We start from the raw sequence: 71,368 nt of genomic DNA on the forward strand, positions 1-71,368 counted from the left end.
CTTCAAAACAACAAGAGCCCCTGCCTCTGTGTGTGTGTAGCTCCTGACCCAAAGCCCACCTGAAAGTGTGATGGCCACTCCCTCTCCAATCTGTCTTCTCGATCAGATCTGGTCAGTGCAGTGCTCAGCACCCAGGCCACTTCAGGGGACACACAAAAAGGTCCTAATTTCTTTTTAAAAGCCAAGGAAAGGTGACGCCTTAAGTTGAAGAAAATGTTTTACAACAGAATATCAACATATTTGTCTTTATACCAATGCAGTCATACAGTACATTTTATGATAATTTTAATGGAGGAAGGCATTCACCAAAGCAAAAGTGCTCGGGGCCCAAAAGAGTCAAAACACAGCCCTGGTCCCTCTGTTCTCTCTTCACCCTTACTCAGAACTAGGAGAAGGAGGGCCGAGAAGTTTCTAATTGTTATGACTCCAGCAGGATGCGAATATGCCTTGGGAAGAAGGGTTTCTTCTGGGTGAAGTTCCAGTCTCACTATATCATACCCAATCTCACACTCCTCCACATCCACCGTCAGTCCCCAGGTGGTCTCAGACCCCTTGTTGGCTACTTGTGTACCTGTGCACGCACTGACATACGCATCCTGTACCCTCTTGCAGGTTCACTTACATACATGCCCACGTGTTGACATGTGTACCCCATCTTCCATATGCATCTAACATCCCTTCCAAGTTTTTGAATTCTAACATGTTAATTCCTGTTGTCTTGCCCTCCCCTCTTTCAATCCTTTCCTACTGCCAGCGGGCCAAGAGTCAAGAAGACCTGGGCTCTAGCGCTTGAGCTAAATGTGTGTCATTCTCTGCACAACTCTTTCCTTCTGGGTGGTCTTGTGATCTGGAGAAAGAGACTTAAACAGCATGGCCTCGATTTTTTTTATTTATAAAATGGGGATTTGTTGAGTGACCACTGTTCCCTGCTGTGGGACCTGGATCACTCTTCTACTCTTTGGAATTCCCATCCCCTGTCCCACGTGTCTGATTCTAAGAGGATCACCCCACCTGCTGGCCATGGGTGACTGGTCAGAGGTGAGCATGTGACGGAAGGTGGGTCAATTAGAGCTCCTCCTCTGTGGCATTTTGAACTTTAAGGGAAGAGGAATACTCTGTCTTTGCCAGATGTTTAGCTTAGAGCCAATGAGTTCATGTGACAAATGTTTATTGAGCACCTACTGTGTGCTTGGCATTGTTCTAGATGATGGGGATACAGCCAGCTAAGGTCATGCTTCCTGCCATATGGAAGACATCATTCTGAGAAAATAAAGCCATCAGTTAGAGCAAAGCAGAAATAAGAGAGAGAGGAGTCCTGGCAATATTTGAGTTCCCAGTTCAGGTTGTTCAGGAGGCCCTTCCAGACATACAAGATAGTCCAGCTTCTACCCACTAATTCTCTGTTTTGCCTGAGCCAGTTGTACCCAGATTTCTGTCACTTTCCAAAGACCTGACTACTGCAAAGGTAATACATTCTGACTGGCTCATGTCCCACGGTTCTTGGAGTTATTATTTTATGATGCCCTAAAGGATTTCTCAAGCTCAGCTCAGGGTCACATCCACCCTCTTGCCCTGACGGTGGAGTCACTCATTCATTCATGTGTGCACTCTTGCAGCCATGCACTGCTCAAAAAACACAGCCCCCGCCTCTAGGAGTTCCCGTTATTCTTTTGGAGGACTTGGATAAGGAGACAACCAGGCATTGAAATCTCACCCCTCATACATCTCAGCAGTATCTGATACCTTTGATCATTTACCTCATTTTCAGACACGACTTTTCACTTATCTTTCAGGAAACCATACTTCCTGGTTTCTGCCTGCCTGCCTGGCCATGCCCTCTTCCCTTCTAGAGCTCTCGCTCTGGGAGGGACCAGAGATCCTTTCTCAGACCTCCTTTCTAGTATCTCCTGGGGGAACCTCTTGCCATTCCCACCACCTTAAACCCCATCTTTGCACAGATGCTTTACAAATTCACATTTCTAGCCCCGACATCTTCCGGAACTTCAGGTTCACATATATAGTGTCCACTGGTGTCTCTAGTTTCTGAGTATGTAGGGTGTGTCCCCACTGTCCCTCTTCATCACTCCCCACCTTTCTCTGCTTGTTTTCTGTCCTTGAGGCTGGCCTCTGTGGACTCCATTAGTAGGCTCCTGGCCCTCTGGCTGCAGGCAATGTGGAACGCTAGAAGGAGATGGGAAGGAAGCAGGGAGGAGGGGGTGTGTGTTTACTCCATAAGAGCTAACCTGGGCTTGGCTGTGTGCTTGAACAGAACATGTGACATTCCCTGCATGACTCTACCTTTCTGGGTTCCCCTCATTCCTTTGGGCCTAAGTGTGGTAACAGCACTAGTTACCTGTCACTAGTCACTAGTCGCTTCCCTGTCACTAGTTCCTGGTTCTCCACTGTCCCTTATGAGTCCCTTGTATTTCACCTGCGTGTGTATAGATGTTTGTGAACAAATCCGACTCGAATGATATGATTGGAAGATGCCATTGTTTTCTGTTGGGACTACCCTGAATTAGTAACTGGTACTGGAGATGCCCCTAGGAAATGAGGTCTGGATATTCCGGGGTTGGGTTGATAAATCATTCAAGAAAGACAGAGACGGCCTCTTTGTCAGAGGGAAACAGCACATGGATTCTTCATCACAGGTGGTGGCCTCATAAATCCTCAGATGATCACTAGTAGGGATGGGGACAATAGGTGAGCAGAGGGTGAAGCACTGAGGTTTCACATGGTTGTGGTACTTAGTTCCTATGGCAATCAAAAGGAATTTAAAGATTTTGGGGTCATCTGGAGCATTCTTATGGCTATAGAGAGTAGATATAAGGAAAAAGATATATTTTTTGAGATAGGGTCTCAATCTGTCACCCAGGCTGCGTGCAATGGCGTGATCTTGGCTCACTGCAGCGCCTCAACCTCCCAGGTCAAGCAGTCCTTGCACCCTCAGCCTCCCAAGCAGCTGGGAGCACATGCGCATGCCACAATGTCCAGCTAATTTTTTGTATACTTTGTAGAGATGGGTTTCGCTATGTTGCCCAGGCTGGCCTCAAACTCCTCAGCTCAAGCCATCCACCTGCTTCCACCTCCCAAAGTTCTGGGAGTGCAGGTGTGAGCCACCCTGCCTGACTGAGAAGTTTTTAAATGACAACAATACAATTAAGAGCACACATGAAGATTAAGAAGACCTCTAGGGTGAGCTGGAAGGAGTTCCTCATCTCCTGTGGTCCAAGGGCAGAGGCGGCTGAACTGACAGGGGCTGCAGGTTTGCAGAGGCAGAGCCCCCACCCCAAAATAAGGTGCCAATGGGAAAAGCATGGGCCCTGAGACATGAGGTAGGCAAAGAAATGCGAGTCCCTAGTTTCCCCCACCCTACCCGCTCATGTCTTTGAGCCTTGGTTGTTTTCATCTGAAGATAGTATCCATCTTGTAGGATTGTTGTGGGATTAAATGAGGTAGTGTCATCAAAATATGTCTTGTAGACAATCAATACATGACAGCATGAAAAATCAGTCCTCTCTCTATCCTCGGATCTAAGAGCTCTGTGGACCCAAAGGCCAAGCTGGCCTGTGATCGGGTGTTGGGTAACCTGCATTTTGAGGAGGAAAAGTTAAATTTTGGTGGTCTAGAGCTTCTGCCTGGAGGTCCTTTTCCTGCTTGGTGGAGATCACCTGGTCCCAGTGGTAGGGACCCCACTGGTGTCTCTACTATAAGGTGGATCCAATCTGCTGGATTTATACCCTCGCTCTGCCCCAACTGGCCAGTGCTCATTACTAAACCTCTTTATGTATGTATGTATGTATGTACGTATGTGTGTATGTATTGAGACAAAGTCTCACTCTGTTGCTCAGGCTGGAGTGTACTAGCATGATCTCGGCTCACTGCAAACTCTGCCTTTTAGGTTCAAGTGATTCTCCTGCCTCAGCCTCCCAAGTAGCTGGGATTACAGGCACACACCATCATACCTGGCTTATTTTTGTATTTTTAGTAGAGACAGGGTTTCAGCATGTTGGCCAGGCTGGTCTTGAACTCCTGACCTCAGGTGATCCGCCCACCTTGGCCTCCCAAAGTGTTGGAATTACAGGCATGAGCCACCACACCTGGCCCAAAACCTTTTTAATCTTCAGTTTTCTTGCCTGGACAGTGCAGACAATCATAGCACTTCTCTCAAAGGATTAAGAGAGATACTCCAGGTCAACCGTTGAGCACAATACTGATACTCCCCTTAGTAAGACTTCAGTGAACTCGTAAGCTGTGCCATCACCAGTCTCAGAGATACAGGAACAGACATGAAACAAAGGAGTGACTCAGGTTAGTGAACAGACAGGCAATGAACGGTGAGTGAAAGCCATAGAGTCTTGGGGGGTCCTACGCCCCACTTAGGTGGGTCCCATTACCCTCCCCCACCCACGTGAGAATAGGCCCTCCCTTTGTCAAGCAGAGCTGCTAGCTACAGAGAGAAGTTGGCCACTAGACAAGACTGGGTAAGCTTCCACAGCAGAACCTTTTCATTTTATTGTCTGTAAACTCTTCTTTGGTAAACGACACACCCAAAGACAAAAGGAGCACGCCGAGTAAAGAAGGCAAGGAAAGGGCGGGTGCCCTCCACACGCAGGAGCTCTGAGAAGACAGCTACACCGTTAGCAAGGTGGTGGGTGGAACCTGGAAGTTTGGGGTAGGCGGTGGCACGGGGCACCACAGAGGGAGCCAGAGGGAACAGTCCACTCTGTTGCACATAGAAGCCTAAATCATACAGCAAGGGAGCTCATGCATCACAGCGAAGAGAATTAGGGACCCTCCATCCATGCCCCCATCACCTCTGTGTGTGTGATCCACTGAGGCAGAGCAGTCTGCCTGGGCAGGGGTGGGTGCAGGGGGCTCAGGATGGCCCCCCCGCCCCAGCAGCCCAACCTCCATCTCTCGTTTCCTGCTCTGCAGGCAGGTGTGTGGAGGCTGCAGGGGTGGGGGCGGGGCGCTCACGGTCTCTGGGTCTGGGTAGATGACGCATCAGGGCAGCAGGAGCAGGGTTTGGGGAAGGTGGAGAAGCAGCCTCTGTCCCCACTTTACATGGGGGGCTCGCTGCAGAGCACAATCTCCAGATCTTTGCGGTAGAGCTTCCCTGCCTCGGCCAAGGACATGACGCTCTTTCTGTAGTTGGTGAGCTGTTGAATATTCATTTCCTAGGAGATACAAGGAGAGGGTAAGAGCAGGCTCAGAGGATGGCCCCAACCCAAGGAGCCCACGTCCACTTTCACAAACACAAACACCCACACCTTTGTCTCATTTCATCCCAGGATAAGTGGCTTAGAAGTATGCAAAGCATGGATTTTGGAGCCAGACAGATGGAGTTGAAGCCTCTCTTGTACTTACTGGCTGCATTACTTTGGGGAGGGTAATCAAGCTTCCTAAGACTCAGCTGCCTCACCTGTAAAATGGGTACACTAAAATTGCATGTCTCATTGAGGTGTTGTGATGATTACATGAGGGAATGAGTATAAGCCACACAAGCAAGCACTTGAAAAATAAACGGTAGCTATTGTGACAGTCATGATCTGTGTATAACTTGTATAGATTCCTCTACCTCAGTGGGCCTTCATTAACTCAAGGCCAGTCTGGCTCTCTGCAGGTGATGAAGGCCAGGAAAGCTCCCTGGTCTTGCCTTCCAGCCTCCTGGACCACTGTTTACTAAGCCTCATCTATTTAAGCAATGAATTCTTTTTTTTTTTTTTTTTTCTTTTCTTTTGAGACAGAGTCTTGCTCTGTGGCCCAGGCTGAAGTGCAGTGGCACGATCTCGGCTCACTGCAACCTCTGCCTCCTAGGTTCAAGGGAGTCTCCTGCCTTAGCCTCCTGAATAGCTGGGATTACAGGCACCTGCCACCACACTCAGCTCATTTTTGCATTTTTTTTTTTTTTTAATAGAGATGGGGTTTTGCCATTTTGGCCAGGCTGGTTTTGAACTTCTGACCTCAGGTGATCCACTCACATCGGCCTCCCAAAGTGCTAGGATTACAGGCATGAGCCACCATGCCCAGCCCCTATTTAAGCAAGGAATTCTAAATCCCAGCTTCTCCAGCAATAAAGCTCCCCAGCCTACTTCTTGTTCACTGGCTTCTTGTGGTGTTCAGGGGCCACTGAGACAGGTGAGCCATGAACATATGCCCAGTGTCTCATATAAATGGAAGCCCAAATTAAATACCAACACCTGATTCGCCTGATGTTAAATACATGCTTTACAATGATTGCTTCAGATACAAATAACCAATGGGTCTGAAATATAGCTAGGTCATCATCAACACTGGAAAATCACTTAACCTTTCCTTTCTTTCCTTCTTCTCCTCCCCTACTCCATCCCTCTTTTTTTTTTTTTTTTTTTTTTTTTTTGAGACAAGGTCTTGTTCCTGTCACGCAGGCTGGAATGCAATGGCATGATCACGGCTCACTGCATCCTTGACCTCCTGGGCTCAAGCAATCTTTTGCCTGAGCCTCCCAAGTAGCTAGGACTATAGGTGTGTACCACCACACCCAGTTCTTCTTACTTTTATTCTTTTGTATTAAAAGTGTTGGCAGATAGTTAAAAAAATTTTTCTCTTCTAGGCTGATGGGTCATTATCTCCACTCTGCTAATAAGAAAGCTGAGGTACAGTCATGCTCATGAATACTTGGGGTCTAATCACAAGCCCTGAAGTCTAATATTTCACTGGTGCACTATTCTGTCACCTCTTTTTCAGGGCTCAAAGGCTAGTCTTTCCTTTTCCCCCCCATTGTGCCAGGACTTCTCTTTTTATGTTATTAATTTATGGTTTGGTGCCACCAAAACCCAAGGGCACTTTGCAAGCATGTCTAGCTTTGAGAGGTATCTTCCCTAAAGTTGTGACGTTCTTGGAGATGTCACATGACACTGGCGTGCACCTGAGATATCTGCCACTTAATCAGGAGCCAAGGAAGGGACCTCCTATATCAACCCCAAGCTTGGGACAACTTCCGCAGTGAGCTGTGGCAGTGAGAGACTCAGCAGCGTGGGGGGAGGGGCTGCTTACCTGCGAGGTCTGTAAGTTTCACTTAAAACTGAGGACGGCTGTAGCGAGCTGGCATGGCCTCAGAAATGCTAAGAAATACTGAAGTTCAATCCCATCAGCTTGTCCCCTCCAGGAGCCTCAAACATTAATCTGCTCAGAGACCTTATCACACTCCATGCAGGCACCATCCAAATGGAATATGTGCCTCAATGGGTTTGCCAGAAATGGCCCTTCCCTTCTAGCACAGGTGCTGTGACTTACAATCACGCAGCTCTCTCTTGCTACTTATTCACTCTCTCAATCCCCAGGGGCCAAATCTGAAACTTGGTACCAGTGGAAGTCTCTTGGGTAAACAGCTTGGTTAATATTCTTGTTCGCTGACCTTCGGAGTGGCTTCCGAATCCCAATGCCCGCATCATTATTTTTGTTTCCATACCTGGAGTCAAGCTGTGCAGCGCCCCAAGCTGCCCTTTGTAGGAACCAAGAAGGAGCCTAGTGAGTTGATGACCAGGGAATTCAGGTCACTCTGAGATTTAATGCAAGTCCTTAGAGTTTAGCCACCTCAGGTATGAGGCAGGGTCTCATGAAGACAAACTACGCCTCATTCATGCAATTACACATAAAGATATGTTCCACTATGGTGCCCAACATTCCTTGGATGCATAACGGCACATACATAATTTTCTTTTAGAATTTAGTGCCAAGAAAGGAAAAAGTTTGCCAAGTTCAAACACCTGGTGAGTACTTCCTTCTTCCCGGGAAGTATTTGTTTCCTTATCATTTATTTTCTGCCTCTTTCAAGAGTAATTGTAGGTAACATCTTTAAAAAAAAGATGAAATAAATGAAGGATGATATTTAAGATAAAGAGATCAGAAAGCACTTGGAAAGAGAGATAAATAGACTCAGAGGCTGCATAGAATTTTTTCCTGAAATTGAGCATTAAATTTAGCTTTTGCTTGTCAGCCAAGGCGGTGAGACAAGGAGTTACCGAGCTTTCATCGTCTAATTAAAGAAAGCGGCAAAACCATTTGCTCAGAGAAAGACATTTTCCAGGCGGTGAAGGAAGACAGCTGCAAAGTTTTGGCTCCTGACTGCCATTCCACCTGACTCCTCCACCCAGTGTACCAAGCTGAGCCCAGGGGAGGATCTCCCTGGGTATTCCCAGGAGGCAACACCAGGCAAAATAATTCACTTCTCTGCCTTCTCTTTGAGAGGAACGAACTCTTCAGTGGCTCCTTTGAACCCCTGCCCCAGCCCCAATGCTGCAGTGCGTCAGTCCACAGTAGCCCTTCACCTCCCACTGGCCTCTGCCCTTCAGAATCTTGCTGTGTGACAAGTGTTTTTGTTGTTGTTGCTGTTGTTGGCAATTTGGCTAACACTTTCACACGTGGGGCCACGTCAACAACACTGTCCTCACCTCACAGCAGCGTCCCTCACAATAGCCAGCAGATGGGTGCAACCCAAGTGTCCACAGAGGAGGAATGGGTAAACAAAAGGTGGTCTATCTATACAGTGCAACGTTATTCAGCTTTACAAAGGAAGGAAACTCGGACACATGCCACGACATGGATAAGCCTGCAGGACATTATGCAAAGTGAAATAAGCCAGGCCCAGAAAGATCATACAATTTCCTTTACATGAGGTACCCAGAGCAGTCAAATTTACAGAGGCAGAAAGTAGAGTGGTTGCCAGGAGTTGGGGAACAGGGGAATGGGGAGTTATTTTTTCCCTTGAATTTTCTTTTTTTTTAATTATACTTTAAGTTCTGGGGTACATGTACAGAATGTGCAGGTTTGTTACACAGATATACACGTACTACAGTGGTTTGCTGCATCCATCACCCCCTCATCTACATTAGGTATTTCTCCTAATGCTATCCCTCCCCCCTCCCCCCACTCCCTGCTATAATAGACTGGATAAAGAAAATGTGGCACATATACACCATGGAATATTATGCAGCCATAAAAAAGGATGAGTTCTATGCAACAATCTTGCATGATCTGCACATGTACCCCAGAATCTAAAGTACAATTAAAAAATAAAAAAAAGGATGAGTTCATGTCTTTTGCAAGGACATGGATAAAGCTGGAAACCATCATTCTCAGCAAACTGACACGAGAACAGAAAACCAAACACCGCAAGCTCTCACTCATAAGTGAGAGTGAAATGAGAACACATGGACACAGGGAGGGGAGCATCACACACCGGGGCCTGTTGGGGGCTGGGGGGCTCAGGGAGGGGGTTATTTTTTATGGGTACAGGTTTCAGTATTGCAAGATGAGAAGGCGGTGATGCATGCACAATATTATGAATGTATTCAATGCCACTGAACCGTATGCTAAAAATGGTGAAGATGGTAAGTGTTCTGTCCTGTGTCCATTAGTCAATTAGTCAATCAGCCAACCAGAAATTTAAAAACCAAAAGCAAACCCACAAAATGGCTATTGCCTTGCTGTGGCAGATCAGAAGGGAGCAGAGAACAGGTCCAGGCACCTCTCCCCTCCACTCCTGCAGAAGCGTCTCCCGTGCCCTGGGAACGGTGGCCGGGCCTCAGGCTCGGCGGCTCACCTTTTTGTTTTTCTCATATAGATCCTTCAAAAGGGCGTCCAGCTCATGCTCGTCAATGTAGCCGCTTCCATCCTGAGGATGGGAACAGAGTCAGCCCTGAGCTCTAAAGCCTAGGCCCCCAACGTCCCAACCCATTCCAGGGATGTCTAAGAGTCTAGCCTCTCTGCTACTCTGTGCAAAATGAGGTGTTCAGATCATGTAATGACACAATAATGCATCCCTTCTGTCTTGATCAGTCATGGAGCGCAAGCTTTGCGTAGCCTTTTATTGTGGCGCTTTTTATGTGCATTGGAAATATAAGTGAGGTTCAAGAAACATTTGGTTAACTCCCTGAGTCCAGGGGCTATTTAAAGTTTACCTCAAACACTTTGGTTATGAAGAAGACCACTGGAGTCATGTGGGCAGGGGACAGCCAAGGGAGGGATGGGTAGGGAGGCCATCCCACTTCCAACTTCCAAATTAAAGACTTGGTTCTGGGCAGAATTGTGATCTGGCTCCAGGACAGTTTTGAGTGTTTCTTCCCTTTGGCCCCCGACAGCGTGGTCACAGCCTCACTCTGAACACAGGCTTCTTCCCCCAGCGATTCTCGGCTGCCCTCTGTAGAAACCAACCCCTTGGTCTCCATCAGCCACCAGTGGAGAATGGCATTTGCCTTCTCATACAGCAGAAGATGCAGCAGGAAGAAACCACATGGCCCAGGCTGCCCCTGGAAAGCTGTTTCTTCCCAGGGATGAGGCTGAGCCCTTCTGACAAGGCTGATGGGCTTCTGATTTTCCCTCCCATGCCATTTCCCCATCTTACCTTGTCGTAAAATGTGAAGATCGCGTTGAACTCCTCTGAGGTCAGTTTCATGCCCTGCAAGAACCAGGGTATAAAGACAGAAGCAGAAGCGCAGTGGGGGGGGTGTGTGTGTGGGGGGGGGGGCGGGAGGGTATGGTGTGTGTGTGGTGTACGTGATGTGTATGGTGTGTGTGATCTGTGTGTGGTGTATGTGTATGTTGTATGGTGTGTGTGTGGGGGGTGTGGTCTGTGTGTGGTATTTGTGTGGTTTGTGTGGTGTGTGGTATGAGTGATGTGTAGGATGTGTATGATGTGTGTGTTGTGTGGTCTGTGTGTGGTATTTGTGTGTTGTGTGGTGTTTGTGTGGTATGTGTGTGTGGTGTGTGTTGTGTGTGATGTGTGATCTATGTGTGGTGTGTATATGGTGTGTGGTATGTGCATGAGGTGTCTGTGTATATGTGTGGTGTGTGTGTGGTCTGTGTTGTGTGTGTGGTGTGTGGTCTGTGTGTTGTGTGTGTGTGGTATATGGTCTGTGTGTGTGTGGTGTGTGTAATGTGCGTGTGTGGTGTGTGGTCTCTGTGTGGTATGTCTGTGTGGGGTATGTGTGTATTATATGTGTGTGATGTGTGTGCAGTGTGTGTGGTCTGTGTTTGTCATCTGTGTGTGGTGTGTGTGTTATATGCGTGTGATGTGTGTGCAGTGTGTGGTCTGTGTGTGTGGTCTGTGTGTGGTGTGTGTGTTATATGTGTGTGATGTGTGTGCAGTGTGTGTGGTCTGTGTGTGGTGTGTGTGTTATATGCATGTGATGTGTGTGCAGTGTGTGTGGTCTGTGTGTCGTCTGTGTGTGGTGTGTGTGTTATATGCGTGTGATGTGTGTGCAGTGTGTGTGTTATGTGTTTGTGTGTCTGTGTGGTGTATGTGGATGTGTATAGTGTGTAGTATGTGGTGCGTTGGGGGAAGGAGGATGCAGGGCCAGGCTCAGAGAGATGAGGGAAGAGGGAAGGAAGGAAAGAAAAGTTTTACCTGAAATTTAAGCAGGAAGTTTTCCTGGACAGGCAAGAGTCTGGGGAGAAAATGTTAGAGCAGAGTTTAGGAGGCCGCACAGACAAGGGCAAGCGGGAGCCGGGGGAAGGCAGAGGTGGCGCCTGCAGTTACAGAAACGGTTTCTGAGCACTTCTTAATAAGAATCAGTGGGAAGTTCAAAACAGAGGGAGACAGACAAGGCGAGGTGTTGACGCTCACGGTTCTATCCCCTTTGTCTTGAGGTTCTTGACACCTGCACCTATCACTTTCCCACTGATTGATCTCAGAGACGGGTGGTAGCCCGGGAATAACCTGCAGGGGTCGGTATCAGTGACCCTGGGGGTGAGGTGCTTACCGGGACATCTCTGAGAGGCCCAATTTGCCATCCCCGTTCAAGTCAAACATCCGTAGCTGTTGGGGAAGAAAGAGGTGCCTGGGTTACTTGCTTTGAACTTCTCTGACCTGACATCCCCTTCTACTGGAGAGGAGAGGAAGGAGGACAGGTGACACGTGCTCATGCTTCCTCTGAGGGCCCTGGGGGCCAGGGACCAACATGGCCTAAATCAGTCATGGGGGTCCCCTGGGGGGGTCACAGGGACTTGTTCGCTGCTCATCTCTCCCCTTCTTAGGGACAGGGACAGCTGGGGCACAGCCGGCCAGCACTGAAGGCCCACTCTCTCCAAGGTTATCCTCTCCTGGAGCTGCAGAGGTTGCCATGGAAACAGATGCTAACATTGGCCCATGGGTCAGCTTGTGCCTAGGACCTCAAAGGGTGTGTGAAGCCATGAACTAGCACCCCTTTTTGCCATCTGCCACTGTGAGTCACTTCCCCTGGGCCTGAAGAATCAGCAAACAAAAGACCCTGCACACCAGAACCCCCATGGCTTGGGACCCAAGTCCTGTACCCTGGGGAAGAGGGACACTTCTGTCCACTCACTATGGTTTGGGTGTACTCCTGGAGCTTGGGCTCGTCATATGGCCGGTTCGCCTTCTTCAGCAGGTCTGACAAGAATCCCTGGGACACAAAAGGCCTCTTTAGTACTTTTGACTCATGCATTAGGTCCCTCATTCATTCACTTACCTGCTCATTCAGACAGTCTCTCAATTTGTGTGTGTGTGTGTGTGTGTGTGTGTGTGTGTGTGTTTCCCAGGTCTATAAGTTCTATGACTCAGGGCCCTCATAATTCTTAACTCTTGGGGAGTGACTTTAAAGGCTTTACTAGCCCCTGGGTGCAACCCTGCCCCATAGAATGGGGGGTAGAGCTAGAGATTGGCTCTGCCTCCTTGGAGCTCACTATATAGGGCTAAGCAGCGCCTGGGGAATCACTGGGTAGGCAGAGAAATTTGGAGGTGGACCTAGGAGCCAGAAGGCCAGTCTTCTGACATTGCCTGGAGGATGCCTGTCCCAAGCACAGAGATGCAGAGGAGCTGGGTTTGGCTGAACTCCACAGTCCCACAGCTCTGTGTTACTGATCTCCCCTGACTTCTCCGAACAAGTCCAACAATTCAGTGCCAGGCCTGAGTATTCCTAAGCAGCCCGCACACCCATGCCCCTCATCCAGTATCTCCTCCATCCCCAGGCTCCTTCAGCCCACTGCCACTCTGGCCTCACACCTCCCCAAGGCCCATCCTACCTTGAGCTCATTGGCTTCGATGTAGCCACTCCTGTCTGTGTCGTATTTCCGCCAAGCCTGCAACAATGGGAATGTGAACCTCTTAGCAGAGACATATCAAAATCTACCCACCTCCCTTCCGTTCCCCTCTAATGGGCCAGCCAAGGTCTTGACCTTCAAGGATATCAGAATGGGACGGAGACATGGAGATGATGTAGCCCAGGCCCTTCAGGGTCATCAGAGGAGAAAATGAGAGAAAGTGTCTTGACAGGGATCTCATGAGAGCCTGAGCCAGAATCACACAGCTAAGCTGTTTCCAAATTCCTGACCATAGAAACTGGGATGTAATCAGTGTTTGTTGCTTCAGGCTGTTAAGTTTTAGGGGTAGTTTGTTACACAGCAATAAGTAACTCATTCTGTGGTCCTGAGAAAATATGGTCCTGTATACAACCGCTCTGACATCCCTGCCTTTTACCAAGTCATCTGGTGAAGATGAGGGAAAGCCACAGGAGGGGGAGTGATGAAGGGGAGGGGACTGCTCATATCTGTGGCAGAGATGCCTAGAGAACCGTGTTCCCCTAAATCTTTGGTCTATTTGGTGCCGCATATTTCTAAGATTTTTCTTTTCCTTCCTTCCTCCCTCCCTTCCTCCCTCCCTTCCTCCTTTCCTCCCTTCCTTCTTTTCCTCTCCTCCCTCCCCTCCCTCCCTTCCCTCCTTCTCTCCTTCCCTCCTTCCCTCTCTTCCCTTCCCTTCCTCGCTTCTTCTCTTTCTCTCTTTCTTTCTCTTCTTCATCTTTTTTTTTTTTTTTTGCAATAGGATCTCACTCTGTCGCCAGGCTGTAGTGCGGTGGTGTCCACAGCTTACTGTAGCCTCCACCTCCCAAGTTCAAGTGATCCTCCCAGCTCAGCCTTCCAAGTGCCTGGGACCACAGGCATGCACCACCATGCCCAGCTAACTTTTTACTTTTTGTAGAGATGGGATCTCAGTGTGTTGCCCAGATGACTGGTCTCCAAACCCCTGAGTTCAAATGATCCTCCTATCTCAGCCTCCCATAGTGTTGGGATTACAGGCATAAGCCATCATGCCTGGCTTACAGATTTTCTTCCAAGTTTCCTTCCCCTAACTTCTCTTCCCTTCTCCACAAGGTCCAAACAGCACACCTAAAGACCAGCAACACTTGATTTTTTGAGAGTCAGCAACCGCTAGTTGTTTAATCTCCTACTTCACTCACGTCTCCATTGAATGTGCCCCTTTCATTGTCAGGAGTGTTAGAGTTTATGGATATTTAGAGTAGTTGTATTTTATGAAAAAGTCTCTTAAATACCAGCAAACAAGGTTACGTAATTTTCATGGCATATTAGTGAAAGGGCTCAGAAATTTTGGTCCTGATTTTTATTATTTTTTTTAAGTTGCAAGACAGGAGCAAATTCCAAGAAAAGGGTAGGTTTAGGACGCGTGCTGTGGCTCATGTCTGTAATCTCAGCACTTTGGGAGGCCGAGGTAGGTGGATCACGAGGTCAGGAGTTTGAGACCAGCCTGGCCAACATGATGAAATCTCATCTCTACTAAAGTTACAAAAAATTAGCTGGGTGTGGTGGCAGGCACCTGTAATCCTAGCTACTCGGGAGGCTGAGGCAGGAAAATCACTTGAACCTGGGTGGTGGAGGTTGCAGTGAGCTGAGATCCAGCCTGGGTGACAGGGCAAGACTCCGTCTCAAAAAAAAAAAAGGATAGATTTGTACTATATGCAACCCAGGCAGATGGTATTTGATTACAAGAGTGTCTTTTCTCTGCAGAAAAATGCCTTAGACTTTTTGAAATACTCTTTCCCATGGCCAAAAGTCTGCCCTTGAAAAGGTACTAAGATACGTGTGAGGATTTCCAAATATGACTTCGCCAACACTTAGTGCATTAGAGTTTAGTTCATCTAAGTTAAGTCTTGACTGAAAAGAGAAAGACACCCCGCTCCAAGTTGCCTAGAAGGGGGATAACCTGAAGGAATCCCAGTCCCTGCACAGAGCAAAGCACCAGTGGCTGCTTTTCCAATCCGTCTTGCCATCGGGTCCATTCCCGACCATGCGCTCCCACCGGACGCCAGCCCTGGGCTCCCCCGCACGCCGCCTCTCCCCTCCAGCACTCGTGTTCATCATCACCAATGCATCCGTATTCTCTTCTCATTCAAGGGAAAGAGTTCAAGAGGCCTGGGCTTTGTGAAATCTCAAAGAAATCCCAAGGCATCACTAAAATTAGAAGTTGTTGTGCTGAGTGCTGGGATGGGAGCTAGCTGAGAGCACAAACCTTTCAGGGTGACCAAGGGACCATTTCAGGTTTCCGGCTGGTAAAAATGGAACAGACCCCAGGAGGTGACAGTGGGATGGTACTGTGGGAGGGTGGGGTCCCAGAAACCTTGGTGGGCATGTCTGCTCTGAGGTTATGCTGAGGCTTAGAAGGGGAAATGCATGTAAGAATATGAAATGTGCAGGCGCGGGGCTCCTGCCTGTAATCCCAGCGCTTTGGGAGGCCAAGGCGGGCGGCTCAGGAGGTCAGGAAATCGAGACCATCCTGGCTAACATGGTGAAACCCCATCTCTACTAAAAATACAAAAAATTTGCCGGGTGTGGTGGCATGCGCCTATAGTCCCCCCCTACTTGGGAGGCTGAGGCAGGAGAATCACTTGAACCTGGGAGGCAGAGGTTGCAGTGAGCCGAGATCATGCCACTGCATTCCAGCCTGGGCAACAGAAGAATATGAAATCCTGTTAGCCACACAGGGAAGCCACTAATGATTTTGTGAAAGAGAAAGGAAAAAGGGTCGGGGAGATGCTTTTAGCTCCTCTATAAGCATCCCTGCACTCCTGCAAGCTCCCACCATCCCTGTTTCCAGACCAGAGGTGGAATAGAGGCCAATTTTTGGCTGTCTCTCTATCAGGAAAGGAGTCAGGCTTGATGCTCCCTTTTCTATAGTTGGAAAACTTGATACAAAAGTTAACACCCTGACAAGTTATAAGGATATGCAGAACTTTTTTTCTCCCAGGCAGGCTAGAGAAGGACTAAGAACAGAAGCCAGAATGTCAATTATCAGCTTGTGGAATCTGGCCATCTTGAAAAAACTGGAGAAAAATCTTTTAACGCACCATAAAATTAAATCCATCTCTGCTGCTCTGGCAAGCTGTCACTTAAAAAAATGACTCTTCCACTCTGAGAACTGGTTCTTTCTCACTGACTTTCTGCCCGGGAGGGGAACTTGCTGTCATGTAGGTTTCAGGCCAGCTCTCCAGTTGTTTTGGGCAGTGAATCACGCAGAGGGGATTACCGGTGGCTGGAAATGGATTTAACCCCGATGAACAGCAAAGAGAGTCACGTTGAAGGCCAGGCCAGTCATTATCCATCAGAGCAGGCAGTTCGTGAGGGGAGTATGGGTTGGATTTCACTCTGAGGGATGCGTACGCTGAATGGTTAGAGTGTGGATCGCTTCTTGGCCTTTTGGCTAAGATCAAGTGTAGAGTGTGGAGTTCCAGAAAGAAAGGGAGAAATTATTGGTAGTTTGCTGGACATCAGGATTAGTAATATATTTGGTTGAACCACATAGAATTTCCACTTTTTGTAAGTCAAAAAAGGTTAAATATCATCTGTTTCATGTGGTTCAATTAATCAGGTGAATATTACTCAAAACACATGAGTTGGAACATCATATTTTACATGAGGATCTCAAGGAAATTATATTGCTAAGAGGGGACTGATAATTTTATTTATTTGTTTATTTGTTTTTGAGACAGAGTTTTGCTTTGTTGCTCAGGCTGGAGTTCAGTGGTGTGACCTTGGCTCACTGCAACCTCTGCCTTTCGGGTTCAAGCGATTCTCCTGTCTCAGCCTCCTGAGTAGCTGGGATTACAGGCGTGCACCGCCACACCCAGCTAATTTTTGTATTTGTAATAAATATAGGTTTTTGCCATGTTGCCCAGGTTGGTCTTGAACTTCTGACCTCAAGTGATCCACCTGCCTTGGCCTCCCAAAATGCTGGGGTTATAGGCGTGGGGCACAGTGCCCAGATGGGAATGCTAATTTTAAAAAGGAAAACCAAAACCTTATCATAGTCAAAGATCAAATGTGGAAGACACCAGAAACTGGAATCCTCACTGGACTTTTCTAGCTATAGAATTGTACATAATTCCACCCTTCCCAAGCCTGTTTCTTTGAACTCTGACTTTGAGAGACACAACATCGTTACTGAGTGGCAGGAGATCCTCGAGCCAAACTGAGTGGCACAGTTTTCTTTACTGCATGATTTCTCAGAGCCTGTAATATGCAAATGACCACAGCAAATCCCCAAATAAGAGATGCATGTACACAGTATTTCCCACGTGTACTCGACCCAAGCTTACTTTTCATCTTATTCCCCACACTTTAACGTGCATACACATCATCTGGGGATCTTGTTAAAATGTAGATCCTGATTCACTGGGCCAGGGAGTCTGTCTTTTTGTGTTTTTGTTTTTTCTTTGAGATAGGGTCTTACTCTGTGGCCCAGCCTGGAGTGCAGTGGTGTGATCTTCAGCCTCAAACTCCTGGGCGCATGATCCCCCTGCCTTAGCCTTCCTGAGAAGCTGGGACTACAGGTGTGCACCAACATATTCCACTAAGTTTTTTTTTTTTTTTTTTTTAAATTCCTCTTCACTATGGTAGTTTTTATTTTTGTAGAGACAAGGTCTCACTACGTTGCTCAGGCTGGTCTTGACCCCTGGCCTCAAGGGATCCTTCCGCCTTAGCCTCTCTGAGTAGGTATTACAGGCCTTTCTCCCATTCTTTCTTTTTTAATTTTTTTGAGATGGAGTCTCTCTCTGTCACCCAGGCTGAGAGTGCAGTAGTGCGATCTCGGCTCACTGCCACCTCTGCCTCCTGGGTTCAATCGATTCTCCTACCTCAGCCTCCTGAGTAGCTGGGATTATAGCTGCCTGCCACCACGCCTGGTTAATTTTTTGTGTGTTTTGGTAGAGACGGAGTTTCGACATGTTGGCCAGGCTGGTCTCGAACTCCTGACCTCAGGTGATCCACTGGCCTCAGCCTCCCAAAGTGCTGGGATTATAAACATGAGCCACGGCTCCCAGCCCCTTTCTCCTTTTCTAATAGGCACCCAGGTGATACTGTTGCTGCCAGTCCACGGACCACACTTTGAGTAGCACAGCTCTATGGGGTTTGGCATCTCCCAGGGACCATTACCAGGCAGGAGGGTGGGTCTGGCTCTGAACATGGGAGGAAGGCAGGTCCCAATGCTTAGAAAGAAGCTATTGCCTTGGCCTCACCTCCATAAACTCGGCGCTCGAGCCCACGTGCTGCCTGAAGCACAGAAGGAAGTTCTCTTCGGTTGGCAGGATCTGCGCCAGCTGTGAAAATACAGAGAGCGACACTAACATTACGGAGGGACTTGCCAGGGAACAGAGCAGACTTTCCCCTAAGAAGGATGGAAAGGGCCAGTGGCGAGGCAGCGTGGGAATTGCATTTTGCTTTCTTTCTTGAGATCAGGTGCTGGCAGCCCTTCAAAGGGAAAGAAGGGTGTTCAGAGAAGTGCTTTTGAGTCGTCCCAACCTTAGGGGATGAGCAACTGGAGGGGTAAAAAGTGGTACTACTTTAGAAGGCAAGCACCCAGCCTCAAAAGAATACTTAATAGATGATTCCCTGTATGTAAAATTCTGAAAAATTAGTAGATGGGTGCTTGCCTGGGGTAAGAGGGCCTGTACCAGGCTAGGGGAACATTTTGGGGGGTAGTAGAAAGGTTATATCTTCATTGGGGTGGCGATTTCATGGCCTAAAATCTAAACTGAAGGAATTTAACACTTCAAATGAATGCAGTTGTTGTATGTAAATTGCTACTGCAACAATTTGATTTTTGAAAGATGCAGGTACCCTCTTGCAGTAAGCCCTGCTGGCTGCCCACCCAACTGGGCTTGCCCCCTCTTTAGCTCCTGGAACGCGTGGGTCACAGGCCAATCCTGATGGGTCTACCTCGGTGAAGTGTGAGCCTCTCATTCTCTTCGCCAGAGATTGGCTTGCAGGTAGGCAAGTGACCCAGTTTTGACCAATGAAATGTGGGGACAGGGCTGCCGTGGGTACTTGATACATGTTGTACGTCATATACCCTACACAAACCACATATACCCACATACATCCACATACCACATGCACCCACATACAACCACATCCAACTACATGCACCCACATACATCCATATGCACCCACTGTCCACCTGCAGAAGGGACCCCTCTGAAGTGCAAGGAAACATTCCCAGACATGTGGATGTATGTGGTTGTGTACAGATGTATGTGGTTGTGTGTGGGTGTATGTGGTTGTACACTGATGCATGTGGGTATATGTGGGTGTGTGTGGTTGCATGTGGTTGTATGTGGATGTATGTGGTTATATTTGGATGTGTGTGGGTGCATGTGGTTGTATGTGGATGTATGGGTGTGTGGATGTATGTGGGTGTATGTGGGTATTTGTGGATGTACATGGGTGTATGTGGCTGTATGTGGATGTATGTGGATGTGTGTGGGTATATGTGGTTGTATGTGGATGTGTGTGGCTGTATGTGGATGTGGTTGTATGTGAATATATGTGGGTGTATGTGGCTGTATGTGGTTGTATGTTGCCGCATGTGGTCATATGTTGTTGCATGTGGGTGTGTGTGGATGTATGTGGGTGTGTGGTGTTGTATGTGGGTGTGTGTGGTTGTATGTGGGTATATGTGGATGTGATGCCTGGTGCTGTGGCAGCCATCTTGCTAGTAGCCTGAGATGAAGGTGTTTTGAGGGCATAGAACAGAACCAAGAGAACTGCAGGGAGGCAGAGTGGGAGCCCTGGCCTCCACCTGTAGCCAACCCTTCCCCTGGCCTTTCTGTTAGGAGCTTCTCATGGTAAGCTATGGCCCTCAGGCCAAATATGGCCCAGGAGTTGTTTGTAAAGTTTTGTATGATGTGACCACACCCACTCATGGACATACCAACCATGGCTGCTTTTGTGCTACAGCGGCAGAGCTGAAAAGCTGTGGCAGAGACTGGATGGCCCACAAACTCTAACACACTTAGCTTAATCTGTATTTTTGTAGAAAAAGTCTGCCAACCCTTGGTTCAAGCCCCCTTGAGTCAGCGTGTGCATCTACAGTGGCCACTCTGGGTGCCTATCCCTGCTCCTCTGTAAACAGGCTGGTGGCCATCTCTCAGCTGCTATGATGTCAGACTGCTAACAGCTCAGCCTTGCCCCTGTGTGAGAACTGCCCTCAGCCAGACCAGAGCTGCCTCACTGGGGAAATTCCATGGGTCCCCTCCTTGCCCAATGAAGGGAAGCCTGCATCCAATGACTGATTAACACAGGATACAACAGACCAGCCCCCTTGCCTCAAGGTGGGACCCACCCTGTGACGTAGTCTGCACTCCAAAGTCTCCTTGAGCCTAGCCAAGGCGAGGCTCCAGCTGAGCCTGCATCCCTGCATAGCACTGTCCCCTGCGCTTTCCTGCTGACTTCTCTAGAGAGTTCTCCCTAAATAAGTCACTTCCACTCGAATCTCTGTCTCAGGCATCCAACCTAAGGCAGCATCCCAACAATGTACCTGGGTGGAGCTCTGCCCTAATTCATGTGCCGCCATCATCATTCTTTTTAATTTATTTATATGTTTTGTAAAGATGAGGTCTTGGTATATTGCCTAGGCTGGTCTTAAACTCCCAGCCTCAAGGGTCCTCTGCCTTGGCCTACCAAAGTGCTGGGATTACAGACATGAGCCACTGAGTCTGGCCAGCATTCTTGAGCCCTTGACTGTGGTCACTGATTGCCAGAGGTGTTTGACATGCACCTGCATATGAGTATGTGTGAGTGTAAGTCTGTATGTGTATATATGTGTGCATATATGAATGGATATATGGATATATGGATATGTATACATTATGTTATATGTAAATTATATGTTTATATATGTAAATTGCCAATGTGAACTATAAATGTATAGATTATAATTGTGTAAATTATGTACATCACTTTAAAAAATTATGCCTTTGGATGCGTTTAGGTGGGGCATGGAGTCTCTTGTTCACTTGTCTTCAGCCTCCCTACTGCCTTCAGCTGGGCTCTCCACTCTATTACAATACCTGTTGGCCCCTGTGAGTGTTTAAGGTCTCCACCCCATCTTAGGTCATCATTGTTTGTTGCTTCCTCCTTCCTTGGGTGACACACAAGAAAAGCCCCAGCTGTTCTCTTTGGTCAGCCCAAGAGCTGGAGTTGCGGGAGCTCTGAGGTGCCCCCCTCACTCCAGTCCTTAGCAGGATGCTCATGCCTGGAAAGGCACAGGAGACCCAGGGCCCCTCCCACAGAGCTCTTAACCAGCGAGGCAGGGCTCACCTCTGCCATCTCAATTTTCCCATCCGAGTTCTTATCATACTTCTGCATGAACTCCTTCATCTTTTCTCCAAAGTTGTCACTCTTTGACATCTGCGGAAAGACAAAGGGGGCTGATTTTTGCTGCTGTAGCTCATGTGAATCGCGATCTCCGAGCAGGAAGCTTGGAAATTGTTTTGCATCCTGGATAAGGGGTTGCAGAACCAGGTTATGCTGCTGCTCTGATTGATCAAGGCTGTGTTGTTTTCGTTTTCTGATTCCCACCAAACCAAGTCATCTCTTCTTCAAGGTTTGGTCATATCATATCAAAAGGACCCATGGCCAGGCTCCATACCACATAATCAAATGTGCCCTGCTGTCTTTGAGATGGATCAAGCTACGACTCTATAGGAAGGGCTTAGACTTGTTCCCATCACTCAGATGTGAGAACTAAGGCCTCAACATTTTACTGAAGCAGCTTGTAAGCAAACTGAACTTAATTCAGTGCCCCCTAATAGGTTCTAAGCACTTCATCATAGCAAGGTGGATTGCTCATTTTCTTCTTTAAAGACTAACTGGCAATTCTACAATATTTTCACTTTTGATTTTCATGCCAGGAGGAACATGAGGAGGAAGTCATCATGTAGCTGAAGGGTAATTTAAATAGTCCACCCAATTATTCTGACTACCAGAAAGCAAAGAACTTAAAACCTTCTTTCAAGCCCATGGCTGCCTATCTTAAATATAGACTTGAAGCTCTCCAGCTTTCCCGATTTGAGATAATGCTGATTAATTACTTGCGTTAAGGAGCTCTTCCTTCTCCCTGGTCTATGAGGAGCGCACCTTGCATGGCTGATGCCTCTGCGTCACTCAGCTGATTACTTCCATGTGAGTTGTGTGCTCCCCAGGATTGGGCCAAGGGAAATCCTACCACTTCGGAGAGTCTCCTGAATCCATCTGATCGCTTTTTACTTTTGGAATTGGTATCAATTTGCCAATATTTATTTGTTTCTCAATATTTATTTACAAAGGTACATAGTCTGATCCCAGGCACTTGTCACAAGTGTGGCCATCCTATTTAGGTTTTACAGTAAAAGCCCCTGTGATGTTAGCAGTCCTTCCATTTTACACACGAATGGAGGCCAAGATGACTTCTCTAGAGGTCACCCAGTGATTATAGCCAGAATTTGAACTCATGGCTTTTGCTTCCAAGGCCAATATTCTTTCTACCATATAACAGCTGCTCTGAGAACCAGTCCTGGATGACATCAGTTGGGATTGTTAACAGACTTGAAAATTACCCCAATGACATCTGAGGAAGGGAATGACTAAGAAAAGGATTTTAGATGCAAAGCACTTCATGAAAACACATTTCTCTGCCTCACCCATGATCCCAGAATCAGTTCTGAAGCCCATGCCTTCTGTGATCCAGGCTTCATTATCCTAGGAGCTGATGGGAGAACTGTTGATAAACAAACCCATGAATCACCTCCAACCTTTTAAGCCCATCACTTTGACCTCCTTCTCATTGGGGCGCTCTGCCGAGCTTTGAACAGGGAGCTCACCGGAGGATTTGTGACTCATCTCCCAAACTGCTCCCCAAAGCACTGCAAATAAACAGTGGATTGGCTAACAGACACGCAGCAGGGGAGAGTAGAGACACCTCCGGAGGGCCCGAGGGAGCTGAAGGGAGCCTCTGGGGCTGATTCCATATACTCTAGAACCAGCCACGGGAATCACAGCAGCCTAGTTCCATCACCTGGGCTTTGCAATATTTCAAATACCTTCCCTGAGAGGCTTTAGCAAACTCAGTAGTGCCATGTTAGCACCAGAGAAAGCAACAATCCTGTCACTACAGGGCTGAGACGTGATCTGGAGTCACTCTGGGGAAGTTCAGAAGGTCTTGATTCCACCACGAATGAGGCCAGCCAGTGCCATCTGGTTCAGATACTGGCTTAGAGCAATCCTCAATTTTCCTCTAGTTCCTTGCTGGGGATTCTAGCCCATGTTGCTCTAGAACAGTGGTTCTCTACTGAGGACGATTCTGCCCCCAATTTCCCACCAAGGGGATATTTGGCAATGTTTGGAGACATTTTCAATTGTCACAGCTTGAAGGAGGATAATAATTGGCATCTCACAAGTAGACCCAGGAATGCTGCTAAACTCCTACAATGCACAGGGCAGCCCCTACAACAAATTATTCCACCTCAAATGCCAACAGTGCAGAGGCTGAGAAACTCTGGTTTAGAATCAGGGCACTTGAAACCTCCTAGGCATCCAGTCTGGAGTCATGACCCTTCAGCATCTTTGCTTAGGGTACAGAAACTATGGACTCTGTCCCTAGGGAAAAAATTGAATATATATTAATACGTGCACCCGCAGACATAAGCTTTCCAGTTTTGCAGGAGGGTTCATCAACCCCTGGTGTCCATTCATGAATCTCGCTCAATTCCAGACACCCAGGGATATTGAGATAAGGTACTCTTAGGGAATAGTCTATTTTTTATCCTTACAAATAAAATGCTGTGTCATGACCAGAGATATGAGGCCTGCTTATGGGATACCTAACTGGGACAGAGCATGCTCAAAGGCATAGGTCAGGAAAATCCCAAACAATGGGAGACGGGCTGGGCTTACCATGCCGGAGCCTTTTCTTGCCTTCTCCAGCTCTTGGAAAAAGTTTTCTAATTCTTTACCTTCAATATACCCATTTCCTGTAAAGAGAGACAGAAAAAAATCAATCTCAGCGCTAAATAGTAAGGGGGGCATGGGGTGGGCATGTCGGGGCTTCATGGAGAATGTCTTCTCCCAGCTGGTCCACAAGCAGGCGTCTAGGCCAGTGGAGCTAGGGGTGTGGGTCCAGCCCTCAGGGCATTTGCACCTAGAGATCCAAGGTGAACATCGTACATTCAGCAACTAAAAAATGCCTGGAGGAACTTGCACAAAGTCCGAGAGGACAGAGGAGTTCAGAAGCTGGCAGCTTCCATATCTGCCCTTCACGCCTGGGCAAGCACTAAGTGACTGAGGTGTGACAGGAGACAAGGCGTCAGCATCAGGGGCCATCAGCAAGTGATAGGCCCTGGTCAGGGGCAAAACTGGGGTCCCTGGGGTTCAGAAGGTGTGGTGGGTTAGAGTGCTGCCCCCAGAATGGGACCTTATTTGGAAACAGGGTCATTGCAGATATCGTTAGTTCAGATGAGTCATACTGGATTGGGGTGGGCCCTAAATCCAGTGGCTGGTGTCCTTATAAGAAAGCCTGGTGGAGACACAGAGATCCAAGAAGAAGACCACGTCTCCACGGAGGCAGAGGCCAGTGTGGTGTGTGTAGAAGCCAAGGAGCACCATGGGCTGCCAGCAACCACTAGAAGCCAGGAGGGAGGCAGGGAGCAGATTTGCCCATGGAGCTCGAGCAGAGCCTGCCAACACCTTGATTTCGCACTTCCAGCCTCTGGAAATTCAAGAGACTACATTTCTGTTGTGTTAAGTCACCCAGTTTGTGGTGCCTTGTCATGACAGTCCTAGGAAACAAAAACAGAAGGGCCCACAAAAAAGAGAACCACGGGGCATCTGTCCTAGGGGATGCCACCCCCCATCCCCTGCCCCATCTGAGACTTGGTCACAGGGATCAAGAGTAGGAGAGGCATCCCAGCTGGTAATGAAGAGAGGGGGCTCTGAGGCCTGTGAGTGCAGATTTAAAGTTGGTCCTGCTGTAGGTACCAACAGTGTGACTTTGAGACGGTTATTTAACCCATCTCATCCGCAGAGTAGGTTATTATAATTAAGCAGGATTTTGTATGGAAAGCCCACCCTGTAGTCACTGTGAGTGCAGCATAAATATTATTATTCAGTTTCATTGCCAGAACCTGTGTCTAAGGTGGGAGTGAATCTGTGGGGAAAGTGCAGTGATCAGAACCAGGTCCCGAGGTCAGAGCCTGACTTGCAAGTTCACATAAGTAGCGACGTCCTTTAGGCTCTCACGTCTTGAGCCTGGAGGGTCTAGACAACAGGACCGAGCTGAGTACATGGTCAAGGTCACTGGTCAGTGCTGTGATGGGGAAGAAGGCATTTGTGGGTGTGAAATCTGAAAAGCCTCAGGCCATGCCTCCTAGACTTTGCTGCAGCAAAGAATCTCCTGGGGATTTTTCCTTTTTTTGAGACAGGGTCTTACTGTGTTGCCCAGGCTAGATTTCAGTGCTATTCATAAGCATGATCATAGCACACTACAGCCCCGAACTCCTGGGCTTAAGTGATCCTCCTGCCTTAGCCTCCCAAGTAGCTGGGACTACAGGTTCCCAGCCCCCAGGGATCTTTAAAAAGTGTGGATATCTGGCCCCCACTTCTAGACTTTGTTTGGGGTGTGAACTAAGCACCATGTTGTTTTTTTTATTTTTTTTGCACTCCCAGGTGATTTTTTGTGCAACGAAGTTTGAAATCCACTGACCTTAAGTTCTAAATCTGATCTAATGCAATTGAGCAAGATTCCCATAGAGGAGATTCAACTCAAAGAAGAAAGGAAGTGGTAGCTTTCAGCAAGGGCAAATAGAATTACAAACGTAACAGAGAAAATAAAGGAGCATTTACCCTGGCCTCTGTGAGGGGTTGCAGGGGAAGGCTTTTCCCAGCTTCTCCTTCTAGGGTCCCCTGAGAATTTAAATTCTGAATAAATAAACCTAGAGGCACTCTCTCGTGGAGAATATGCCACAATGAATATTGTATGGCAAGAATCGCATGAGATAAATTATGTATTTTTTGTCTGTAGGGAAAAGATGTGATTGTAATGGGCTCGCAGAGCCAGATTTGACTTCCCTTTTATCCTGAAATGGGGTGGTTATCTTTCTCCTAGGATATTTGTAAAGCTTCTTAGGAGAACTGGAATTTCAGAAGAGTGTGGTTGCTGTGAGGCTGGCTGAAGTAGGGGAGTGAGGGAGAGGGAGTGGGCTTTCTAGGCAAAAAGACATTCCTCTAGTTGATGATGCTCTGAGTTGGAAGAATGAGAAATTTTTCTCTTCCTGGTCACTCCCTGCAGCAATCTGGCTATTCTCCTATCTCTGAGGTGCAATTTCTTCTCGACTGAGAAGGCAAAGTCACATTCTTCTCCTCGGAGGCTTTGTAGAGTCAGATGGGGAGACGAAAAGCTGAGCTCAGCCCTGAGTACATCTGTAGCTTCCAGAAGCCCGAGGCTTGGGCGGGAGGTGGGGGCTGGCACCACGAGTGCATGGCATGGTTCAGTGAAGCAGAGGCCACAGGAGCCAGGGCTGAGCAGACACAGGAGGGAGTGCATGTCTGTTTCATGAGTATATCAGGAGGTGGCTGAAAGGAACTGGCTCGCGGAAGCCTGCAGAGCAGCATGACATGTTTCTAAGAGCAGCCTCCACTCAGCTCTGGGCAGTGCCCCTCATCCCTCCGTGGATCCTTGTTTTGTACCAGGTCCTCCATGTTCTGCTATTTCTTCTCTGGTCCCTTCACCTATCATTGAGGGGGTCGGCGGAGTCACTGGCCTTTCTTGCTGAGGCACCAAGACCTGGTGCTTCTCCTCCCTCTATCATACCCAGATTATAGGACACCATCTGTGTGAACCTCAGTTTCCTCTCCTATGAAATGGGGCAATGGTAGCACCCTCCTCATGCAGCTGCCGTGAAGAGGAAAGGGGATAACAACACACTTGTGGCGCCGGCCTGCAGCGAGCCTCACACGTGCAGGCGGGCATTAGCATCACGACCACTGTGTGTGCCTCCCAGCCATGCTGCAAACACCTTGGCCTTGGACCACTTTCTTCAGGTTGGAATGATTTAGGGGCGCAGAGGGAGGCCAAAGCATGCAAGGCTAGCATGGAACCCCGCCACACCAAACAATCTGAACCCAAAGAAGAAAAGTACAGATCTTTAGGGCCACCTTTTCCTTGGAGTTTTTCTGGGACTTAGAAAGAATAAGTATTTTGACTCCCTCTATTTTTTTTTTTCTAGAAAGGTTTGAAGGAGGTTTAACAACCTCAAGAAACTCAGACAATCAGCCAGTGCGTCGCTCAGCAGGAAAGTTCTGAAGGTCAATGGAATGTCTTTAACTCTTCAAAGCACTTTTGCCCTCTTCCTTTGCTCCACCAGGTATTTGAGCCCTCACTATGGGTAAGGCCTGCGTGGGTTGCTGTTGGGGAAATGAACCCATATACAATCTTTCCATGTAGAAAACGATTCTACATGGGCATGGCAGAGTAGAATCATTTTCTGGTGAGAGAAGGCAAGCACCTTGCTGAGGACCACACAGCCAGGGAGGACGGGAATGGAAGTGTCCTAATTCCTGATCCAGATCCAGGGTTCATTCACTCATTCATTCACTCCAGGAAACTTGGTTTTTTTTTGAGACAAGGTCTGCTCTGTTATCAGGCTGTGGTGCAGTGGCTGGATCATGGCTCACTGCAGCCTCAGTGTCCTGGGTTGACGCCATCCTCCCACCACAGCATCTCAAGTTGCTGGGACTATAGGCGTATGCCTGTTTTGGTGTTTTTTTTTTTTTTGGTAGAGACAGGGTTTTGCTATGTTGCCCAGGCTGGTCTTTAACTCCTGAGCTCAAGCGATCTACCTCACTTTGTCTCAGCCTCCCAAAGTGCTGGGACTACAGGCGTAAGCCACCATGTGCCGCCCATCGGGGAACCTGTGTTGAGCATCTGCGTTATGCAGGCATTGGAGGAGTAAAGGCCAGCTAGGTCCTGCCATGGTGGGGCTTATGCTCTAGTGGGGTGTGGGTGATGCAAGCACAGACAACAAGCAAGGAAATGAATTTAAATGTGGTGCTTCCAGTGTCAAGAGCAATGATGAAATGACAGTGTAATAGAGTAGAGGTCGACTTCCAGGGCTTCTTGGACAGGATGAGCAGGGAAGACCTCCCAAGAAGCCTCAGCTTCTGGGAGGGGGCCAAGAAAGGAAGGAGGAAAATTGAAGGCAGGGAGCGGGGTCCAGGAGCTAGAAGGGCAGCACTGTGGAGAGAAGCCGTCTCCCTCAATTCAGTTTGAGCAGCACAGGCAGCAGGAGGTTCCCGGGCCAGGAGGAACCCCTCTCCCCACACTAGGAATTCCACTGCCTCCCTCTGTGCACCCCAACAACAGAACAGAAATGTGGTTTGGTGCAATAAGCCTTGATGTTTTTGAACTGAGCCCCAGTTCCACTTTGTGCCTGGTGCTTGGGAAGCTATCACCTGGTTTTAGATGTGGGCCCATTCCCCAAGAGCGTTAATGGTCAGCCTAGGAGAGGCAGGGAGCGGCAGGCAGACTGGGGACTGACGGCAGACGGTGAGGAGCAGAGGAGAGATTGGCACGTGGTGCTGCAGGGCCCAGAAGGGACACTCCACACCCAGCTCCCAACTATGGATGGAAAATGGCCTTCATTGCTCAGGCTTCCCTCAAAGCAACTCCCCATCCGTCTCCAGGAGGCCCTTATCACTGGAGGTGGGGTAGAGGAGGGGCTGGTGGACACCCTTCTAGGAAGACCTGGGCACTGGACAAATGGTCTGCTGTTTCTATGACCCTCTTTCAGGGGGTGGGTCGACTGGTCACCAAGCAAGGCTCATGCGAATGGGCATCGATAGAGATGTGGTTACCATGGCAACCGTCACTCCTAACCTCTTATCAAACCACATCCTGTGAACATGAGGGAGCAGAGCCAAGGTGAGAGCCAGGGACCCTGCATCCTTCCTTAGTTTACTCTTGCTACCATTCCTCACCACCACTGTGCCTCAGTTTCCTTCAGTTTAAAGTGAGATAATACTTCTTTACCTTTCATCTGACCACAGACACTTGAGAAGCCATGTCTGCAGAAGGCTTCACCCCTCAGTAGACAGACCTCAGGGAGACTTTGTTCTTTCTGAGCCTTGTACGTTCAGATTTTCTAAAAGTTGAACAGGTAAGAGGTACCTGAGTGAGAGGTATAATATTAATAATTTTACCACCTGCTCTATGACTGTCCATATGACATTGGGCAGGTCGATTTCTCTGAGCCTCAGTTTCTTTATCTAAAATGTGCGCCAGGCGCGGTGGCTCAAGCCTATAATCCCAGCACTTTGGGAGGCTGAGGCGGGTGGATCACGAGGTCAAGAGATCGAGACCATCCTGGTCAACATGGTGAAACCCCGTCTCTACTAAAAATACAAAACATTAGCTGGGCATGGTGGCACGTGCCTGTAATCCCAGCTACTCAGGAGGTTGAGGCAGGAGAATTGCCTGAACCCAGGAGGCAGAGGTTGCAGTGAGCCGAGATCGCGCCATTGCACTCCAGCCTGGGTAACAAGAGCGAAACTCCGTCTCAAAAAAAAAAAAAAAATGTGCATAACTATTTATGCCCTCTACTTTAGAAAGTTATGGTGACAGCTGTACAAGGTAATGTGGAAGGAAGCACTCTGGAAAATGTCAAATCTCAGAGAAATGGAAGGAACAAATATTGCCTTCCATTTAAACTCCCTTCTCTTAAGTTCTTCTAAGTCAATTTATAGATGAAAACCCTTTAGCCAGAAGAGTTCCAGCACCACTGCTTTCCTTAGAATACTGGTTCTCAAGCCAGGTGTGGTGGCTCACACCTGTAATCCCAGCACTTTGGGGGGCCGAGGTACGTGGATTGCTTGAGGCTGGGAGTTCAGACTAGCCTGGCCAACATGGTGAAATCCCATCTCTACTAAAAATACAAAAATTAGCTGGGTGTGGTGGTGCGTGCCTGCAGTCCCAGCTACTTGGGAGGCTGAGGCATGAGAATTGCTTGAACCCAGGAGACAGAGGTTGCAGTGAGATGAGACTATGCCGCTGGGCTCCAGCCTGAGTGACAGAGTAAGACTCGCTCTCAAAAAAAAAAAAAAAAAAAAAAAAAGAAAGAAAGAAAGAAAAAGGAAAAAGAATACTTGTTTTCAGTTCAGGCTATTAGGATCACCTGGGAAGATTTTAAAACAACACTGTGGCCTTGACCCCATCCCCAGAATTTCTGATTTAATGGATGCCGTGGTGGGTTGGGGGTTGGGGGATGGTGGTGGTGGTTTCAAAGCTCTGCAGGTGATTCTAATGCTCAGAACAGTCAAGGTTCAGAACTGCTTTAGAGCAGCATACCTCAGACTTTAGAGCACATAAAACTTACCCAGGGATTGTATTAAGGTGAGGATTCTAATTCAGTAGAATTGGAGCATAAGAGTGTGCTGTGCAAAGTGCAGTCTGTGGACCAGTAGTTTTGGAACTACCTGGGAGCTTGCTAGGAATGCAGAATCCCAGGCCCCACCTTGGACCTACTGAATCTCTTTCTCTGGGGGGCGGTGCCCAACAATCTATTGACCATACTGTCTTGGTGATTCATCAATATCCTAGAATCTGAGAAGCACTAGCTCAGCGGTTCTCAAATTTTGGTTTAGGCCAGATATATCAGTGTCCCTTGGGGCTTCTTAGAAATGCAAATTCTAAGGCCTGACCCAGGACCTACAGAATCTGAGTCTCTGGGGATGGGGCCCAGAAGCCTGTGTTTTAACCTGCCCTCCAGCACACTCAAGATGTTGTGTCCAGCTGCTTCTAGTGCACCAGTCTGTGTAGCAGTCGGCAGTCCACAGATTAGAGAGGTCAAAGGAGGGAAGGTTCGTGCCTTTCGAATTTCCTTCTTAAGCTGCACCAGAAGGCATCCAGGAGACCAGGCTACTTGCCGGTCTGTCTGGAGTTCAGATTTATTGAAGGCAAGCAGTCCTCCAACCTCCATCTGGAGCACCCTCTGGGACAGTCAGATCCTACCCTTTGGGGTAAGAAATTGGCTTCCCCAGTCTCTGCCTCAGTATTAATCTTGCTTTGCATGATGCACACCACTCACAGAGAGCTTTCTGCTTCCCACCTCATCTGTTCTTTACCACCCTGCCAGGTAAACAGTTATCAACCCCATCTCAGGAAGGAGGAATCGGAGGGGGAAGGAGATTCAGCCGCAGCTGACAGAGGTCTGGGACCAGCCTGGCTTCCTTCTATTCGTCCCAGGGACAATGTCTGTCCATATCTGCATTTGTCCTGGCCCCTCCCTCCCTCTCTCTCTCTCTCTCCCTCTCTCTCTCTCTCTCTCTCTCTCACACACACACACACACACACACACACACACACACACTCACACACTTCTTCCAGTGGCTCTGGAAAAAAGCCCCAGAGTGAAGAGCTACCAGCTACCAGCTGAATGCTTGGGCACTTGAATTTCAATCTGTGTTTCTGGGCTGTGCTGTTTTGGACCGGCGGCTCTGGAGCTGGGCTGGGTCCCCTGAACCTGTGGACATCTGGCAGCCTAATGCTGGGCTGAGTCCCAGGCGTGAGGGAGGCCAGAAGGATAGGGCAGATTGGGTGAGAGGGGAGGTAGTCAAGAGCCAACAAGGATGGGGGAGGGCTGAAGCCAGAGGCCCCAGATGGGCCGGCTTGGCAAAGGAGGGCCTGTGATGCAATCCACCGTGGGCTGGGGCTGGAGAGACACTGTTCTTCAAGAGCCTCAGGCCTGCCCTAGTAATTCTGGCTCCCTTGGTATTGGAATTGATTTCCCTGAGGGGTCTCCTACGCCCTGGAAACCTCCCCCAGGGGCTTGGCTGGTACAGCTGCTGCAGTCCGGAGGGGAATATACAAGCTGAGCAGGGCAGGCACACCCGGACTGGCTGGGCTAGTGGCTGCCCTGGCAATGTGGGGCTGGTGTCTTGTTTGTGAAATGGGTCCCTTAGGCGGCCTCCCCAGGGAGCCCCAGCTCTTCACAGACCAGCTGCTCCCCCTGCCGGCTGGTGCAATCACAGTCTTAGAAGCAGAGCCAGAGGGGGCAAGAGCCCACCTGGAGGTTTCCAGCATAAAGCTAGCACACATGGCCACTCCACAACCCAAGGACACCGTTAGTGAAACGACTGGGGAGTTGGGGGTGGGAGCAGAGGCAGGGGTGGGGGACGTTTTCCAGGGCCCACCCCAGATGGGTCAGGTGGCTGTTCCCTACGAGCCTCGTATCCTGACATCATGCCACGCCTGACTGAGAGGTATACAGATCATCCTCTGACAATGTGATTCTTGGTTCCCAGCACCAGACCCTGTTGAATTTAATGGGCCAAGACCCAGTCATTTTGATAAATCCTGTGATTCCCTTATAAATTGCCCAGTTATGTTGCATTGTAACTGTTGTGTCATTTATATAAATACTTCATATACATCACGTGCTTTGTGACCCTATTTCGCCGTGTCTCTCATTTTGGTATTGCACGACCCTCATGCAGCCGGTTGTCCAGGTTCCCGTTCACCTCTGAGAGGTGCTGCTGTTCTGATACTCCTCCCCGTTCCCTAAACCAGTGACAAACAAATTAGCAGTGAGCTATACTCTGGGAGAGCCTGCCTGGGCAATGCGGTCTGGTCCTGAGTGCCCCTCAGTGTTGTGCGTGCTGGGAGAATACTGCGGCCAGCTCACTGGGTTTCAGAGGCCAGGATGGGAGCCTGGGCAGAGCCTTCCTCAGCCCTTTGTGGCCTCTATTGTTATTTTCAAAATCCTCAGGGCCCACATAGATAAGGAACAGGACTCAGTCCCTGTGAGAGGCTTTGAGCACCCCCTGAGTCACCAGGGACATTTGGAGGTGGACAGAGGCCCAGAAGAGTCTAGGCAGATCCCCCCACCTGGAGATGTATGCATATTTCTTATGAGGGAAGGGAAAGTGTCTATCACAGCTATGACAGACACCTTCCCTTTCCTCTTTCTTTTCCTTCCATCCTTCCCCTTTCTTTCCCTCTTTATTTCTCTCTCTCTCTCTCTCTCTCTCTCTCTCTCTCTCTCTGTAACCCAGGCTGGAGTGCAGTGGCACAATCTCAGCTCACTGCAACCTCTGGCTCCCAGGTCCCAGTTCAAGCAATTCTCCTGCCTCAGTCTCCCAAGTGGCTGGGATTACAGGCACGCACCGCCGTGCCCAGCTAATTTTTGTATTTTTAGTAGAGACGGAGTTTCACTATGTTAGCCAGGCTGGTCTTGAACTCCTGACCTTGAGATCTGCCCACCTCAGCCTCCCAAAGTGCTGGGATTACAGCAGTGAGCTACCGCGCCCGGCCTTATTTATTTTTTTAATGATAGGGTCTGGCTCTGTTGCCCAGGCTGGAGCACAGTGGTGCAATCACAGCTCACTGCAGCCTTATACTTCCTGGGCTCAAGCCATCTTCCTGCCTCAGCCTCCCAAGTAGCTGGGATTACAGTTGTGTGCCACCACACCTGTCTAATTTTTAAATTTTTAGAAGAGACAGGGGTCTCACTGTGTTGCCCAAGCTGGTCTCAAACTCTTGGCTTCAAGTGATCCTCCTGCCTTGGCCTCCCACGGTGCTGTGATTATAGACCTGAGCCACTGTGCCTGGCCTTCCTTCTGATGTCTTTATTGTTTTGCTGACTACACAGGAAACAGATGCTCTTGTAAAATTTTCAAGCACTACAGAAATTAACTTAGAAAGTAAAAGAAAATCCCCTTTGATTTGGCCCCTCCACTCTTCAGAGAGAACCACTATTGTTCAGTTGTATTATTCTAAATATTCTGTAACATACACATGTCATTCATAATAAAAGTGGGCTTATACTGTAATAGGGTTCTGCTACAGTTTTAAACAATATCTTAAGAACACATCTTGGACATTTTTCCATGTCACTACAAAAGCTTCACTTTGCTCTATAATGCTCCATTTTAGAGATGACCATATTTATTTTTCTGAAGCACATTCCTCCCTCCACCCATTGAAATTGTTAGTAATTCTGAAGGATACTGTAATAGACATGCTTGTTCGTGTAACTGTGTGCACACATACGGGTATATCTATGTAGGTTACATTCCCGGAAGTGAGTAGGATGTTCAACTTGGTCCCATGAATGTCTCCTTGCCCCTGGAAGAGAACGTATCTTATCTCTTCACTCTTAGTTGCTTCCCAAGGAGTGGCAAAAGCTAAGGCATTTCTCTTTGGAGCCACAAATTTGCGGCTCACAGATGATCAACAAAATAGGAGCCCGGTGGCCTGTCCAATCAGAACCACAAATAAAAGACAGTGTGGACTCTGAACGAGGCATCTCTCAGCCACCTGGATCCTTTAGAGTGGGAGAGTTCCTGATGCAGAAGTGGCCAGGAAGAAAGAGAGCAATGGGCTCAGCTATGTAAGGCCATGTCAGGTCCACTCGGAGCATGGAGGTGATGTGTGCAAGAGCCCTAGATTCCTTCAGGGTCATTGGGTGGGCTTGGCTGCCATCTTCCCTACCTCAGCCTTTGAGAGACCATGTTGGAACCCTCCCAAGTGCATGCTCTTGGCTGCCTGCTGAGGCAGAGGTGGTGGGGTGGTACTGGGGATTAGGAGACCAGATTCCTGGTTCCCCTCTTTTCCTTTTCCTGCTTTGCTGTGTGATCTTGTGAAAAGAATTTTGCCTGTTTGAGTCCCAGTTTCTCATGCTCCAAACATACACTTCTTCCTTTCTCTATCACAAGGCGAATAAGAATTTGGAAAATAATCCAACTCTTTAGGGGATGGTGGCTTTTTCTGTTTTGGAATGGGCTGAGTTAAGGGTCCTCCTGTCCCCATCCCCCCTCTCCTTGGGATCCAGCTGCCTCCTAAAATCTCTTTGTCTTTGTTTACTATGAGCCAGCATCCAGAAGGGATTGGGAGGTGGCTCCCACTCTCTGGGGGCTGTGATTAATTGGGCTCCAGCGAGCTCACTCCAGGGACCTGGAGAGCTGCAAGGGAGAGTTCTCTCAGGCATCTTTAAGATTGCAAGTGGTGGGGGGCACTCATAGAATTGGAAGAAACCCCACTTTGAAAACGGAAGCCAGAATTGGTAGGAGAGAGGCCTCGATAGGGCCGGGAGCACCTCAGGCAGTGCGATGTTGGGAGCACCTCAGGAAGTGCGATGTCGGGAGCACCTCAGGCAGTGCGGTGTCGGGCTCATCTGCAGCCTCTGGGTGTTCAGGAGGGGAGGAAGGTCTCCAAAGCCTAACTCTAGATCCTTTCGTGGAATTCCAATTTGGCTGTATACATATTTTCCTAAGTCACCTCTCTTTCATCTCTGGTATTTTAATCCTCATTGCCTTCCTTCTCTGTTGGGTCCATGGCCCTTTCTTGGGACTTCCTGAGGCTGAGATGCAGAGATGGCAGGGGAGACTGATGGACAGAAGATGCAAGCATCAAGCTCCCGCTTTGTCCAGAGCAGGAGGGAGCCAGAGGCGCGATTTGGGAGGCTTTGAAGATCTTGGGTTTGGTGGTAGCTTAGCTATACTCTAGGCAAGCCAAGGACCCCATTTTGGGATACACAAAACTGCCCATCACCCCCAAGGCTGGGTTGGGGACTTTTCTTTGGGGGAATGAGAGGGAGACTAGTACCTATCATCATGGAAAAAAAAACAAAAAACAAAAAATAACCTCTTCCAAACCAAGCAGGTGTCCAGGAGCCAGAGTGGGGAAATAAATGCTGGGCAGGAACCAGTCCCACCGCTAACTTGCTAAATGACCTAGGAAAAGTCAACCCCTGTGTTTGTTTCCTCATCTGTCCCAGGGGAGTCATGGTCTATGCAGCAGCCTCACACTTTGAGAAGGTGCAGTTGGGTTTTGAAAAGTAAAATGTCTCAGATGAACGTAAGGATCTGCATGGTTACGGCCGGTGCTCTTGGTTGTCCCTCTGAGAGTGGGGAAAGTAGAACTGTGGAGTCCTCTGTTTATAGCTGACTCATCGAGCAGGAGGCCAGTGGTGTAACCTTGGCTGCTTGGTAACTTTCCTTGAATCACGCAAGACTCCGGTGCAGATAAACTGGCAGGAGCCTCCTTAGGGAATGTGCATGTCATCTGGAATACTAAAAGGCTGCACCTCTCTTAGGAGAGCCCTTTGTAGCAAGGGAATTTTATGGCAGGAGCTGGGGATTGGAAATGCAACCCCTCTTTAGCCCCATTTTACAGATTTAACAATCCATCCACCTCCTTGGTAATTCATAGCCAGATCACAGTCCTAACCCAGGAATTCAAATGCCTTGTCCCCACCCCTCCCGCTTTCTCAGTTGGCTCCAAAGAAACAAAATCTCACCCATTAGCCTCTCCAGACATTAACCCCTGCCTCCCCATAGCACCCTGGGCAGAGGATCTCTGTTGAGACACCTCCACACCCTGCCGAGGCGAGGAAGGGAGGAGGGAAGAATGGAGTGAGGCATACCTGATATTCCTCTGTTTTCCAACCCCCTTGCTCTCAGACCCCAGGATAAACTCTCTGAGCCGCCACTCTCTCACTCCACACAGATCTGGGACAGGGGCCTGAATGACAGGTGTCAGAGCCCACAGGGCTGAGCCTGCCCCCCTGGGGGACTGTGCAGCACAGTGGTTAAGAACTTGTGTTCTGGAGACAGCCTCTGTCTTAGCCTTTCCCATTGGCCTCCCTTTGGGGTCAGCCCCTCCAGGAGCTACCCCAGGGGAGGGTAGCTACAGACACCACAAAATGTCTGAGATGCCAGGACGTGTTGCTCCTCTTTGCCAGGTCTGTGCGTAGAGAGGGAAATCAGATCACATATTTTTTTCAGAGTGACAGAAACAGAATCTAGTGATATCAGAAGCCTCTAAAGGGGGGGCCATCGTTTATGCCTGAGTCAGACCACCACAGACTCTTGGAATCTCAGTGCTGGGGGCTACCTCCAGGACAGGTCATTCGGTCTGGCCCTTGCCTTTTGGGTGAGTCAGTGTCAAGACCACACAGAGCGGAGGGTTGGTCACAGAGGCAGTGAGGGTGGTGCCTCCCCCTACCCAGAGATGAAGTCACCAAGGGCACCCAGGATGGTCACTCTGAGGGAACAGGTCTGGGGGCTGGCATCCCAAAGCTGCCCCCACCACACCCACTACTGCTGTGTTGGGAAATCCACATGCCCATGGCGGCTGGCAAATGGACAAAGGAAGTCAGGGAGTGTTCAGGGCCCCCAGTGCCATTGTCCACTTCTGCTCCCTCCCAACCAAGCTGGGGAGGCCAAGTTTCCCTTCACGATCGCCTGGTTTATCCCAGCCTCCAGCAGGGTGACGGGGCTAACCGGGCATTCAACAAAAGGGGAAGAGGAGGAAAGAAATGAGTGGGCTTCTGAGATCTGAGGCTGGAGCCCCTGAAGGCAGGGGAGGTGGGGGAGATGGTAGGAGGAACCCGGAGGCCTTCTCAGCCCGGGCCACCTCTCGGGAAAGCTCCCACTTGCTCAGAATGAGGCTGTAAGTGCTGGTGGGCTCTGGGTCATTCTATGCTAGGGAAGAAAAGTTACTGACAGTTGTCCCCAGAGGTGCTGGATGTCTCCCAAACTCGGGACCCCGACCCCAGCAGGCTCTGCGACCAGACCACCTCCTGAGGGCAAGGGTACACCCACCCGCATTCAGCGCTGCCCCTTGCCCCCTTAACGCAGGTCCCCTGGGTGCCAATGGGCACAGAACTTGGGAGCTTTACTGACCGTCTGCGTCAAAGTGCTTCCAGATTTCCAGGAACTGGGACGCCGTCACCTCGGCCAGGTGCAGGTAAGGGGGCTGCTGCTGCGGGCCAGCCATGGCGAGCCGCTCGGAGACCTCAGCCTGCACCGCTCCCGCTCCGCGCCGGCTCGGCTCTGGCACTCGCGCTGGGGCTGCGCGCCACGGCGCCCTTATATACGCTCCGGAGCCTGCGCCCGCTCCCGGCGGCCAGCAGGGGGCGCGCGCGCTCAGGGAATCCGGCCGGGGCGCGGCGCGGCGGCGCGAGGGGCTTGGCCTGGACTCCTGGGGGGCCCTCGCCTCTTCGCTGAGATCTCTCAGCGCCGGGCCAGGGACAGCTGGAGGCTTTTCGGTGAACATGAGGGAGAGGCTGCCCTTGCCTCCCTCCTCGATCGTCTTGAGTGCATCCACCACTTATTATTGCTGGCAGTAGCAATAGTAACAGTAGTAACAGCACTAATAGTAATACTAACAACAATTTGACAAATATTTAGCACGCAGGCCTCGGAGTTCACTAGATCTCTCGTGACTCCGCTCTCCTGATCCTTCCACAGCAGGAAGAGCGGGGAACACTTTTCTGATGAGGTACTTGTGACTTAAGATAATTAAGTGACTTGCCCAGCAAATTAGTTGTGGAGCTAGAATTTGAACTCAGCACTCTTTCCACACCCCACGTGGCCCCTTCATGGGGCCCAGTCTTGCCGAGCAGCCAAGAGTTCTCAAGGCTTTATTTAGTGGAGAGCAGCTGGAACCAGCAGTGCCCCCCGGAGGATTCCGATGGGAGTGGGTGGGGCAGGGGGGCTTCCACTGTCTGTTTGCGTCCTGGTATATCCATCCGCCTGGGAGCCTCCCTCCACCCCGGTACCTGCCTCATCCTGGCGGTGGCTGGGGGGCTTTTAGACATTTGTCCAGGGGGTGGCAGAAGTAGATCAACCCGTACCAGGTCTTAACCACGCCCACCTAGGGACATCGTGGGAATGGGCCTGCTACAGTGGGCGGAGAACAACGTCCAACTCTGTCTTGGGGATGTTCTGAGCTGGTCTCTGAGAAAATAGATGCAGCTATTGAGCACACATCCTGAGGGGAGCAGACAGCCCCCCCCCACCCCCAGCAGGGAGCTGAGGCCCCTCCCCATTCTCTCCTTTGGTCTGGGCCCTTCGGGATCTGTCCTGTCCTTGTGGGAAGGTAAGACACCTTTCTCACAGAGTGACAGCATCATCCATCCTTTCTCTCCTCTCCTGCTACCAAGTGACTGAGACTTGAATTGACGCTCATTAACATGTGCTAATGAGTGTTAGCTGAACCACCTTCCAAGAGGTGAGCGAAAGGGAAGGAGGTAAGTGAGAAGGAAAAGGAGGTCGCTGGGGTAGAGGGGAACCCAGGAGGAGACAGAGAGGGGGGAAGGTTGTCCCTTGGAGAGCGGGCCAAGTCCAGAGCGAGTCTCAAAAGGGCAATAGAGAATGCAGGTTTCAAAACCACTTGTTCTTTGCCCAGGGTGAATGTGTTTAGAGTCACCTGCAGGAACAGACTAGAAGGGAAAGCCAGCTTTAGAGGTACCCATCCACCTTGCTGAGAGATTCACCAAAGCCCCTAGGGAGACAGGATGGCTTGGTGGTTAAGAGCAGGCACCTGAGAATCAGGCTGCTTGGTGTGAATCCCAGAATAAGCTGTGTGACTTCAAGCAAATTATATAACCTGCCTCTGCCTCAGCTTTTCTCTTCTGCAGAATGGGAGTGTGGGCTTATGCCTTTTAGAATTGCTCTGAGGATTAAATGAGTTAGGGCTCCTGCTGCCCTTCATGGAGCCAGTGATCAATGGTTGGCTTGGCAAGAAATTTCTCAGTCAGCATCTCCTCCCCTGGGGTAGCTAATGGCTCCTGGAGGGCCTGACCCCACAGAAAGGCCAATGGGAAAGGCTAAGACAGATGCTGTTTCCAGAACACAAGTTCTTAACCACTGTGCTGCACCTCCCCCCAGGGGGCCAGGCTCAGCCCTGTGGGCTCTGACACCTGTCGTTCAGGTCCCATCCCAGATCTGTGTGGGGTGAGAGTGCTCATCCGTGGTTCTCCAAGGAGCAAAGCCGGTACCCTCTTGCTAGTTTGGTATTCCTGGTGAGGAGTCAAGAGTGAAACTCCCACTTCCTGCTTTCCAGAGTTGCTGAGATCAGGGTGAGATGGTTCTGGGTATGACGGTCAGGTGGCCACATACCTTTCATAGGCCTTCAGACAGGCCTCTCTACTGGCACAGTCTTGAGTCGTTCATTTCAGATGCACAGGTGGTCTGTTTCTGGAACGCCCATTCCTGCAGGACCAAGGAGCCCAAGCAGGTGCCTTTGTCCTTTATCCCCAAGTTGAGTCCTGCAGAAACAGCCACATTTAGCAGTTACAGGTTCCTGCCCTGGAGTCGAAGAATATGGGCTCAAAACCCTCCTCCTGGTGGTGAGGCCTTGAGCAAAGCTATTTAACCTCTGTGAACCTTAGTAAAAATCGGGGTAATTAGTCTCACAAAGTCAGTGCAAGGACCAAAAATAATGTCATCAAGGGGTTAGTTAGCAAGAACCCCAGCAGCCATAAGTGCTTAATTAATAGGTAGGTGTTATTACCAATGCAAGGATGTTAGGAGGAATTTTTCTTGTTGTTCTGAAATAGTGGCACTTAGGCCTCATCTGGAATCATAGGTATCAGATACCTCGTGTGTTTCTGGCTTGCGCAGCCTGCCCCCACCACCCATCAAGACCAGGGATTATCAGGGGGAGATGTCTGGGTGCAGGAGAGAGAGAGGAGCCTTGGCCTTCAGGGAGTGCAGCGTTTGTGGCTGCCCTGAAGCCACGTTTTGTTGGAGGAACCCCCAGAAATCCACTCGAGGTTGTGGGGATGCCTGCAGTAAGGAGGAGGTGGAGATCCCACCTGGCTCTGGAGTGGGCTGGGGTGAGCAGTATTCTGGAGTTTGGCCATACCTGAAGATGGACCGGCACTTGCTTCTGACTCAGAGCTGTCTGAAGGCCTATGAAAGCAGCCTCGACTGCCCTGCCATGTGTCTGCAAGAAAGATGGGTGCCACCACGGTTTTCTGCAGCCCTTGGGGGCTGCTGTGGCTCCTAGGAAAGGTGCATCTAGTTTACAGGGGGAGCCAAAGCCAGATACCTTCTGGTGTCTGTGATATCCTTGGTTTTTAGGAAGCTAGAGCGGAGCTGAAGACTGCTCCAGAAAACCACTCCACTATGCACAGGCCCTCAAACTCCTCAGAGACCAGCAGTGGGAGCCGGAGCCTGGGATGCTCCTACAACCCGAAGGGGACCAGATAGGTAGGAGGATCTCCCGCCCCTCATCTCTCCTTACAGCTCCCTCTGCCCTACCAGAAGGGGATGTCTTGGAGCCAGCCACCCCTTCTTTCCAGACTCAGCCTCAGAGCAAGCCCCTTGTCCAGTTGGCAATGGGAAAGGAGAAGAGCTTTGTACTGGAAAAGAGACTGGAGTCCTAGCTGGACTGGTCCAAGTTTCAGTAACTGAACGTGAGAGGGGAAACATGGACTCAGATGAGAAATCACTCAGGGATAGGAAAGGGCAGTTCGAGGAGCATATTTTAAAGCAATGACAGTAAAGACAGAGCACTTTTATCAGCACATCAGGAATTAAGGCTCCCGTAAGTGTTTTCAGGTGCCTGGGATTCTGCTTCCCTGCCAGGACTTCTCCTCGAGTTTTGTTATGATGATGATGGCGAGAACCATGAGGATGCCTTTAAATGTCTTTAGAGAGGGCTTTGATGTGTCTTGCTTTGTTTGGTCGTTACAATTACCCTATCAGGTGTGCAGTGCAAGAATTTGACCCATTCCAAAGATAAGGAAACCAAGGCTTAGAGAGTTTAACACCCAACCGAGACCTGGGAGGGGTGGGGTTTCAAGAACACGTTGTCCCCTCCAGTTTCCAGGGTATATGGAGTCTTTGTGGACTAGGTGCCAAGCTCCTGGGCACTATGTATAAAGTTCTTCCCAGACCCTGGCCACCGGAGCCACAGGGCCCCTCCCAGTGTTGAGGAGCAAGGCCCACTGTTTCCAGGATGCCCCCCAGTTCTCTGATGGCTGGTTCCTCCCTTCACCAGAAGGGCAAACTGGGGACCACCATCACTTTCACATCCTCAGCCCACCAACTCATGCTGAGTGCTGTGATCTGACACCAAGGACTGGCAAGGAGACTCACCCAACTGTCCCTCTGCCGCAGGACCCTAGAACCACTCCCTCAAGAAGGGAGGGAGACTTGGTGACTGTGAAGCGGTGAGATGTCAGAGGACAGGTGACAAACAACTTTCCAGCCAGGATCCACTGGGCTTCGGTAATTGGCAGAGCTCCTCAGAGCACCCAGTGTTATTTTGCAGCACTTCAAAAGAAAAAGTAAGAAGGCCGACCCAGTTCCTTCCTATGCCTAGAAATGTTTCTTCCAGATTTTGCTTCTTTGGTTTTTATAATGGTCAGGCCTGGGTACCGGAGTGCCGGAGAGCTGGCCTTGCTTCCCAGAAAGGAGGATGAAAGGGATGCAGGAGCCCAGCAGTTTCCATGGAAACGAACTGAGGTGGTGGAGAAAATAGAGAAACCAGAGGAACCCAGAGGTGGAAGCAGGACTTTTGAATAACCCGGTCTGAAGCTTGAGATCTGTGGACTGCTCCCTCTGCGCAAAGGATTTGGGTCACCAGGATAGCAACAGGAGGTGACAGCAGTAGCTGGGGGCTGTTGGGTGATTCTCCCTGGGCAGGTACACAGGGGCTGAGGGCTCAGGTTCCAGAATTCTACAGGCCCCTTTCAGCTCCTGGATCTGCTGTTTATTGGCAGTTCTACCATGTATTAACTTTGTGACCCTGGGCAAGGTGCCTACCCTCTCTGAGCTTAGATTTCCTCACCGGTAAAATGGGGGATAATCCTAGTAACTGCCTCAGAGGCTTTTGTGAGCATTAAGAGAGGTAATGCATGTTAAGGAGGATACAAGGCCTGGAACAAAATAGGCATTCAAATGTTATTACATGGGAGAAAACCAAAGGCAAGTGATGGCATGTTTAATCCAAATGAGTGCAACCCATCTCCACCCTGGCGAAACCAATGGGTTCAGGGATAGGCAATGAGACATCATATCCCAGAATGCAAAGGAGCTACTGGGGCCCCCTCTCTATTTGTAGACAGTCTGGTATGAAACTGTGAGGTCTGGAATCGCTGCAGCTATCTTGACACCATGAGTGCAGAGTCTGGAGTGGGAGAAATGGGAGAGGGCACAGAGTAGACACTGAGGATGGAGCCAATGTTGCAAAAGGCAGGGCAGAGAGACTGCAAGAAATCAGGTCACAGGTGACATCATTTGAACTGCTGGATCAAGCTGAGCCTGAAGTACCTTTGGACTTTTCAGTTGCCGGAGTCGATATATACCCTTTAGTGTTCAAGCCCATTTATGGTAGGTTTTCTCTCATTTGCAACAAAAAAGCCCTGACTGATAATCCACAAAGAGGACAACTGTCCTCATGGGAGATGGAAACAGGCAACCTTTTGGAGCCAAACTTCTCTCTCCCGCTTTCTCTTAGAGCACCAGGGCCCCTCCTTCACAGACTGTATGTGCTGTGTCTATTTTCTTCTCCCTCCCAGCAGGCAGCCTCACAGCCTTGCCTTTCATAGTCACCAACCACAATTTGTCCTCAACACTCTTCTCTACCTTCCATTTCCCCTGACAGCCTTGCCCCTGTTTCCACATTCCAGACTTCCGAGAGAAGCACCTGGTTGGTCTAGCTTATCTGTTCATGTCAAGCCATTCACATCATCGGCTGCTTTCCTGCCTTGCGAGGTCCCCTAGGGTTTGGCAGCCATCTCTTAGTCCCATCAGCTGTGGCTGGGGACAAGTCTCAGGAGGACAGCACAGACAGGAGCCTGTTTCCCTTAGGGACATCTGTGGGCGCGGTGGGATTAACTGACGCCTCTAGTGTTGGGTGCTTACCACAGAAAACTCAAACAAGCCACGGAACATGTTTGCTTTAAAATTGGGTGAAAAACATTCTGACCAACAAATCCAATATTAAAGGGAGAATCTGGGGGAAGGGTGTCATCTAAAACAGGGGTTGGCAAACTTTTTTTGTAATGGGCCAGATAATGTCTCAACTACTCAACCCTGATATTGTAGTGCAAAAACAGCCATAGATAATGTGTAAACAGAGGAACATGACTCTGTTCCAATAATACTCCTTTTAGTAAAAAAAAAAAAAAAAATTAAGTGGTGTGCCTAATTTGGCCTGTGGGACATAGTTTACTGACCCTCATTTATTAAATGAATTCCAGGTTCTCTCTAACCCTAATGGAACCATGTCGAAGGATTGTTGTAATGATTCCATAAAATAATCCATGTAAATTACTTAGCACAGTGACCGGCACAGGGTCGATGGGTGTTGGCTATTTTTGTTCCCTTTTTTATTGAGTGGGCTTTGAGAATAACTGGGTTCCAGATCCACCAATGTGCTTGGTTAATCTAGAAGAGTCCCTTCGTCTTCTCTGAGCGGAGCTGGAAGCTGATCACGTCCCTTCCTAAGGTGAGATGGGATTTCTAAGGAAAGGAGGTGGAGGAGGAAGAGAAAGACCAGGCACAGGCAAGGAGGACAAAAGCAAATGCAGCAGCGAGTGAGTGCAGTTCTGTAGGGCGTCCGTCCGTGTAAGGCGGGCTTGGCTCTGCCTGGGGACCTGGCAGGGAGCTCTGGGCTTCATGTGCAAACAAATTTGCTCTATTTCCTGCCAGCAAAGGACTTCCAGGTGGCCAGGAATTTGGATTCTTTTACCAAGGATGGGAAAAGTGTCCCTAGAGGGGCAGTGTCCCACTTCCAGGATTCCCCAGAATGCAGCAGGGATGTGAGAATGAGATGCTCAGAGATAAGGACTGTGTTTCATTCATTCATGAATTCATTACAAATTTTACTCATTCATGCTGTGGAAAAAATATTGATGAGCCATCTACTTTGTGCCAGGCACTCTACTAGGGCCTAGGGATTCAGTGGTTAGCAAGACAGAAATGGTTCCTCCCTTCAGGAGTTTAAAGTCCAGTGGGGGAGACAGACAATTGATGAAACCACACAATCACACATATATGTGAAAAGAGTGACTATCAGGGAGCAACCTTATCTAGCTTGGGTAGGAGGCCATCCTGAGAGTGAACTAACCAGGAGGAGGGAGGAGTGAGTATTCCTGGATTTAAGCACCAAAGCTCCATGCTGGCAGAGCTGAAATAAAGCCAGAGAGGTGGGAGCTCAGTGGGACTAGGGGGCAATGGTGGAAGTGACCCTGGAGAGGTTGGCAGGGCCGGACCCTGGAGCACTGGGAGCTCTCAAAGGGCTTTCTGCCAGCAACAAACATAACCAGGATTGCCTTTTGATGGGCTCCCTCTGGCTCCTTTGTAGGGGGTGACTAGAGAGGAAGTGGACGTAGGGAAACCTACCAGGTGACTCCTGTGGCTGCCTGGGAAAGATGGTCATAGCTGGGCCTCCAGAAGGGGCAGTGGATATGGAGCAAAGTGGTCAGGAACTATGTAGGCAGGAAATAGGATCTGGCCATGAGTTGGGTATGGACAGCGAGGGAGAGGGAGATTCCCTCCTTGGTGCTAGCGCCTGGGAGAAAAGCAGTTGCTGACTGAGATAGGGGAGGCTGGCGGAGGACTGGACTTCAGAGGGATACACCCCGCGTTTGTTGGATGTGTTGAGTTTGAGTTGTCTTTGAATCAGTCTACTATGGACAAATGTTTGTGTCCCTTTAAAATTCAGGTATTGAAAGCCTAACCTCTAATATAATGGTAATCAGAGTGGGGTCATTGGGACATGGTTAGATCTTGAGGCTGGAGCCCTCGTGAATAGGCTTAATGCCCTTATTAAAAAAAGGAAGAGACACAGGATCTCTTTCTGTACTTTCTGGCATATGAGGATACAAGAAGACGGTCATCTGCAAACTGCGAAGTGGGTATTCACCAGACACTGGATTGTTGACACCTTCAACTTGGACTTCCTGGCCTCCAAAATTGGGGGAAAATTGTGTTTGAGCCACACAGTCTATGGTGTATTTGTTATAGAAGTCTGAGCTGACTACAACATCATCTAAGGGAATGCATGAACCAGGCAGGGAATTTATGGACCCAGAGTTTGGAGGCGAGGTCTGGGCTAGGAAGGTACATTTGGGAATCCCTGGGTGTTGAAACTGCGCTGGGCCCAGCCTTACACACTTGGCTGCTCTTTGCTTCGGGGTCCTCGGGCGCTGTCTCCAAGCCTACTTCCCACTGCTCCCATGCCCAGTGGCCATTGAGGGCAGAGGCAGTGGCTCCAAGGTTGAAGGTGCCATGGCCTTGCTCTTCACGTCCCGGATCATGAGTCTCACTAAAAGCGAGAGTTGCCCCTCCTAAGACGGACATGTTGGCTAGAACCATAAATAGGTAAGTTTAAGGTATTTCTTCACCCCATCCCCCCTGCCCTTGAGGAAGATCAGATCAATTACAGGAAAACAAAGCATTTCCTTTGCACATCTATTGGAGCGAATCTGTGACCCTACTGTGCCCAGTCTTGCTGGTCTCCCCGGCAAGAATGCAGGTGGGGACCTTGTCTATTTTGCGCTTCACTTTTCTTCCCAGCTTGCAGCACCATTCATGGCCCATATGCACTCAAGGGGTAATTGTTGAATGAATGAAGGATCGAATGAAGGTCAGATGAGTGGAAAAGGATGTTTCTGTTTATAGAGTCAAGACCCTTCTGGAAGCTCTAGAAATGACCCCTTGCATGCACCGGGACAGCTCAGCTCCTGGCAAGCAAGTGCCAGGCAGTGAGCCCACTTGGGCTGCCCTCCGGAGGGCAGGTGCTTGCCCTGCTGGGGCCCGCGGCACCGTCTGGTCAGGAGGAGCTGCCTGGCTCATAGCTGCTCCCTGAGTTGCCTTCCTGAGCACGTCAGTGGGAATCCCCTCACAGGCAGGCCACAGGAGGGGGCAAGTGGTAAGCAGGCCAAGGCCAGAAGAAGCCATAGTGGGGTGCTTCGTGGAGACTGCAGATGGGCTGTCATTGCTGATGGTATGATACAAGCGCCAGAAGCCTGGGACCAGCCCAGCCTGCCAGGGAGATGATCAAGAGGGAAAAGAGGAAGAACGGGAGTGGAAGGGAGGAAAGAGAAAGGCATGTGATTTTCGAGGGGTTGCAGAGCTAGTCAGTGATACCTGGGCCTCCTGGGTCTCCCGCTTATAGTAGATGCCAATGGCAACTGCCAAGATCCCCTCTGACAATCGTGCACGATTCCCCAGCTGCTGTGAGTGCTGGGTGCCAAGGCTGAGACCTGGACCATTCTCTCAGGAGAATTGTCACCTTGCGCAGAGGTGCTCCTCCCACCCCAACCATGGGACAATCCATAGCCAATGACTGATAGATAAGAGGTATGGAGGCTGGGTGCCTTGCCTTGAGGTGGGAAAACCCTGCAGTACCATTCATGCCCCAGAGGTCCCCGTGGGATTGGGCTGGGGCCAGACTTCAGCAGAACCTGCACTCCGCTTCTTCCTTGCCCAGCTTTCTCCTGTGGCTCTTTCCGTACTTTAGAGCCCTTCTATGATAACACACCCACACAAGACTTTTCCAGCAGACCAAAGACATGCTCTCAGGCTAAAATTTGTCTCTCACCACTTGTTGAAGCCCCAACCCTTCATCTAGGACCCAAGTTTCTGAAGTTTCCAGAAATATGTGCATTTTCACATACAGGCAGGTGCCCCCACGTCTCTCCATAACAGTAGCGTGCCAACAAAGCGTTCTCACACCACCCTTTATCTGCTGTATGAACTTAAACCAAGACTTTGACTTCTCAGAGTTTCTATTTCTGCATCCAAAGACCTGGAACCCTAATACAATCTTGCAGAGGGAGAGGCAGGGGTGCCCGGTGACAAAGAGCCTGGCTTTAGAGTCACACAGACCTGCCCAGCTCTGTGACCTTGGATGTTGTAAGCTTCTCTGGCCTCCATTTTCTCATCCATGAAATGAAGTTAATAATAGCACTGAAGCTGTAGGTGCCGGAGTGCACTAGTTGCATGCAAAGTACTTCGCACGGTGCCTGGCCCACTTAGTGAAATACGAGCCAGAGAGCTTAGCTCTCGCCCTGCACACACTAAGTACTCAGTAAGAAGTGAGTATTGTTATTTTTATTAATCAAATTATATGTGTAAAGTCAGGTGGTAGAAATGACAATAAATACCCTTGGGATTCATGAGAGGTGCCTGAAGAGTGTCCCAGAAGTGTGGCAGATGGACCAGATGAGGTGTGACGTATGGGATGTGGGCTGGGGAGTGGCAGGCAGACGGAGCCCACTTGGGCTCGCTTCTGAGTCAAACTGGCATGAACCCTATGGCCACTGTTCTCCAGCAGCCCGCTGCCAGCAGCTTACCTGATTGCCAGCCATTTGTCACCCTGTCATCGCCTCCACACTTGAAAGCAGATACCCAGGGATTGTTGACAAAGCACACAGAACAAGGAGCCACTTTTTTTTTTTTTTTTTTTGCTTTAGGCCTGGAGAAGGGGAGGCAAGGATGGCGCCCAGCAAAGAAAGATCAAGGGCTTGTCCTTGGGGAGAGGGCATCTCAGCACGATGAAAAAGGGGTCGGGGGCAGATCCAGCCATCTCCTCTGTGTGTGTGTGTCTTTGTGTATGTGTATATATGTGTTTGTGTGCGCGCAGTACATGTGTGTATGTGTGTGTGTGTGTGTGTGCGTGTGTGTGTGGTCTGCAAGCTAAGAATGGTTTTTGCATTTGTAAATGGCTGGAAAAAAATAAAAGAGGAATAATACTTTGTGAGCATTATATGAAATTCAAATTGCAGTGTCCATAAATAAAGCTGTTTTGGAACACAGCTGCCTTCATTCCTTTGCTTACTGTTTCTGGCCACTTTTGTGCTACAATGGCAGGGCTGAGTGGCTGCGACAGACTCTATGGCCTGCAAAGCTGACCGTGTTTACTATCTGGCCATTTTCAGATGAAGTTTGCTGACTCCTGACTAAGAGCATCGGGCTGACCAAGATTGGGCGGAAAGGGAAATTCCATCCCTGCTGCTGACTGTCCCCTCTCTCCCCTCCCCTGCCAAAAATTCCATCCCTTTTCAGTAAGCTTTCTCTTCAAGTCTTGGGTATTTTCTAGACACCTGGCTGATGCAGAGGGAAGGATCCGATTAAAAAATTCACACTAAGGTGTTGGTGACTTCATGTATTGCACCCTCCTTCTCCCAGGAGGTTGGACTACAGGAATAAATCTTTCAATGGTGGGATTTGAGGAACTGTGGAATGTGTCTGACTGTGTGTGTGTGTGTGTGTGTGTGTGTGTGTGTGCATGCACATATGCAAGACACATACACACATACAGATTTGTAATTATAAAGGGTGGAAGCTTGGATGCTTCAGAGCCCAGGACCAAAGGAAATAGAGAAATAGGTTATCTAGGGGATGAACTACCCGGGAATGAGTAGTATGTGCACCACATTATTGGCTTCCAGAACTTCTAAGGGCAGGCTAGAAAAGGTGCCTCCATTCTTGATGTGAATTCTAAGCTTCTATGGGCTGGGCATGGGAGCTCATGTCTGTAAACCCAGCACTTTGGGAGGCTGAGGCAAGAGTATCCCTTGAGGCTAGGAGTTGAAGGCCAGCCTAGGCAACATAGCAAGACTCCATCTTTACAAAAAATATTTTAAAACTAGGCATGGTGGTGCACACTCATAGTCACAGCCACTCAGGAGGCTAAGGCAGAGGGTCGCCTGAGCCCGGGGATTCGAGGCTGCAGTGAGCTATGATTATACCACTGCACTCCAACCTGGGCAATAGAATGAGACCCTGTCTCTCAAAAAAAAATCAAAAACCAAAAAACTCAAATAGGTTGATGAGTACATGAAAAGGCGAACTTCACTACGATGCAATATAGCCACATAACACAATTTCGCTTGTATCCTTAAATCCATAAAAATGCACAGTTGAAAAAATAACAAATCAACCTCTAGTACAAGGCTCCTTTGATAGCACTGGGAGGTCTGGGAATCTGTGAACGAGTCATGACAATGGGGGTACCACTGCTCCCCCAAGGAGGTGGCCAGGAGGCCAACCCCCCTTGGCTTGGCCCAGAGGACAGGTGACAGCTGGCTTTGTGTCCTTGCTGGCCTTGATGCTCACTGTGCAGGCCTTTGGTGCCCTGGGTGCCAGCTGCTTGCCTTTCCCCAGTGGTGTACCTTTGTCCTCTTCTCTCTGCTGCCTGCATCTGAAGGTCAGTCACAGCCGGAGAGCGGGGCCAGGTCAGCCTGGCTACCGCTGTTCAGCATCCCATAGACTGCGGCATCAGCCATTCTTCCTGCAGGGCTTCATTGGCTGGACAGCTGCAGTAGGCTCTCGCTCCGGCCTGCCACCTCCAGCCTCTGTTCTCTAAGTTGTGCTCTCAACCAAAACCAGGACGAGCATTCCAAAATGCCAGCCTCGCTGCAGAACCCTTGGTTTAGAATCTTCACTGGCTCTCCATCCCCGAGGGTGTGCCCTCCTCCCCGCTGCCTCATCTCCCCCTACCATCCCTCTCCGTCTTCACTCCACCTACGCCGAACGTCTCGAGGTTGCCAGAATGTGCCCATTCTTCCCCACCACCTAGCTTTTGTGTTGCTATGTCCTGTGCTGGAAAAAGCTCTTTCCCCAACTTGGCAACTCCCACTCCTCCTTCAAGATTCCCCAGAGCCTCCTTCTCTGACCCCCCTGATAGGATGACTGACTAGGGCTCTGTTAGAAGTTCTCACCAGTTACATGCTAGATTCCCCAATGACCCCTGCGTCTCCCAGACTCAGTACACGACCAGCTTCCAGACACATTCAGCTTCCTCTTAGTGAGTGCTTTCTCTGGGGCTGGTGCTGGGCTGAGTACTTTGTCTGCATGATCTCATTTCATTCTCAGCTGCAAAGTGGGCGTCAGATACTTCCCACTCCGAAGGCTGTGGCAAGAAGTAAACATGGAAATGTGTGTTGGCCCAAGTCCTCGTCCCTGTCAAAGTGTCCTAAATTGGAGCAGTTATTAACAGCTGAGGCCAACCCATCAGAGCTCTGCCCAGAACCCCTCCAATCCCCATAATACGTTCTGGGCCTCCCCACCAAGCTTCTGTGGCTTTTGCCCCTCCCAGCTCACACCTGCTACCTCTTTAGGGCCTGCCCGAGTCACTTCACCTGCACGGGACCCAGAAGGTCTCCCACGGAAGCAGGCCGGGGCGGGATTTCACCTGACATCACACGCTTGCGTGGCCTCTTTTCCTTCACTGAGCTACCTCTCTTGTTTTCTCCTTGGCTTCTCTTGGTCAAACTTCCTTGGTAAGTTGTTTGTGCCCAAATCCTCATCTCAAGTTCTGCTTCTGGGAGTCTGATCTAAGGCAGGGTTGGCAAACTTTTTTGGTAAAGGGCCAGATAATATTATAGACCTGGCATGGTGGCTCATACCTGTAATCCCAGAACTTTGGGAGGCCAAGGTGGGCAGATCGCTTGAGTCCAGGAGTTCAAGACCAGGCTGGACAACATGGCAAAACCGTGTCTCTACTGAAAAACACAAAAATCAGCTGGGTGTGGTGGTATGTGCCTGTAATCCCAGCTACTTGGGAGACTGAGATGGAAGGATTGCTTGAGCCCAGGAGGTCAAGGCTGCAGTGATCCATGAATGTGCCCTGCACTCCAGCCTGGGCAACAGTGTGAGACCCTCAGTCTCTCTCCCCTCCCTTTCTCTTTTCTCTCTCTCTATATGTATACATATATGTAATATATATATTCTAGGCTTTGTGAGCCATGTAGTCTCTGTCACAACTACTCAACTCTGCCACTGTAGCACAAAAGCAACCATAGGCAATATGTAAATGAAACTGCATGGGTGTGTTCCAATAAATCTTTATTTGTAGAAACAGGTGGGCAGAATTGAGTCTGAGGGCCATAGTTTACTGACCTTTGACTGAGGACAACACCCCAGGAAGCTGAGTGCTCTAAAGGTGAAGTAGCCCACCCCCAGTCACACACTGGTGAGCAGCAGGGCCAGCAGATTGGATCTGAAACTCCTCTGCTGAAATGCGTCCTGCAGCAGGGTTTAGTGCGCTCTGGTCAGAGAGTGGCTCCAGGTGTCTCCAAGGATGAAAGAAACAATGGTGCAGGTGAGAAAGTTCTGATTGGCTTAATTAGAAGGAAGGGTAGCAAACATATGGGGGTGAACGCATCTTCCCCTAAAGCTCTGGGTGATTTCCACTAAATTATTAATTGGTTCATTTGCCTTCCTAGAGCACTGGGTGGACTGAGAAGAACTCCTGGAATCCTTTATGAAATCAAATGTGTTGGAAAGATTTTAAAAATAGCACCAGGCCCTTTGACAAGTCTAGCACTAATTACCCTGAAGCTCTGGCACCCCTGCTGATGCGCCACCGAAGCTTCTGCTGCAATCCGCACCCTCCCAAACCCCAGCTTTGCATCATGAAGTCTTTGTTGAGAAGGGAGGTGAGGCTACCAGTATGTCCTAAATTTTCCAGCTCTGGCTAGGGAGCTGCCTCATTATAGGGGTCTCCAACCTGAGTGGGACTTTAATGGTGATGTGCGGAAACTCATTTTCTGCACACATTGGAGTGTAGGGTGGGGCCCTAGGGGAGCTCAGGTCCCTTGTGCCCGGTGGCTGGCCAGCCTGGAAGGCTTTCTGATGAACTGTGTGTGTGCACGTGTGTGTGCGTGTGCAGATGCAAACTTTTTCCTTTTTCTTTGCAAAAATCATTTATTCCTTTTTTTCTTTTTTTTTTTTTTTTTTTTTTTTTTTGAGACAGGGTCTTGCTCTGTCACCCAGGCTGGAGTGCAGTGATGTGATCATGGCTCACTGCAGCCTCGACCTCCCAGGCTCAAGCGATCCTCCTACCTCAAACTCCCAAGTAGCTGGGACTACAGGCGCATGCCACCACGCCTGGCTAAGTTTTTTGTATTTTTTTGTAGAAAGGAGATTTTGCCATGTTGCCCAGGCTGGACAAAAATAATTTATATTCATTTTAGTAAATACTGCTAAGCAAAACGAAGACATCACTCACAATCCCACTCCTTGGGTTAGCCGTTATTAGCATTTTGATTGATTTTTTTTTCCAGTCTTTTGCCTCTGCACGCATTTACACATTGTTTTTTTTTTTTACAAAATATGAGATTCTCCTATATGTCTTGCTAAGTTCCGATGACGTATTTTGACCATCTTTCCATGTCATGGCACCCTCTTCTACAATGTCTTTTAAAATGACCGAGCATGGTACGTCCTTTGCATGTGTGTATTATATAACTTCCTTTTTCAATTGCCTATTATTAAGGAGAACGTGTTGTTTGCAGTCATTTGGCTATTATAAACACAGTAGCTAAATCTTTGTTCAAGTTCTTGACGATCTTACATTTTTAAGTGTGGAGTGGTTGGGGTTTAAGGGAACTTTGTGGGAGGTTGGAACCTTACTGATCTGTTCTAAGTTGTCCATAGCTCCTTGGCACAGACACTCTAAGGAAGTAGTTAGAGGCACACGATTAAAGATTGAGTAGTTGGGTTTGAATCCCAGCTCTGCCTAGCAAAAGTTAGGGACCCTGGGCATTTTCCTTAACCTCAGTTTCTTCATTTGCCATGTGGGAACAACAGTACCCCACTCTGTCGTGTTGCTGTGAGGTTGATCTGACTGCCTGGCCCTTCTCCAACCTGGTCCTCCAGCTCTCTCCCTGCCGTGATCCCTACCCTCACTGATGTGTTCTGCCACAGGACCTTTGCGCTTGCTTCTCCCTCAGGGTGACGCCTTCCTCCAGATTCCACGTGCCTCCCTCGCTCACATCACTCAGGTCTCAGCTCAGATGACCCCTTTACTGACCCTCTTCCCTGGCTATCATTCTCTGTTACTTTACTGGGTTTTATTTTTCTTAGACTACTTGTGACCTCTTGTCATCTTATATATCTGTTTGGTTTTTGTCTGTCACCCGCTTCCCAAGGATATATGCTCCTCGAGGACAAGGAGCTTATCTCTTCCTAGGGCCATGTCACCAGTATCTGAATTATGTTGCCTGTTGCATAGAAGGCGCTGAAACGTGATTTAAATTTTTTTTTCAAGAAGCTACTAAATGCTAAATAACTGCTTCGTTTTCTCTGTACCTATTGCTAATACTTTCCATACTCACAGACTCTATCAGTATAATTTCCTACAATCTTAAATTAAGTATTTGGATTCTCTCTGTCTATCCCATCCAGAGACATGTTGAAGAAGAAGTTCAGTTACTCTCTAAGCTGGCTACAAAGTCATCATTCTTTGATTTTCTTCTTTTTCCTCTTCTTTTTTTTTTTTTTTTTTGAGACAGGGTCTCACTCTGTTGCCCAGGCTGGAGTGCAGTGGCACAATCTCAGCTCACTGCAGCCTCTGCCTCCTGGATTAAAATAATTCTCATGCCTCAGTCTCCTGAGTAGCTGGATTATAGGTACACACCACCAAGCCCAGCTAATAGAGACAGGGTTTCACCATTTTCGAGATGAGGTCTTGAACTCCTGGGTCAAGCGATCCACCCACCTTGGCCTCCCAAAGTGCTGGGATTACAGGCATGAGCCACTGTGCCCAGCTCTAAATTTTTTTTATTTTTTGAGACAGGGTTTCATTCTGTCACCCAGGCTGGAGTGCAGTGGTGCAATCATGGCTCACTGCAGCCTCAACCTCCTAGGCTCAAGCGATCCTCTCTCCTCAGCCTCCTGAGTAGCTAGGACCACAGGCATGCACCATGACACCTGGTTAATTTTTAATTTTTTGTAGACACAGGGTTTCACCACATTGCCCAGGCTGCCTTCAAACTTCTGGGCTCAAGGAGTCCTTCCCACTTCAGTCTCCCAAATTGCTGGGATTAGAGGCGTGAGCCACTATGCCCACCCTCAAACATGATCTTTGAAATGAATGGATTTTACATGGGAAGTAGTGAGCACAGTGCCATGCCTAGGTTCATGTGCAATGAGCCATTATTCACCCCCTAGAAGGGCTGGATGGAATAATCGGGAAGTTGCTGTGGCATGATCATGTGGGTCTGGGCAGCAGAGATGCTCTGAGGAGACAGGAATGTCCATATGATTGCTTCTCCAGCTCATGGTTGCACAGGAAATGGGGGGCTGCAGCCACGGTGCCCCCTCTTTACCCTCTTAGATCATTTCATCTTGAGGATACTACCCTTTCTCCCTCAAAACACAGAACCTTCTCTTAGCGAGTTCTCAACTAATCTCTTCCTGGGCTGTTCCACTTTAAATGGAAACCAGGCAACTAGATGCCCGCAGAGAAGCAAGGGACTTTCCTTTTCCTGTCCCCACAGCCTTCTTGAGCTGCATTTCTTCTTGTTGCCCTCATTCATTCTGAGCCAGTGACTGAGCTACTCTTGAGGCACCTTGGATGGAATGCTCTTCCCCCTGTCTGGACTTTTGCATATATGTCTTCGCCTGGGGCCAAGACAGCTGGGACCTTCTCCCTATGCACTCCCCACTGCATCCTCGCTAACACTTGCTCAACCGTCAAGACTCAGGTTTCACCTGGAAAACACCCTTGACCCCATGCCTGGGCGGCTGCCTCCACAGTCCCACACATCTGCTCTCATGGTTTTTATTTTATGATTATTATTTTTTAAATCACACTGAGTTGCCATTCTCTGCTTTTTTGTCAGCTTCCTCATCAAAACTGCCTTGGTGACCATGGGAACACAGCATTATTCACTATTTAACCTCAGTACCTTGCTCAACGCAGATAAGGTGCTTGATGTCATCTAGTGAATGAATGGATGATGATGACATAGGCACCACAAGTGTAAAGCAGGAACGTCTTCTGGGTGGGATGCCTGTTCATAGTGCATTGGTGGCACATTGGTGCCAGGACCTGGAGTCTGTCTCTCAGGCCAGGTGCTATCCATGCTTTCTGGATAAAGCATCCTTTGTGTCTGGGGGAGTGATATCCTCTGCGCAGTGACCAGACCCCATCAGATTCAAAGGTTTTCAGCCAGTTTCTATAAATGCGAACGTTTTGATTGGGCAGCAGCTGCCATGGTAACTGTCTGATTTTTAGAACTTGGGGACTGGGTGCAGACCAGAGACCAGGTATCTTTGAAGAGGATTTTTTTTTTTTTGAATTATTCTGGTGTTTGGAAGCTCATGAATGAGAGCTCACTTTGGCCAAATGCTCCATGATGCCAGCACTCAGTGCTTTCCTCTCTCTGGGCAGGGGTCTTAAGGGCTTTTTTGGGTAGTATTTGTGGTATCTCCAGCTTATCCTCTTGGATCCCAGGTGGTTTGGGGCTCAGATGAGGCAGGCTGAGATTTTCTTTGGTATACCAAGGTGATAAGATTGGCAAGAGGGTACAGAAAAACAAGGAGAGGAAGGTCACTTTCATCTTTAATATTTTGCTCCAAGCATCCAAATGACCCCCCGTACTCCCCATCTTTATTAAGTGGTAGTACAATGCTTTTGAAGCACTAACTAATGTTATTCCCCCAGTGACATTTATTTCTCCCCAGACTGTATGGCTATGTGGTCAACATTTCTGCAGAACGTACAGCTGTGCATACCCATACAGCTGTTCAGGTTGTGTACTGAATAAGTCCACTCGGGCTTTGTGCACAACACCTCTGGAATTGTGCAACATGGTACCCTGGTAAGGGATGTAGCAACAAAGAAAAAGGGTGATGCTTTCAAGATTTTGGATGCAAAATCCTGGCCTGAGGGGGAACAAAAGGAGCTGGTAGCATAGATTATTGGGAGAATTATTATTGTTATCATCATGTCATCTGCTAACAGATATAAATATAAATAACACAATAAAAAGGATGAGAAATACTGGATAATGAAGAACAAGGATACTTTAACCCAGTTTCCTTGAACTGTAGAAAAGAGAAGCAACAAGTGCATAGAAGTTAGTGGTTCGCTGAGAAGAGGATCTTGCACTTTGCCTTCTGGGTCAAATCCAGGTTAGGGCAGGTGAATATGGCAAAAATCCTCAGGTCAGTTTGTGGAATCTAAGCATCACGGGGACTCATTCCCCATTTCCTGGGTGGGGTTCTAGAAAAAGAAAGGGTTGTATGGTAAATCCAATCTAAACAGTGAGGGCCTCTGAGGATGTAGCCCAGTGGGATGACATCAGTGCTATGGATATGACATCAGAGCTGGCCAGGGAGCTGCTGAAACTGAGCAACTCTATGTCCAGAATGAGCCACGACTTAGCAGCCTTCTGTGAGACCCAGCAACGAGGGTGGATGAGGTGATGGCTAAATCAGATCTCCCTCTACCCCCACCCCTCGACCCTCCTGGGAACTGAGAAGCAGTTCCCACAACTGGGAAGTGGGGTTGTGGACAGGGGCAGTCATCATTTTGGCCAACATTTGGTGTCTGTTTTCTGGTGCAATGGGAGAACAGAACAGATTAAATTGTAGTAAAGAAAAATATGGTCACGTTTCTTGCAGTCCTGAGTCTTGGATGCAAGATTTGCTCTCAGAACAACAAGCTGCTTCGAGATTCTCCAAAAGAGGGCTGCTTGGGTGTCACTGGCTTATACTAATGACTTGTCCACCAGACTGCTGCTCAGAATCATCTGAGAAGCTTTGCCAGAACAGGTGCCTGGGCCCCACTCCAGACATAGAGAATCAGAATATCTGTGGGTTGGGGCTGGACTGTGCTATCTGTTGGGTAGATTGGTGCCTGCAAAGTAGCTGGTTGGAATCTTGGCAGAATTTGCTTTGTGCTTTTGTGAAAATTTCTTCCTCTTTTCCTATTTCCTTATCCATTAAATAGGTAAGTCCTATCTCTTTTTATAAATGACTCTGGATACTCAAATTATTCAGAGGAAAAATCTTAAAAGGAATATAGCAATGTTGTTCCCTTAAAAGCATTTTATGATTACTGTTTAAAAGCAGAAATCTTTCTTTGCCATTTGGAAATTCATTCTTTTTATTTTTTTTGTATTTTATTTACATTTATTATATGTTATTTATATTTGTACCTGTTAGCAGATGATATAATGATAACCATAACAATAATTTTTGAAAACCTAGCTATCTATTGCCAGAGGGAAGGAACAGGTGGAGGTAACAGAGGCTAGCGGGCTAGACTTCTTGACTTCTTGGAATGTACCTTTTTTTTTGAGATGGAATCTTGCTCTGTCACCCAGGCTGGAGTGCAATGGTGTGATCTTGGCTCTTTGCAGCCTCCGCCTCCCAGGTTCAAGTGATTCTCCTGCCTCAGCCTCCTAAGTAGCTGGGATTATGGTCACCCACCACAACGCCAGGCTAATTTTTGTATTTTTAGTAGAGACAGGTTTCACTATGTTGGCCAGGCTGGTCTCAAACTCCTGACCCCATGATCCACCTGCCTCAGCCTCCCAAAGTGCTGGGATTACAGGCATGAGCCATCACACCTGCCATTTAAACAGATATCTCTAATTCAAAATTTAAATTACAGAACTTTTACTTGAACTCTTTAATTTTATATTTACCGAGATCATGTCACTGCACTACAGCCTGGGCAACAGTGTAAGACTCCGTCTCAGAAAAAAAAAAAAAAAGAAATATCTGTTTAAATTTACATTATAGCTTCTGTTTTAAACACACACACACACACACACACACACACACACACACACACACACACACACAGTTTGTATTTCCTACATCTGTAAACTCAAGAAAGCCTAGAAGCACTGACCAACTCTATTGCAATGAGAAATCCAAAATCCCAGTTTATAGTCTCCAAATACCATTTCCCACAAAACTAGGATGTTTGAACAAAATGCAATGTGTGGACCTTATTTTGATCTTGATTTGAATAGAACAACTGTATAGAAACATTTATAAAGTGATGGAGAAAAATGAAGGCCAATTTGATGAAATTAAGGAATTATGAGAATTGTATTTTGGCTATGTTCTTAAAAAGATACATTATATTTTAAAGATATATACTGACATATTCACAAATGACACATCTTGGATTTGTTTCAGAATAATTTACCAGGACCCATTAAAAATGGGCAAAAGACATGAAAAGACACTTCTCAAAAGAGGACATGCAAGCAACCAACAAACATGAAAAAATATTTTACATCGCTAGTCATTAGAGAAATGCAAATCAAAACCACAATAAGATACTATATCACACCAGTCAGAATGGCTACTATAAAAAAGTAAAAAAAAAATGAATAAATAAAAAAACCCACAGATATTGGTGAGGCTGTTGGTGAAAATGTAAATTGCTTCAGCCACTGTGGAAAGCAGTTGGAAGATTTCTCAAAGGACTTAAAATAGAACTACCATTCAGCCCAGCAGTCCCATTACTGGGTACATATTCAAAAGAAAACAGATTATTGTACTGAAAAGACACATGCACTCACTACAATGTTCATTGCAGTCCAGCTCACAATAGCAAGGACATGGAATCAACCTAGGTGCCCATCAATGGCAGACTGAATGAAGAAAACGTGGTACATATGGACCGTGGAATACTACACAGCCATTAGAAAGAATGAAATCATGTCCTTTACAGCAACATGGATGAAGCTGAAGGCCACTATCCCAAGCAAATTAATGCAGGGGCTGAAAATAAAATACTGCATGTTCTCACTTATAAGTGGGAGCTAAGCACTGGATGCTCATGGACATAAAGATGGCAACAATAGACACTGGCAACTCAAAAACGGGGAGGGAAAAGGTCAGGGTTGAAAACCTAACTGATGGGTACTATGTTCAGTACCTGGGTGATGAGATGATTTAGACCCCAAACCTCAGCATGATGCATTAAATCCATGCATGCATATGCACCCCCTGAATCTAAAATAAAAGTTGAAAAAATCATAATCCAGTAGGAATGGGGAAAAATTGGGTGGGTGTGTAGGAGAAAAAAGGATGGAAAGTGTTGATCATTGTTGAAGTTACATGGGGGTTCATTATACTGTTCTCTGTACTTCAGTGTATGTTTGGAAATTTCCATCAAAAAAAAATTTTGAGTAGAAAGAGAAGAGGAGGAAGAGGAGAAGGAGAGAGTGCATTTTCTAGGTCCTCAAGTTGAAGACATTTTGGGTTGTTCACCAAGAAAGAAGGCAGGCAGCTCCAAGGAGCTCAGCCTCTGCACCAAAGGTCATAGTGCCCCCTAGGCTGAGAAACCGATGATTGGTGAGCCAGGTAGTGATTCAGAAAATGTGGCAGTGAATTGAATAATCCACTTATAGGCAGCTGGCTGAGCTGGCCTGGTGGAAGGCAAGCTAGCCCAGGCAAGAAAGGGGGACCAGCTATGGGCCCTGACCCCTCTTTTCTCTGGCCATGACTTTTGAAGTAAACAAATTCTAGTTTTTAAGGTGGTTTGGCACTGCTTAGAAGGTAACAACTGGGAAGCTATCAACTGAGTCAGGTTGCGGAGGTCCTTCTGTGATTCCAGGTTTAAAATATTTTATACCACTAATTATTTTTTTAGATGAGGAAGATAATATTCATAAAAACATGTTGAGCAAAAGGCACCAGACCCAACAGAACACAGACTATGTTATTCCGTTTATATAATATTCAAAACGAGCAGAATTAACCTACATTTTTTAGAGATACATGATTAGATGGTGATTTTAAAAAAAGACAAGGGCATGACGACTTGGCAGTGAAAACAGTTATCTTTATGTGGGAGGGAGCTGTGATCATACGGGGTTCCTAGGGTGCTGATATAGATGATAGTCCCATGGTTCCATGGGGTTTATTCTACAGTATATTGAGCTATAAATTTATGCTTTATACATATCTTTCTTTTTGTGCTATATTTCACAATACAAATATAAAGTAATATACCTTACTTGTAGAAAATTAGGGAAAAGTACAAAACAGAACAAAGTACAAAATAGAAAATAGTTCGCTATGATTGCTCCACCTAAAAGTAACCGCTGTTGACATGTTGGTGTGAATCATTTTGTAAGGAGTTGGGCTTGGTGGTTAAGGAGACGGACTTTGGAATTAAACAGACCCAGGCGGTGTTCAAATCCTGGCACTGCCTCTTACTAAATGTGACAACGTGGGCAAGTTACTGAAGTTCTTGTCTGCAAAATAAGGATAATAACAATACTTGTCTTAAAGGGTTGTCATGGGGATAAAAAGAACTAAAGTATGAAGAACACCCAGAATGCAATAAATCTTTAATCAGAGTTAACCATTTTTAACTCATTGCAATCTTTTAAAAAAACATATATGTACTATATATATGAAATCTCTATATTATAGTCTATATATATAGTCTATATTATAGTCTGTACATTTATAGTCTGTATATTTTTATGAAATTGGGACTGTAGTTCTTAGCAATTATGATTTGAGACCATTTTTTAAAAGTAATGATCTCTCATTGAACTTCTCAGAGGTACAATTCTACATAATAATGCCCGAATAATCTGGTACAACATCCAGAGCTGTCTGTAGCTCATGTACTCCATCTCACTCCAAAATTGATTATTTGCCTGTGCTGGTGCTTTGTCTGGTCTCCCTACCCCTTTTGGCTGGTTGAAATTCTTTTTTTCTAAAGATCAGTGATGTTGAGCTTTTTGTCATGTTTGTTGGCTGCATAAATGTCTTCTTTTGAGAAGTGTCTGTTCATGTCCTTTGTCCTCTTTGTAGTGGGGTTGTTTGCTTTTTTCTTGTAAATTCGCATAGTTCCTTGTAGACTCTGGATATTAGACCTTTGTCAGATAGATAGATTGCAGAGATTTTTTTCTCCTTCTTTAGGTTGTCTATTCACTCTGATGATAGTTTATTTTGCCGTGCAGAAGCTCTTTAGTTTAATTAGATCCCATTTGTCAATTTTTGCTTTTGTTGCAATTACTTTTGGCATTTTTGTCATGAAATCTTTGCTCATGCCTATGCCCTGGATAGTATTGCCTATATTTTCTTCTGGGTTTTTATAGTTTTGGTTTTTACATTTAAGTCTTTAATCCATCTTGAGTTATTTTTTGTATAAGGTGTAAGGAAGGGGTTCAGTTTCAATTTTCTGCATATGGCTAGCCAGCTCCCAGCACTATTTATTAAATAGGAAATTATTTTCCCCTTGCTTATCTTTATGAGGGTTGTCAATGATCAGTTAGTTGTAGGTGTGCGGTCTTACTTCTGAGTTCTCTATTCTGTTCCATTAGTCTATGTGCCTATTTTTGTACCAGTACCACACTGTTTTGGTTTCTGTAGCCTTGTAGAATAGTTTGACGTCGGGTAGTGTGATGCCTTCAGCTTTGTTCTTTTTGTTTAGGATTGTCTTGACTATATGGGTTTTGGTTCCATATGAATTTTAAAATAGTTTTTTTTCTAATTCTGTGAAGAGTGTCAAAGGTAGTTTAATGGGAATAGCATTGAATCTGTAAATTACTTTGGGCACTATGGCCATTTTCATGATATTGCTTCTTCCTATCCATGAGCATGGAATGTTTTTCCATTTAGTTGTGTCCTCTTTGATTTCCTTGAACCATGGTCTGTAGTTCTCTTTGAAGAGGTCCTTCACCTCCCTTGTTAGCTGTATTCCTAGGTATTTTATTCTCTTTGTAGGAATTGTAAATAGGCGTTCATTCATGATTTGGTGTTCTGATGCCTCTTGTCGGTGTACTGATCATTAGAGAAATGCAAATCAAACCACAATGGGATACCGTCTCATGCCAGTCAGAATGGCGATTATTAAAAAGTCAAGAAACAACAGATGCTGTTGAGGTTGTGGAGAAAAAGGAACATTTTTACATTGGTGGTTGGCGTGTAAATTACTTCAACCATCGTGGAAGACAGTGTGGCAGTTTCTCAAAGATCTAGAAGGAGAAACATGATTTGACCCAACAGTCCCATTACTGGGTATACACCCAAAGGTATATAATCATTCTATTTTAAAGATACATGCTGTATGTTCACTGTAGCACTGTTCATAATAGCAAAGACATGGAATCAATCCAAATGCATATCAGTAATAGAATGAATAAAGAAAAGGTGGCACATATACACTACAGAATACTATGTACCATGAAAAGGAATAAGATCCTGTCCTTTGCAGGGACATGGATGAAGCTGGAAGCCGTTATCCTCAGCAGACTAACACAGGAACAGAAAACCAAACACTGCATGTTATGACTTGTAAGTAGGAGCTGAAGGATGAGAACACATGGAGACACGACGTGGGGAACAACACATACTGGGGCCTGTCGGGGGAGTTGGGAGTGGGAGAGTATCAGAAAGAATAGCTACAGGATGCTGGGCTTAACACCTAGGTGATGGGTTGATCTGTGCAGTAAACCATGATGACACTCGTTTACCTAGGTAGCAAACCTGCACATCCTGCACATGTACCCCAGAACTTAAAAGTTGATGAAAAAAATTAGAGAATCAGTTGGCTATATTACATATTTTTTACAAGAAATTCTTTTTAAAAAACAGTTTTCCCACTCTATTAATTATTATTATTATCGTGACAAATACAGTTAACTTAAGATCTATCTTCTTAGTGGCTTTCAAAGTACACAGTACAGTTTATGCTAACTGTAGACACTATGCTGTAGAGTAGGTCCCTTGGATTTGTTCATCTTGTATAACTGAAACTTTATGCCCTTTGACCAACATCTCCTCATTTCCTCCTCCCCATATCATCTGGTAACCACTCTTTTTTACTCTCTGTTTCTAAGAATTTGACTGTTTTAGACTGATTACATAAATGGTTGTCCATCGTGTTAGTATTTGTCCTTCTGTTTTTGGCTTATTTCACTTGGCATAATGCCCTCCAGGTTCATCCGTGTGTGTGTGTGTGTGTGTGTGTGTGTATGTATGTATGTATTCCACACATTTTCTTTATCCATTCATCTGTCATTGGACATTTAGGTTATTTCCTTGCCTTTATTATTGTGAATAATGCCACAATAAAAATGGAAGTGCAGCTATCTCTTCAACATTCTGATTTTATTTTCTTTGGATCTATAACCAGAAGTAGGATTTCTGGATCATATGGTAGCTCTAGTTTTAACATTTGAGGAAAACCCATATTGTTTTTTTGTAGTGGCTGCACCAATGTACATTCTCATAAACAGTGTACAAAGGTTTGCTTTTCTGCACAACCTCACCAATATTTGTTTGTTTGTTTGTTTGTTTTGATAATGGCCATCCTAACAAGTGTGAGGCCATATATCACTGTAGTTTTGATTTGCATTCCCCTGATAATTAGTGATGGTGAGCACCTTTTCATAGATCTATTGACTTTTTGTATATCTTCTTTGGAGAAATGTTTATTTAGTTTCTTTATTCATTTTTAAATTGAGTTCTTTGTTTCGTTTTTTGCTACTGAGTTGTAGAAGTTGTATGTTTTGAATATTAGCCCTTTGTCAGATATGTGATTTACAGGTATTTTTGCCCATTTTGTAGGATGCCTTTTCGTTTGTTGATTGTTTGCTTTGCTGTGCAGAGCTTTTGGGTTGATGTAATCCCACTTTTCTATATTTGCATTTGCTGTCTGTGCTTCTTGTCATATCCAAGAAATTATTGCTAATGTCAAAATCAGGAAGATTCTCTTCTATGTTTTTCTTCTAGAAGTTTTAAGATTTCAGGTCTTATGTTTAAGTGTTTAAGCTATTTTGAGTTGATTTGTGGGTATAGTGTAAGATAAGGGTTCAATTTTATTCTTTTGTATGTTGATATCCAGTTTTCCCAGCATCACTTATTGAAGAGACTAACATTTCCCCATTGTGTGTTCTTGATACCTTTTTTAAAGATATATTGACCACATATGCAGAGGTTTATTTCTAAGTTCTCTATTCTATTCCATTGGTCTCTATGGCTGTTTTTATGCCAGTACCATATTGTTTTGAATATTGTAGCTTTGTAGTATTTTTGGAAACCAGAAAGTATGATGCTCCAGCTTTGTTCTTTTTGCTCAAAATTCCTTTGGCTATTTGGGGTCTTTTGTGGTTTCATATGAATTTTAGAATTGCTTTTTTTTATTTCTACAAACATGTCATTGGGATTTTGGTAGGGATTACATTGAATCTATAAGTAACTTTGAATAGTATGATCATTTTAACATTACTAACTCTTCCAATAGATGAACATGGGATGTCTTTAATTTCTTTCATTAGTGTTTTATAGTTTTTAGAGTACAAGTCTTTTACTTTCTTAAGTTTATTCCTATTGTATTCTTTTTGGTGCTATTGTAATTGGAATTGTTTCCTTATTTTCATTTTGTATAATTCGTTATTAGTGTTTATAAACACAACTGATTTTTATATGTTGATTTTATATCCTGTAACTTTGCTGAACTTGTTTCTCTTTTTTATATCCTGCAAATTTGCTGAATTGGTTCTTATAATTTTTATGGAGTCTTTTAGGGTTTTCTATATATAAGATCATGAAGTATGCAAACAGGGATAAGCTTACTTCTTCCTTTTGATTTGGGTATCTTTTTTTTTTTTTCTTGTCTAATTGCTCTGGCTGGCATGTACAGTACTATGTTGAATGGAAGTTGTAAGAGTAGCATCTTGCCATGTTCCAGATCTTAGGGGAATAGCTCTCAGTCTTTCACCATATGATGTTAGCTATAGGTTGTTCATCTATGAATATATATTGTGTTGAGGTAAGTTCCTTCTATACCTAATTTATTGACCATTTTTATTATGAATTATATGTTGAATTTTGTCAAAAGCTTTTTCTGCATCAATAATCACGGGGATTTATCTCTCATTTGTTAACGTTGTATATCACACTGGTTGATTTGCATATGTTGAAGCAACCTTGCATCTCAGGAATAAATCCCACTAAGTCATGGTGTATGATCCTTTTAATGTATTGTCAAATTTGATTTGCTAATATTTTGCTGAAGATTTTTGTATCCATGTTCACCAGCGATATTGATCTATAGTTTTATTTTCCTATAGTGCCTATGGCTTTGATATCACATCACACTGGCCTTATAAGAAGTCTGGAAGTGTTCCCATGCTGGTGGAAATTCTAATCATTGTTTGAGAACTAGCCCCCAAAATAAAACCCTCCATGAAATTCTCTTTTGTTTTTCCAACTGGAGTAGGAGACAGTACTTCTCTACTTGAAGATTTCTGTGTTATAAAGCCTTAGCAGTGAAGCTAACACCACCTCCTACCTCCAAGGCACAGGTGGAACTTTAATCCATATTTACCAGTAAGGATGATGAACAAGTTTTCAAATTTGCTTCCCACTGATTTGAAAGCCATTAGTAATGAGTCTCAGCTCAGGGCTCAGGCTGGGAATAGCCTACTAGGCATTGGGCCTCTGAACAGAATTTTAAACAGTTGGAGTTAGCAAGACATTTTCTCACCTTATAAAAGCTGGAAACAACTCAGATTTAAACATATAATGGTTTATTCTCCCATGTAGAAAAAGTCCAGAGGTGATTGGTCCAGGCCTGGTAATGGAGGCTGTATGCTGTCATCAGGGAGAATCCTGTCTTTGCCTCTGGTACATGGCCATCCTTGAGTCACCTCATCGTCTAATATGGCTGCTGGTGCACCGGCCAGTGAATATCCATGCCAGTTTGTGGGCCTGGTCATAAAGGGGGAAAAAAGGGAGAAACGTTTCCTTTTCAAAAGAGTTTTTTCAAAAGCTCCATACAGCACTTCTAGTTACATCTTGTTGGCTACAACATAGTCATCTGGCCATACCTAGATTCAACAGAATCTGGGAAATATTGCTGCTTAAATACAACTGGTATCCTGTTATAAAGGAGGAAGGTGAGAATGGTTGTTGGCATAGCAACAAGCAATCCTTGCCATATAGTGGGAAGGCTCTGATGACACTCAGTGTTACTGGCATGACTCCCTTCTTGTAAAAGAAATTGTATGGAACAGGCATTTTTGGGTGTGACAGTGGGGTGAGATGGGGAGCATCAAGATCACAATCACATAGAAAAACACCTGGAGCCCTGGAAAGTGGCCTGCCCTGCAGTGCAGAGTATCCTTGGGCCTCCTTTATCTTGCTCTGGAGTGTCTTTCTTTGGATCCTCCTCCAAGGGTCTTTCCTAACCCCAGCTCCAAAATGTGGTAGACTGATTTCTAGAAGCCTTCAGAGTCTTTTCAGTCCTTTGTACTTTTCAAAGCACTTTACACACATGGTTCTGTTTTATTCTTACCAAAGCCCCATTTAATAGTAACAGGCGGTGTTTTTTGATCTTGCTAGAAGCCATTCAAGTGCTAAACACTTCTACCTGCATCATCTTGAGTCATTCTCACAGTGACACAGAGAGACCAGAAGTGCTGGAAGCCCATTTTTCAGATGAAGGAATAGAGGCTTAGAGAGGAGATGTGACTTGCCTGAGGTCACACAGGACATAGATGGGAGTTGAACCCAGTTCTGTTTGATTCTGAAGCTCCAGTTTTTTAGCCATAGGCTAGAGTGGCTCTTATTCCCATTTGACAATTGAAAAAAAGAGAGCCTAGGGAGTTTAAGTGTAAAAGGTTATAAACAAGTGGGTGATGACGCCCACATCAGGACCCAGCTCCCAGCCCTGGGGCGACGATACCCACAACATAGTCACCTGGCCATTCAACAGAATCTGGGAAATATTGCTCCCAACCCTGTCGCCACTGAGCTGCCCAGCCTCATCACCCAGGACCTCTGGAGCACACGCACATGCACCAGTCCATGCCAGGCTGACTGGTGCAGCCCAGATTACCCTTAGATCCCTGCCCCCTCCATACTGTTTCCAACCTAGAAGCATCCAGGCTAATCAAGACCAAATCAAGATTTGTGAGATGTCTGGGAGAGGCTGCAGATTTAGCAGGGGGGAGGGAAAAGCATCTTTTGATTTGTGAGCTGAACCCCTCTGATCTGAAAATCAATAGGAGTAAATTGGTTAGACCCAGGGAGGCCTTTCCCTGCTACGCCCTGCTGCAATAGCCCTTGAACACGCTGCTGTCCTGCTGTTCCCCGGCTGCAGTAGCTCTTGAACTTGCCACAGTCCTCCCGCAATGTGACTCCCTCCAGGACGGCCCCTGCAGTGGCCCCTGTGGAAAAGCAGCATCAGATGAAGTTATTATTCTGCCAGGGCCAGACAAGTGGTTTGCTTTTTTTTTTTTTGCTGGTTCCAGCCCATGATGTGACTTCAAGATCTCTTCTTTACTGCTTGGCGGGGGCAGCTGTCCTGGAGTCTCAGCTGCAGAAGAAAGGCCTAGATTTAATAAGTTTTTATAGCAAATGCCAACTGGACATATCAAAGCTGCCTGGAGACCCCACAGGGAATACCATGGGCCTCTTTCAAGACTCCTCAGCTCTGTTGAAAAGCTGAGCACTGCAGGCATTTCAGATGCATGGGCTGCTGGGGTGAATGCAGCCCTGGACCTTGTTGTCTCTCCTGTCAATCACTCTGAGCAGAAATTAGCAGGGGGCACTCACTGGCCAGCTGAGCAGTTTCAGGAGCACCCAGGATTATCAGACCCAAAGCTGGAAGGGAACGTTATCATCATCTTGTTCACTCCTAGATCTCCAGGGTGAACTATGGTAAAGCAGACCTATGGGGAATATTTTCCAGTTGTAAATAATTTGGTAGAGGGCCTTGTACCCTGCCTCAGTGCTGACACACTCTAGGCACTCCGTGAATAAACATTGATTGAATGAATATATGAATAAATTGTAACTAATGACTTTAGAGCCAGGAAGTTCTTCAGGGAACTCTGAGAACTCACATTTAATCATCAGCTGTACAGGAGTTTAGAAAAGTGTGAGCTCAAAAAACTAGCATCTAGGTATTTCCAGCACTGTCCCTCCTGAGCCCTGACCTGTTACTCCATCCCTGCCCCATCACAGGTGGGTTTCCTGGGCTCTGGTTGCTGTAGAAGGATGATCAAGCCTTAGCATCTGACAGACCTGGGCTCAAACCTGGGCTCTGACACCCATTAACTGTTTGACCTTAGGCAAACATCTTTTGGAGACTCACTTTTTCTCATTAGTAGAATGAAGCAGCAATTTTATCTAACTCTTGGGCTATTTACAGGTTACCTGAGACAATGCAGGTAAAGAGTGCCTGGCACCTGGTAGAAAGATCACAGTAATGGTTACTGTGACATCACCATGACAGTAGATCCCTGGATCACTCTTTTTTTTTTTTTTAACTGTACTTTAAGCTCTGGGGTACATGTGAACATCCCACAGCGTTGTTACATAGGTACATACATGCCATGGTAATTTGCAGTCTCGGTTCTGCTCCCACACCCCGTCACCTACATCAGGCATTTCTCCCAGTGTTTTCCCTCCCCATCCTTCCCACCCCTCGCTGTCCCTCTCCTAGCTCCCCACCCCCAACCTACCCCAGTGTGTGATGCTCCCCTGCCTATGCCCACATGTTCTCATTGTTCAACACTCGCCTATGAGAACATGCAGTGTTTGGTTTTCTGTTCTTTCATCAGTTTGCTGAGAATGATGCTCTTTTCTGTCCACTCCCAACCTGGCATCCAGCCAGGTTCTCCTGGCTGCAATATAGACCTTACCTTTTCCCATTTTGCCAAGGCCAGAATTTTACTTGTGGAACTTCACAAGTGCAAAAGAAAGATTGATAAATGCTTCTAGTGACTCAAAACACTGATTTTCTTTTAAAAATTCAGGAAATAAACATTCACCTGCCGTAAGCTGGATTGGCTGGCTTGTCTTACCTAACATACAGTCCTAAAACACTTCTATTTCATCATACTTGTCTCAGGATCCTTAATAATACTGACTTATTATTGACAGTTTGGCTTATTACTTATTATATATCTGTGATCCAGGATAGGGGAATGCAGTGTTGGGTTAGACAGACAATAAGTAGTTAAATATTTGGAACACCAGAAGGTTATCAATGCCCTACAGCCAAAGGGCAATGGGATTATCCCTGTAATTGAGTGAAGTCGCCTTTATTGGCTCTTGGTAGTGAGAGAGTATGTATGATGGGGAGCTGTGGGACTTTTTAGTGAGAGGTTAGGAGGTAAAAAAATGACTTGGAGTTGTGTTGGGTGATTTGGGGGAGGATTCAAGGAAGTGGTTCTTTGTTCCAAATTGGATGCTTCCAGGAAGCAGAGGTCATTCTGCATCTGGGTATCTGTATTAGTTTCCTACTGCTGCCATAATGGATCATCATAAACCTAGTAGCTTAAAACAGCAAAAAATTATCTTAAATTCTGGAGGAAGAAGTCCAAAATCAGTTTTATTGGGTTAAAAGTGAATGTGTCAGCAAGTCTGGTTCCTCTCCCCTGGAGGCTCCAGGGGAAAGCCTATCTTCTTGCCGTTCCCAGCTCTGGATGTTACCTGCATTCCTTGGCTTGTGGCATCTTCCTTAATCTTCAAAGCCAGCAGCATGGTGTTATCATATCCCCTTCACTGACTCCAACCAAACTGTCTTCCTCTTATAAGAACCATTGTGATTACATTGGGCCCACCTGGGTATTTCAGAATAATCTCCCCTTCTAAAAATCTTCAACTTGGTCATACCTGCAAATCCCCTTTTGCCATATAAAGTGACATATTCACAAGTTCTTGGGATTAGGATATGAACGTCTTCAGAGGGGCACTCTTCTGCCTGTCACAGTACCTCAATAATTCTCGTCTAGAAGGCAAGGCAAACAGAGCAAGGCCAAATCTGTCATTGGTGAAGCAGCAGCAGTCACTCCTATTAGCAGAATATCAGGATGTTTGATCACTGCTGTGTTTTGGACAATGCCCATGTTTTTTGTCTATGTTCAAACATAGTTATGGAGTGGCCTTGTTTTTGTCTTGATCCATCATGGACACAGAGGAGATCTTGTCTGATCTTGTTCTGTGAAATTATTTACGTTCTGCAGAACACCCCAGCCTAGCTGAGGGTTTCGGGCAAGCTCTTGGCTGTCAGGGACTGCTTTTTCTTTGTCATGATCATAAATTCCATGAAAAACAGTAGGACAGTTTGAGGGGGATAGGGCATGCTGTGGTGGAGCGTTCTCTTATTTTACAGGCACAATCAGGAAAGGCCTCACTGGTGAAGTTGAAATTTGCAGGATATGAAGAGGCTACATGATTATCTGGAGGAGAAAGAATTTCAGGTAGAGAGATCGTAAGGTAGAAAGTCCTGAGATGCCACGTGTGTGTGTGTGTGTGTGTGTGTGTGTGTGTGTGTGTGTGTGTGTAGAACTTCCTACTTTCTGGCATTATAATATGCTTCAGGCTGGTCTTTTTTATTTTCTGCCCTAGCCCTAGAATCATCCATTTCTTTAAGGAACGCTGGTTCCTTTTATTGGAGAATGGTATTTGAAACCAAGGTACAGGGTACAGATGCCAGGTTTTCCCTTATTGCTAGTAGGATGCTATTGTTTCTAAGAGTTCCATTTTAGTAATATTAAGTTAAACCTTCTCCTTAGACATGCAAGTAAATATATATACACAAGTGGCAGTTCTGTAGAGAGGGCTGGAGCTCAGGGAGGGGTCTGGGCTGAAGATAAACATTTGGGAGTCATCATAATGAAAATGGCAATAAAGTCATAATATTGGATAAAATATTCTAGTAATTAGAAACCAAGCATCAATTGCAAGATGAAGAGTGAGCGAAGAAGGTTCAGGAGTGGGCAGTGAGATAAGG

The 71,368-nt window shown here is 47.2% G+C and overlaps 1 protein-coding gene across 1 annotated transcript; it reads right to left on the minus strand.

The window, feature by feature from the left end:
- Positions 1–4,481: 4,481 nt before the first annotated feature.
- On the minus strand, positions 4,482–37,945 carry CALB2 (calbindin 2). Its single transcript, XM_032284407.1, has 11 exons — positions 37,777–37,945; positions 23,998–24,074; positions 21,385–21,474; positions 18,303–18,383; positions 13,024–13,080; positions 12,327–12,404; positions 11,745–11,800; positions 11,390–11,429; positions 10,388–10,441; positions 9,587–9,658; positions 4,482–5,180 (listed from the first exon to the last, which is right to left on the minus strand). The coding sequence occupies exons 1-11, from the start codon at positions 37,868–37,870 to the stop codon at positions 5,064–5,066; spliced, it is 816 nt and encodes a 271-aa protein (XP_032140298.1). The 5' UTR covers positions 37,871–37,945; the 3' UTR covers positions 4,482–5,063.
- Positions 37,946–71,368: the final 33,423 nt, after the last annotated feature.

Source organism: Sapajus apella, unplaced genomic scaffold, assembly GCF_009761245.1.
Source record: "Sapajus apella isolate SASKATOON/1434 unplaced genomic scaffold, GSC_monkey_1.0 scaffold15, whole genome shotgun sequence".
Lineage (NCBI taxonomy): Eukaryota > Metazoa > Chordata > Mammalia > Primates > Cebidae > Sapajus > Sapajus apella.

Bases quoted from the DNA above. Each gene is read 5' to 3' on its own strand.
- CALB2 (XM_032284407.1), bottom strand. From the start codon at position 37,870: ATGGCTGGCCCGCAGCAGCAGCCCCCTTACCTGCACCTGGCCGAGGTG. The intron at 13,081-18,302 runs GTGAGGCCAAGG...CCATTGTTGCAG, and splicing joins CGAGCGCCGAGTTTATGGAG to GCTTGGCGGAAATACGACAC. The intron at 11,430-11,744 runs GTAAGCACCTCA...TTTTCTCCCCAG, and splicing joins GGCCTCTCAGAGATGTCCCG to ACTCTTGCCTGTCCAGGAAA.